This window comes from Acomys russatus, chromosome 17 (assembly GCF_903995435.1).
Source record: "Acomys russatus chromosome 17, mAcoRus1.1, whole genome shotgun sequence".
Lineage (NCBI taxonomy): Eukaryota > Metazoa > Chordata > Mammalia > Rodentia > Muridae > Acomys > Acomys russatus.
Window position 1 is genome coordinate 17,124,399 of NC_067153.1, and position 71,261 is coordinate 17,195,659.

Consider the following 71,261-nt stretch of genomic DNA (forward strand, 5'->3'; position numbering starts at 1 on the left):
TTCCCTGAAAGATGCCTAGTCCAAACTCAGGGGCCAGATCCGGCCCACTGCTCTCATTTCCCAACTCTGGGTGAATGCACACTTCTGATCTACTTAACTTAGCTGGGACTCATCGTATCTGATATTCTCACGAACAAATCTGGTACTTACCTGGGCTGGCCAGGGCACCCGAGACCTCGCCATGGTGTTTTGTATCCTCCATCGGGATGAGGATACTGTGCTAGCAGAGTGAGCCCCTGCAGTATGGAGGAAGACGGGTGGCATGAATACCGGTTTGGGTGTATGTAATCCTAGGGGTGGAACCTGGGGCCTCCTGGATACTAAACATGTGCCCTGCTGCTCAGCTACACCCCAGTCCCTGCCACAGTCTGTGTTTGAGCCTTTGTGCTCCGTCTGCTATTTCACTCTTGTAAATTCAATCTCAGGATCAAACGGTGGAGAAACGGCCTCCACTTGGTGAGGGAAGACGACGGCACTGCTTTGAATACAGATAGAATAGGAAAACTGGGACACTCTTTGCAACGATGGCCCTGGTGGGACAGTGTAATCTGTTTTCTGTTCTTTACTGCCCTCGTTGTGCTGCTAATTTACATGCTCTTCAGATCCATAATATGGGAATCTTAGGGACTATGACCTCAGTAACATCAGGAATGCGTTGCAGAGCTGGGAACCAGCAAAAGCCAGTGAGTTTCCACTGTTGCTCACGATCCAATAATCCTCTTAAATTCTCATGCTTGCATTGTTTTCCCTGGTCCTTGGGGACACTTCCCTCAAGGCTTTTGTTTTTTTTTTAACGTGGCATCTGATGTGTATTCGTGGTTAACATGTCACACTCCCTTTCCTATCACACCCTTCTTTCAGACCAACTTGCTCACTTCCTCTTCCATTCTCCCAAGTGTCCTTACATCCTGTGTTCCATTACCATGCATTTTCTGTGCAGTTGTCTGTCTCTCGCTCCTTGAAAGCAGGAAGTGTGGGTTGGTTGGTTGGTTGGTTGTCCCTACTCTGGTCATGGGACAATAGTGCTGTTGGAACCCCCTATGCAGTGTTGAGTGCTTGGGTGGATTCCTAGTCATTGTCTTGAGTTGTCTCAAAAAGGCCTGGGATGGCATTAACACCCAAACTAACTTGTGCTTTCTCTCTCTTTTCCATTTGCAGACTTGACTTCGCTGAACTAGAAATGCCATCGAGAAGCAACTGGCATCGGTTGGCGTTGTGCTGAGCAAGGCTCAGCGCTGTGGGGCCGGGCAGTTGTATCTGTGAGCCAGGATAGAGAGTGGCTCAGCTTCCTGAGGTGAGTGACTGATTTTGCCCCCATGTAGGAGATGTGCTGTCTTTTCCATGGGACTATGTTGTGGATTGCACTGGGGGATGAGAAAAGTCTTTTTCCACACTTGGAATTATGTTCAGGGATTGGACAGGGGGCGAGACGTGTGCTGTGTTTTCCAGACTCTTCTGTGGGTTATGTAGCAACGCAAGGGGTGTTGCCCTGTTTTCTTAGACTCTTTGTAGTATGGTCTGCTTGCCATGTGGAGCAGTGCCCACTGAGGAGACCTGCTTTCCCTGTTAAGTACAGAGGAGGCTTCTGATGGCGAGCTTTGCGGTTCTCATGAAAATCGAGAAGAGACACCTGAATTGTGACCATTCTTCCGTGACAAGTGGCTGCTGAAGTTACAAATAGAGCCGGACACTGCTGCATTCTAGGTCAAGTGCCACATGCTGGCTCTGAGGACAAAGCCTGAGGAACCTCACTTGCTTTGTGTCCTGTGCGTCTAGACCTGAAGATGAGCTAGTTGCCGTGTGGAGTCAGTGTTTTGTCAGTACCCGTATGTGTCTCAGAGGAGACGGGCGTGTCAGCCACAGTGAAGTGCCGTGTGTATGTATTGCTGTTCTACATTCTGAGCATAGTGCTGGGAAAGATGTGTGTGTCCATGTCAGATGAGCACATGCATTTATACACATATAAATACACATCTACATCATACGTGTCACCCACATTATTACGAAACAAACTGTAGTGGTTACTTTTCATGGACAGAAGCAACTTCAGGAAGGAAGAGTTAGCTGGGTGTGGTGGCGCACACCTTTAACCCCAGCACTCAGGGAGGCAGAGGCAGGCGGGTTGCTGTGAGTTCAAGGCAAGCCTGGTCTACAAAGTGAATCCAGGACAGCCAAGGCTACACAGAGAAACCCTGTCTAAAAAAATAAAGAAAGAAAGAAAAGAAAAAAAAAAAAAAAGGAAGAGTTTATTCTGGCTGACAGTTCACAGTATAGCCACTCGCTGTCACACAGAAGTTCTGGTATCAGGAGCATGAGGCAGCTGTGCCCACAGCTGTGCCCACAGCTGCACCCGCCCACAGTCAGGAAGCAGAAAGAGATGAGTGCTGGGACTCAGCTTGCTGTCTCCTTCTGCTTTAGTTCAGGGCCCCAGCCCATGCATGGGTTCCTCCACAATTAGGCTAGGCATCCCCACCTCAATTGAATCTACTTTAGAAACTGCCCCCAAAGGCGTGCCCAGAGGTTTGTGTCTCTGGCAGTTCTAAACTTCATTAAATTGACTGACTTACCTGCATAGTAACCACAGCATCCATTCCTGCTAAGAATGCTAGAACATCCCTGATATGCAGGTCTCTTTTGCTATTAAATTGCTCGAAACCATGCTAACTACCACATGTATTAGACTATCAGGGCCTGCTGTGGAAGGCAGCCACTCACAGGGAGCTCAGATTGAAAGGCTCAGTGGCACACCAGAAATAAGGAAGATATCCTGGAGCAGACGGTGGACGTCACAGATCCATCCCTGTGACCAAGTACCTCACCAAAGCTACCTAAAGGCAGAAGGATTTATTTTGGCTTCTGGTTTAAGGGAAGACTGCCCAGCATGGTGGTAAAGCCACAGTGGCAGGAATGGCTTCCACTACAGTAGCAGAAGCTTGCTCACATCTGGCCAGATAGACCTAGAGGCTGGAGAGACAGTTACAGACAGGTCCACAGGTACATCTTACAGGTTCCATAATTCCCCAAACAGGGCCAACAGCTGGAAATCCATCACTCAAACATGTAAGACTATAGTGGTCATTTCACCTCCAAACTTTAACAATGGACACCTGTTTGTTCCCGTGGCGACAGGCCTCTGGCACTGGCAACAGCCAGCTGGACCTTGCTCTTGGTCTCCTCTTCCTTGTTCCTCATGATCCACAGCACTCACATGATCATGCATATGATCCACAGGATTCACACATGGCCTTGCAAGGGAAAGTACACAGAAAACACCTAGCAATGTGTGAATGTCCATGCACGTGAGAGGGCAGCTCATGGCCTCTCGTCCTGAGCTCAGAGTGGGAGGAAGACTTGAGACCTTTCTCCTTTTGTCCTGGAGTGACCTAGCTGGGTCGCCTTAACTTAAACAGAGCTGTATTCCTAACATCACTCGACAAATATTAGCTTCCCTCGTGTGTCTACACGTGTTTCTGAATTCTTGGATGTGTCAAGTGCTGTTCTAGATGAAGACCCAGAGAGTTCTCATCCTATACTGGAGTGGCTAAGGGGAAGAAGGAAGTATGCATAGAAGTGACGAGATAGTGGCCAGGGGACCCATGGTATGGAGCATTGCAATTGTGTAGGCACCAGAGGTCTGTTCAGGTGTTTGTGGGGAGCCCAACTCTACTGGTAATGGGTGAAACAAAGTGGAGGGAAGACACAAGGACTCTTGGTCACAATTCATGACACACGTGGTTCCTCCTCCATCGGGGCTGTGGCCCTGTGTGGAGCCAAGCCTGTCCTGCCCCCGACATATTCAGACAGTCATGTGCATGGAAGCTTTCAGGGCCAAGCTATTTCCTCTAAAAATAAAATTAAATTAAAAAACAGGCTGTGTTATCAGGCAGACCAGAGACAGCCTGCAGGAGATAAGAGAGAATGTGGCGGTCCCCAAATTCTGACCTGGGTGGAGAGGAGCTTAGGGCAGTTTCCTTTGTTGTTAGCCTTTCAGAAGAGAGCAGCAGTGTCAAGAGCGCTGCCCCTTCCCTGGGAGAGGGGAGACACAATTGAGGGAGTATCTTTGCATGCCCGAAAGGCTGTCAGATGGTGAAGGATTAGCTTGTACAGTGGGTTTTATGAGTGAACCCAGTGGATGAATGAGTACAAAAAGAAGATAGCTTTTATTTCTGTCTATACCTCCCATCTGCAGTTTCTTGCCAGGCACTCATGGGGGCTGCCAGCCCTGGGGCATTGCTGGGCACTGAAGGTGAAAGAAGTCAGCAGGCACCATACGTCTGGGATGCTGATAGCCCAAGCAGGGAAAAATAGATAGATCCACCAGTCAGTGGCAGGCACAGGATGTGGTTCTGGCTTTGTGAAACCTGAGGCATATGCACTTTGAAGTTCTTTTGTAAAGAAATAATGTACTAAGTCGTAGATTTAAAATAAAAGATAAACCTTGATGAGTGGGGTGCTCGGGGGATGGGGTGTGGGCCAGTCTCTAATGGATTTGCAGCTGAGGGACAATCAGGCCTTCTTTCCTGGGTCTCTGGAATTTGCAGGTTGGGAACAGGTCACCTGTTAATGCCTGGACCCGTACTCAGAAGGAAGGCCATTGGGGAGGACAGGAACATCCACAGTAGTGTTTGGTAGCATGGGTGTTCTTGGGCTTGTTTTCCGGCTGATAAGATGAAGTCTTTTCTTCTCTTCGTGCTGCTAGGTGCTCAAAGACACAGTCTATACAATCTTTAGGCCAACTGTGGTGACTTGAGAATGACCTGGCCTTCGGAGGCTCCTATATTGGCAGGCTTGGTTACCAAGGAGTGGAACTGTTTGAGAAGGATTAGGAGGTGTGGCCTTGTTAGAGGAAATAAGTTGTTGGGGGTAGACTTCAAGATTTTAAAAGCCCAGTCTCTGTCTGTCTGTCTGTCTGTCTGTCTGTCTGTCTGTCTGTCTCTCTCTCTCTCTCTCTCTCTCTCTCTCTCTCTCTGTCACTCTGCCTGTTGCTTTCAGATCAGGATGTAAAGCTCTAGGGTACTGCCCCAGCACCATGCCTATCTGCTTCTTGCCATGATCTACCCCTTAAAATCTCTGATCAAGCCCCTAATTAGATGCTTTCTTTCATAGGGGTTGCCTTGATTGTCATGTTTGTTCATAGCAATAAAACAGTAACCAAGACACTGACCTAGTGATCCCACTGCCAGGCTGTATCCCAGGGACCAGCTGAACTGCAGAAGTGCTGAGCTGGGTGTGTGTAGAGCATGTGGGAGCACCTCCAAAGACTCAGCTAGAGCTCATTTCTGAGAGCTCGTGATCAGCCACTATGAGAACTAGCTACTAACAAGCCAGGCGCACCCCACTTATCAAGAGCTTGCATTATGTTTTAAACATGTGGCTTTGTATTGTGTTTCCTTAGAGACAACTCCAAACTGCACAATCCTTTTATGGAACAGAGAGGCGCAGGGTGGTTTAGTAATGGAGCCCTAAGCTCATGGCTCTGCACTGGGCTTTGTAGTTGAAGTGTATTTCCAGAGCCTTGCCCATCAGCTCTGTTGTCTCTGCAGGATCCTTGCTCCTAATTCTTTTGTAGATTCTAATATCTGGGAAAATAGCCCAAATGATCAAGTTCAGGATCAGGCATAGATAAAATACAGCTTAGAATGAAATCACGCATAAAGAGTCCATGTAGAGTTTTTCCTAGAACTCTGGAATGTTCCAGATGTTAGATGCTAAGGGGAAAGCCCCACTTGTGTACAGAATACAATGACTACTGGGGTCTGGTGATGTTGAGTTCTCTCTGCGGCTTGTACACCCTCAGTTGGCTGTGTTACAGCAGGCTCCCTTACCCACACATCCATGAGCACCTGTCCCGTTGTCCCAATCTTGAAGCTTTGAAAGGTCAGGAGGACCAGGCATGCTCCTGCACTTGTGGTTGTTCACTGTCCAGTTTGCTGTGGGCTTTCTGCTACCACGTGCTCCTTCCCTGTTGTGCCTGACACATATCACATCAGCCTTCCTTGGATCCAACACTTTCCTTCAGATATTTCCAGTCAGCCGCTGAGGCCAGGCCCAGGATCGCAGGGAGGGCGAGCCACCAGGGGCATGGAAACCTCACAAGTGCTTTTAGAAGCCAACCCCACACACTGAGTCCTTCATTCTTCCTGAATGAGCAGCTTTTGGTCTGGTCATGCCCAGCTGGTAGGTGGGCAGACATTTACGGATTCTGCAGATAATCTTAGTTCCAGACATGCCTCCATTTTGTTCGTCTTCCTTCTAATGCTCATGCCTGTAGTAGCCCTGGAGTAGAGTCCAAGTCATGTGGGATGAAGCATAAGACTCAAGCCACCTCAAAGTCCCCAGTGTCATCCTGGCCCTCCCAACTGCACCCTGCTGCTGTGCACAGAGCCCTCTACAGAGCAGTGATTGGTGTGGTCTATGTGCTAATCACACTCTTATTACTCACCGAGTCATCCTGACCTCAGTTTCCTTACCTGTGAAATGGACAAAAGAGTTCCTGATAGCCTGCATTAGTGAATTTACGGAAAGGTGCTCAGAGTCCTTCTAGATACAGCACACTCTGATGGCCAGTCTGAAACAGAAGAGTCGTCAGCAGGTATTGATGGAAACACAGCCCTTGCTCCAGAGGGAAGGAAAGTTTATTCTGAGCTAGATACAAGTGACCACGGATGAGGAACACAGACTCAGCTTGTTCCCCTGTTAACTGGTCACATGGCCTCCTCAGTCACAGAACAAAAGAAAGTTCATAAAGCAATGCATTTACCCAAGATTTCAGTGGGAACATCAGGGCAAAGAGCATGGGGTATCTCTGCTGTGGATTTCAGAGGCGATTGAATGGCGTGCTTGGCTTTTAAGTTGAAAGCTAGTGGTGTGCTACTACCTACTGAAGGTTTCCCCTGAAGTTAAAATAATGTTAGACGAGATACAGAGGTCATTGATAAGTGGATATTAAGAAGATTTAAAAATAACCCCATAATGTTTATGAGACAGGGTGTCATGTAGCCAAGCTGGCTTTGGACTTGCTATGTAGCTGAGGATGACCTTGAACTCCTGTTCTTCCTGCCTCTACTTCCCCAGGGCTGAGACTGCAGGTATGCAACACCATCTCCCGCTTCTGCGGTGCCAGAGATTGAACCCAGGATGTGCTGAGTAAGCACGCTACCAACTGAGTCTACACGCCCACCCCCACCCCATGGGCCCATGATAATTTTCTCTCTGGCTACAGCAGTTCAGCTACCCTCAGTTACTGAGCACTAATCAGTCTGCAAGATCTTCAACATAGGGGTGGCTTTTTTTTTTTCTGTGTGAAGTTGAGCCCACAGCAAAAGGGGTGGCTATGGATAGGGATATAGCTGTAACGTCATAAGCCTTATGACCACCCCGTAGGAAGGAAGCCTGCTGTGCCTCAGGATCTTCGTGCCTCTGTGGCTTGCATATGTTCTTCCTTTCTGGAGCACCTCTTTTCCTGCCTCTTAATGAGTCATTTGTCATTTGTCACAGCTCAGTGCATGCACATGTCCTGTCCTCTGGGAAATGTTTCCCTCCCATTTCCATTTTCACCCCGTCTTCAACCAGGCCTCCCCCTCTGGCCTCTCACATGCCCCCTGTGGCATCTCATTGTCAACCTGACCAGTTCTAAATAGCTGCTTGGAGTCCTGGAGGAAGCAGGGATGGTGTTTCCTCCTTCCTGGTGAACTCTTTCCTTTCTAGCACTGAGGAAGGCGATGGGCCCAGCGTGTCTAGGCGGGGTCCCATTGCACTAGAAACTGCAATCCAAAGCCAGGCTATTTCCCACCATTCTCAGCGCCACCAACTGGCCTTCCTTAGATCCATAAGCACTGTATTCAGTCAGAGTGCAGCACCTGAGTGGGTGGGGGCTATGCGGGACTCCTGGGGATCTGTCGGCCCTCTACAGCCGGCTCAGGCATGTGACACCACGTCAGTCCTAGTTTTCGGACAATGGAAACTGAAGATCATATATCTGTGGGTCTAGCATCTTTTGACTTTGGGAACCTTTGCTCCTTCTGGATACTGGCCCAAATAACTGCCACTTGCATGTCTGCATGTCTCCCACTTTATTAAGCAAACACACCCAAGTAGCCTTCAGCCCTTTCTGAAATCAACGGCTGGGCAAGGAGGAGGTGGAGGAAGGAGAAGGGAGGTGAACAGAGCCAGCCTCCCTGAGATCCATTTGGCGTGCCTTTGGGCTACAGCACGTCCAAGAAGTTCAGGGAAGACACGTCACCATGTTGCTCAATGTTTTTTTGTGTAAACACTTTTTCTAAGCACCCTGTGTGCTGAGAGTAATGGCTATCAGAAGAAAAGCAGGAAGGGACCCTTAAAGCTGGAGACACAGACTTGCTTTACTCTTTGTTAATTAGAATGGAATCGGCTCCCTACACTTAGCAGCCACTGCAGATGGGCAGTGTACTCAACAGGGGCCTCTAGGGGCCAGGGACAGACTCCCCCTGCCCCCCACTGAATCTGTGCTTGGGGCAAGAGTCACTCTGAGAGTGTTCCAGGAATCACCATGGGCAATCGTTTTGCAGTGCGTGGTGGTTGTGCAATACTCCAGAAAGCAGCAGTAGATTCTGGAAGTTTCCATCCCTCTATTGCTGCGTATTTATATGTCATGCACATCAATATATATTATCACTCCGGTTACTGTCACCAGCCCTGTGATGTTGTGAGCATTTCTCTTCATTTGAACTGTGTCCCCAGGATGATTTTCCAGGAGGGATCAGACACTGGAGCTGCTTTGAGAATTTCTGCCACCTGTTTGCAATTGTGACCTTGCTGGGGGAAGGAAGCCTGGAAGTTTGGGAACAGGAGCTGGAAGACGATCCCAAGAGGTTGGGAGAGGGACAGGGCAAAAACCAAGGAGATCTCAGAGCATGATGGGATCGTGTGACAGGCAAGTGGATCCTTTTTCTGTGGGGCTCAGTGCCCAGGTCAGGGAGAAGCAGGAGCAAGGAGAGGTCAAGCAAAGAAGAGGCAGGACACGGGGTCAAGGGAGCTGGTTTCTGATCTGAAAAGAACCCATTCTGTAATATTGTACTCTTTAGGGGCTAGCATGTGGACGAGGCAGGACGTTTGCCAGCAGTTAAGGAGATACACTGGACTGTGTACACTTCGGGTCAGCTTGGGCTGCAGGCCATTTGTACCTGGTGACAGTTCTTCAGGGTTCCATGACACTGAGAAGGCCTGTGGACCATGATGGGTGGAATGCCCACATTCCCTGGAAATTCAGGAGCTTCCAAGACTGCAGCATCCAATAGAATCCATATAGCCTTGGCTCTGATAAATGCCCTGAAGTCCAGAAAGACTTCATAGTGTAAGCCACACTTCATTGGCATGGATCTTTCACACACATCCAGTGAGGCCTGGAAACTCTCTCTTGTTCTAGCTGCAGGAAATGTCTTGTATTTTGTAGGCACACCATACTGCCACAGGAACAGGCTCACGTACTGGGAAAGGCAGCTTGGGACACTAGTCAAGAGATCCTCTTGAGAAATGGTATGTCTGGCGCGTGGTGTGGCTGCGCAAGGCGACTCTTCGCCTTGCTCATCATGGGATGCTCCTCCACACTGCATCTGGATTGTCCTAGCTAAGTCACTCACATAATTCAGATGTGTTAATATGCACTGTTCTGGGTGAAAATATTAAAGAATTCTTGAAATGTTTATCTCATTATCTGAAAATAGTAATAATTGGTTATAAGGTGACGCCTACAGCATTGCAATGAAAATACTTGGACAGAAATTAAGTTAGTGAGGAGAGTGGTGTTTCTGGGCAGATTTTGTCAATGTTTGGGTGACACCTGGAGTGTCAGTCTCTGCCTTTGTTTCAGTCTGTCATGAAATAAGATGTCATCTGCCCCTGAGGGTAGGAGTGAAAGCCAGGGAGGAGCCCGGTGTTAGTGTGGTACAGTTCTGACTAGAACTCCACAGAGGGGCCATGCTGGTCCTCAAAGAGCTCTCCATGGAACTTAATCTGAGCTTCCTCCCCTCACTGGCCTCCTCTCCATTGCAGTTCTGGGGATGGCTATAAGAACAGGTACGTGGGCTCTCTCTTCGGTTTGATGGCGAAGGGCCGTATTCCTCACGCAGCTGCAGCGTATCCAGGGACCACAGCCAGCTGTTGAAGTTTGCTGTGCTTCACTTCCTTTCTCTATAAACAGGGATAACACCTACTTAGAGGAATTATGAGAGTGAATAGTATAAAACTACAAGGGGCAAGTAGATCAGAAATGCTGCAGAACTTACACATGTGCCTGTATGTCTACACACTCATTCACATTGCATGCATATACTTACTGTATGCGTTTAGTGCATATATGTGCATATGCATAAACACTATATAGCATGCATTTCATTATTATTTTATGTAATATACACACATATATCCATATGCATTTATAAATATATAAAATTTACTGTGCATATACTGAAACAAATTTAAACAAACCTATGTCCCTCCAGAAAAGTCTTCCACTTGTCATTCCTGAGTTTTAGAATATTTAACAACCAGTTCATCCTGTCTCTGCACCCAGAATGGGAGACACAGAGGGGGACAGCTGTCAGTGTGTTTAGAGGTGCTGTACAGAATGTAGTTACAAAGGTCAGGTACAAATGAGTGACCAGCTGCTAAGAGCCACCTGCTCCCCTTTGCTTCCCTGGAGCTCCTCCTTAGGCTGATGACAGCGCCTGACTTTTTGTCTTCTGTTTTTTGCTGCTGTTTCTTTAACACCTAGACACAGTAGATATCAGCATAGGAAACCCTAGGGCCATCCAAGGACCACAGCTGAGAACACATTGCCCCAGGGCTCTCTTCCTAGATACGGTGTATAAAGGTGCATGTGCCTCTACCCGTGAGACTCTTTAGGACCAGTAGCAAGTCTGGCCTTCCTGTTCTGACTCAGTGGCACCTTGGGAGGAGGGAGGGAGGCCCCCAGAGGCTAAGGTCCTGAAGGGACACTTGCCTGAAGATATTCTATTAAGGCCTGCACTGGAGTGCCCGCCCCCTACTAAGTTTATTCATAAGTTCAGCTAAAAGTACTGTAGCCAGACTTTTGGCTGCTTTATTGAATTCTTTTACCTAACATCCTCCTCCACCCCAATCCCTTCCAACCCCCACCTCCACCCCCAGCACTAGGTAGGAGAGAAAGGAGGATAGAGGGGAAAGGGAGCATGGTGCTCTTTAGACTACTTCCTGCTGATTAGGGGCATTGAATTTCTTGGGGCAAGTCCAGTCTTCATGGTCAGGTTATCTCCAACCAACAACCAGCAATCCATCAAACAGCAAAAACAATCAACAACTAGAAAAGCAGTAATAGGAATCAGCAGCAGCAAGGGCAGCAGCAGTCACCACAGGCCCTCTCAGGGCTCTAGCATTTACACCCTCTCCAGAGTCCCCAGAATCCTAACTTAAACTATCTTCAGCTGGCAAAAATCATGCCCCTACCAGAACATGAGACACAGAGACACATTATAGTCAGTTCCTGTAGACAATCTGAAGTCGCCCCGTATCCCACACCTGGGATTCAAACAAAAACATATTCACATAATATAACTGGGTTTTTAAAGAGACCAAAATTCAGCCAGGTATGGTGACACACACCTTTAATCCCAGCACTTGGGAGGCAGAGGCAGGTGGATTGCTGTGAGTTCGAGCCAGCCTGGTCTACAAAGCGAGAGCCAGGACAGCCAAGGCTAACACAGAGAGACCGTATCTCAAAAAACCAAAAAAAGAAAAACAGAAACCAAAATTCTCACTACACAGTACCCGTTGGAGAGCCATGGGGGAAGGCAAGGCTCAGAGAACTGAGTTTCCTCACTAGGACAAACCAAATCCTTTGGGAAGCCCTGGTGCTCCTAGAGAAGAGTCCTGTGTTGACTACAATGGTTAAAGGTGTGGCCATCAAGGGAGCAGAGCTGTGTTGCAGAGGGGACCATTGTGAGCACTAGAGACCCAGGAAGGTGCCTAAAGACCAGTGGGGTAGATCTCAGGGAGCTGACAGAAAGACAAGAGCAGTAGGTGAGGCAGAGAACGTGAAGATAAATGGGTCAAAGAGGCCATGGTGGCCTTTGGTGGAAGCTTTCCCCTACACCTTCTCACTACACCTCACCGACCTGGGCCTATAGTGTCCTGTGTAGACCTTGAGCCTCAGATCTGGGCTCTTCTTCCCTGTCAGCCTGCTTCCCACAGTGTCCAGATCTTTCTGGGGGGGGGGGGATGGTAGATGGGTCGTGATTTGTATAAACTCCAGCCTCATTCAGGAGCAGCTCCCCACTCTCAGACCCTAGGGCCCTTCCCAAGTACAGTCCCCTCAAGGACTCCTGTTCCCTTATCCCCAGGTGCACCTTCATTTCTCTCCTTCATGAGAAACCATTATGTGCCAGCTACTATTCGCCGGTAAGATTCCCCCAGCAGCTGCTAGATTGCACAAATTCGGCCTCAAGAAATGCAGCTCCTACCCACTGCAGCAATAACCTCTGCCTTACTGTGGCCAGAGAGACATAGAAAGTCATTCCTACCTGACCTCTTTCTAGCACCTTCAGAGCCTATGAGGACAGGGGTTCAAGCCTTGCCTTCCATGAACCTAGCTTATGTTGGGTCTGCAGTACCACCATGGCTGAGCCTTGACCTTCCACACACATCACTTCCTCTCCTCATCCCCTCCTGTGTAGCTTCCTTTGCCCTCTGTGAACTACGGGGACCCTGCATTCCATGCTGAGCTGGTGAGCTCATGTGAGAACCACTGAGCTCTTACCCCTGTGAATTCCTAAGAAATTCAAGTGGGCTACTTTTGCCCAGAGTCCTGGCTGTGACCTCTTGCTCGCCTGTAACTGCAATTGCAAAGCCTTCATGATCATCTCTGCTGCCTGGAGCCCAGGATTCTTTCAGTTGTGCTCAGGCCCCTGGAGATGCTTTATAATGAGGCAGACGTCTGGGAAGAAAAGAAGCCATGGGCAGCTTGAAGCAAACCATGCAATCTGACAAACTGAATGTGGTGGCCTTCTGTGGGAGTTGAGTGGCTCCAGGCGGCTGGGGACACTTACCAGTCCTCATCAATTCTACCTTCCCACCTCTTACTCTCGAACAGCTTGTGTGCTCTGGGTGGTAATGAACAGTCACTGAGGGCGAGGATCATGGCTCTCTAGAGGATAGGGCTGGCCAGGTGTTTTGTGTTCGCGGATAGGAGTTGCAGAGAGATCCATGCCTGGGGCTGAGTCGTGCTTTCAGTTCAAAGCTTCTTTTCCATGGCCAGGCACACTGTGAGGACCTCAGACTGAATGGATAAGCTTTCTAGTCTATCATTCAAGGCTGTGTCAACTCCAAACACCTCTTTTCATCTTCCCTTCAAGTCCCCCAACCCTGGTGGACCCGCAGAACCCTCACTGCTGAGCTGGGCTCTTGCTGGGAGTCAGTTGCCTTAGGTTGTGTTCAAAACTCCACATATCAGATCCCCAGGAGGGAGAAGGAACCGGAGCCTCTCTGAGGCCCTGATAATCACCTGCTCTTAGCTGGTTTACGGTCACTCACATTAACCGTCTTTGCTTGCCCTTGCTATGACAAAGACCTAAGGGAGATGATTTTAAAGTAGGAAGGGTTTAATTGGGCTCATAGTCTTAGAGAATTCAGTCTATCATAGTGGAAAGAGTAACAGTGCAGAGCAGTTTCTAGGTGGCCCGGAAGTGGAGAGAAGGCTAACTCTCTCCAGTAGTATGAAGGAAACCTGTGCTCCCAAAGAGTAACTGCTGGGACTGTATACCCAGGTTTCAAGCACTCTCTTCCATCATTGTGTAAAGTACCATGAAAGTTGGGTGAGAAGATAGCCTGGAACATTCTGTGCTCTGCCCCACCCACACCTGTTGTGCTGCCCTGGGTGATAAGGTAGCTGCTTCCTCTGAGCCTGAGATTTTCAACTCTGACCTTCAGTCCCAGCACATCCATACAAGGACAGGTAGCGGGCCAGCAGACTGCGCCCTACCCAGTGACCCCGCTTTGCAGTAGAGAAGGGACCCCGCTGTCTCTGGTGGGGGTTTTGCTTGGAACAACAGTTGAGCTGGTCTCTGCCAATGCAGGGCAGCATCAGTGATTTTGATTTCTAAGTGTTGCTGGGGCAGCATTCTCACATGCCTGCCTTCAGCTCAACTTCCTGTGGCGTCCTGTTCTGTGCTTGACTGACTTCAAGTTGAGCCTAGGGAAATGGTTCCTCTGCTGCCTCTCCCGACACTCAGTTTCTGGAGGTCTCAGGTCAAGGTCCCGAGTGTGGAGACTCCCGCACCCTGACCCCACCCCTACAGTGCCCAGCACTGGGCACCACCAGTGTTCAGTGTTTTATATTAGACAGTTATAATTCCCAGTCAGAGAACTGGTCTGTGGTCAGTGAAGCAAATCTTGAGAAGCTGAGAAAGCCATGAAAGCTCTGAAAACAAAACAGTGGACACCCAGATTCCCATGGCTGCCCCTTGTAGTGTACTTACCTGTCCCCATGTTTCCTTCTGTTTTTCTCTCTGGAGTTCTGCTTCAGTGATGGTTTCTTTATGCTTTCTGACTGCACAGTACATTGGGTACTTCCAGTGCTGTTGGAAACTCCAGGTGTGTTATGAGGTGTGACGATACCGCATGCTGCCTAATCCATCTGATAACGTATTTGTACCCATGACTTACCTACCTGATGGTGTTTTCTTCTCTGTTTTGCTTTTGTTTGTGTGTTTGCTAAGAGACAGAGTCTTTCCTATCCCAGGCTGGCCTCAAATTCTCTATGTAGTTGAGGCTTGAACTCCTGATCTGCCTGCCTCTCCTTCCTGAGTGCTGGGATCGCAGCCTGCACCACACACCCCGTAGTGATGACTTCCTTGCAGCGGCATGTGTAGAAGCACTCTGACATGCATGGTGCTCGCTAAAATGACATCACCATAAGCATCTCTGCACACAAAGGTGATGGTACATTGAGATTTTTCCTGGAATAGACTCTTAGGAGATTTTAGGGATGGAAGCAGATAGCCATTTTCTAGGCTTTTCACGCCTAGGTGACTGTTCTTTTGTGCCAAGTGGAAGACTGTGGGAAAGCAGACCTAGTAAGGACCAGGCCTCCTGGCAGGGGCTTGTAGCTCTTTTGTGCTGAGCAGGGACCAAAGCCTAGGTGCTCCTGGCTCAGCAAAGGCAGAGATGGGCTCTGACTCAGCATCCCACACGGATGACTTGGCAGCTGTTTGAGTCCTCGTAATCAGATCAAGTTTGTCTTAGGACTGGGATGACTCAGAGCTTTTGGAAGGCTGACCTGGAGTGTCTGGACAAACAAACTTCCATGGCAAGAAAGGCGGCAACCTCCAGCAAGAAGAGTTCCCTGAAGAATAACCATGAAACAGTACCAGCACGCACCTACCCCCATGACTATTCTGCAGCCCTCTTCAAGTAACGGAGAGACATCCCACCAGATGTGCACTGTTGTCTTTATTTAATCTACCTCTCCTAGAATGTCAGTTTCTCCTTGTGGTCAGGTTTGTTTCTGCTTTGGCCCTCCTGCGCCTAGGTTATCACTTGACCCAAGGCAAGGGTTTAGTCATCGTGCATGGAAGGAATGCGGAATAAACAGGTGAAGTTGTGGACAGCTGTGTGAGGGTTAGCAGTAACAGACCTTAAGCTAGTTCAGTTTTTCAGTTCTTTAAGTGTGTCCTATGCCTTCTCAGCCATTATTACTGACAATGGATGGTGGCCATCTCCTTATTCCCTGGCTCCTGCTGCTTTGACACCGTAGAGGATGATGTCATAGCAATAAAGTCTCATGTTATTGTAACTGGTGTCTTAGCAATACAGTCCCATGCTATTGTAAATGATGTCATAGCAATATCGTCTATTGTAAACTCTTTACAGACCGCTGTTGTTGTTCTTTAAACTTGTATGACAACCTCCAGGAGACTGCTTGATAATTTGCGCAACTCTGGGGTTCTCCTAAGTGGAATTTATCACAAGCCTGTATGAAACATGTCTTAGCACTTCCAAAGGGTTCCTCAGCATGACTTATGTCCCCTCTGCCCCCCATTAGTAGGGATGACATCACAAGAACGCATCACAGCCTGCTCATGGCCAGTGTCTTCTCATTTCCACCAAGCTGATCGGTGTCACAGGATGTCACCTTCTGTCTTCATTTGCCTTTTTCCAATGGCTGAGGAGGGCTCTTTATCTCCTCCCCCTTCTGTCTGGCCTCTGTTCCCCTCCCACCTCACCCACTTCTTCTCACTCCCTCACAGGTCAGCTAGACAGACCAAATGCAACTGCTCTCCTAGCATAAGAGGCTGATGTGGAGCTTGCCAGCCTCCTCTGAAGTCTCCTCCCATTTCTGAGACGAAAGCCTGTTCCAGGAAACACAGTCTCAACTAGAGGCTTCCGCCTCTCTGAACTTCAAGTCTTTACCTGCAAACTGAGAGTTAAAGGCCCAGGGAGTTTTCTTGGGAACCAGGAGGCATACCTGACCCAAGATTCAGCTGAGCAGGGTAGAGTTCCTTTGCAGTCCTTGTTAGGCTTCCGGGCTCCTGTGCATCACAGCAAGGATACATCTATGGTCTCAGCTTCTGCCAGCAGACCTCCAAGGAGTCACCAGCCTTCCTGGAGGAAAATGTAGCCTGAAATGCTGGGTTAGGGTGGCTGTTTTTATCCAAGTCCCTTCCAACCCTAGAATTCTACAAGCAGGCAATTTCTAAGGAGGAGCTAGCTCCCCACAAGAGCTTCCCCAAGCTTCTCAGCTGGGCCTTGATTCCATGCAGAAGGTAGTTCTACGAGGCCTTGGTGGTGGCAGAGTTCTGGATGTGACCTGAGGTTCTGTGTTTTCACTGGCCAGGGTGTAGGTTCCAGGAGGAGGAGGGGGATCCCTCCATCGGGCAGTAGGAGGGCTAGCCTCCAGCTGAGCAATCTGTCTGACCTGCAGAGGACAGAGGGGTTAGGAAAGGCTGTCCAGAATTTCGGGGGCCAAATTGGCAGTGCAGGTGTCATGTGTCTAGGCAAAACAAGAGGAGGATCCCGCCTTCCCTCCGTGGAAGTCACCAGGCTCACCATCACCTTCATCCATGGATGTACTGCTGGGAGACAGACTGTTGCTGGGAGACACAACATACATACCAACTTGGTGTGCCAGTGAGTTTTATTAGAGTGACTGCAGGAATCTGGGTGAAGGGTTACTTACAGGAACAGAAATGTCTCAATGACATCTGCATCACCAAAGCAGATTAGATGGTAGCCATACAGGCTGGGAACCTGAGGCACACAGAGGAGCCCGCAGGCAGCTCAAGAAGTTGCAGAGTGTCCTTTCCTGGTAGCTCAGTTGGTCTGAGCCTCCTTCCAGGCAGTTCTGCTGGACTTCCTGTGGGATGAACTTATCTGAGAGTGACCCAATTTGCCTTTGCAGAGGCTTCTCTGTGTGGTTGTTTCTTTGGCTCTGCCATGCTTGGGGACCTGGTGACAAACCAGAGAAGCAGGCTTAGGAGCTGAGTGGAACATGCATGGGCCCCATCTTGGGGGTATCCCTGCCTCTTTCCTGGCCTCCATGATCTCCTGTTACAATGAAGGGGACTGTCGGTGGCACCAAAGGTCTGAGTCAAATGTGGTCTCTTGGAGAGAGAGGGGCCTAGGGACTTCTCCCCTCTAACCTAGCTCCTGAGATATTCCTGCAGCCAGGGCTGATTCACCAATTTTCTTTGTCAACTAGAAATCCCAATTTGACTTTGCAGAGTCTTTTCTGGGTGGCTGTTTTCCCACTGGGTTTGCCATGCTTGGTTACATGGCAACATACTGCAGAACCAGGCTTGAAGAGCTGAGTGGAGCCTGCCTGGTCTCCATCTGGGGAGCCCTGTCTCCTTTTTCCGGTCTTTAGGACCTCTTGTTACAATGGAGGGGACTGTCAGTGGCATAAAAAGTCCGAATCAGAGATGAAGTGAGGCAGCATAGGGTCATATGTGTCTGTAGGCATCAGCTCTAGAGTTGGGAGTCCTGAGTTCAGGAACCGGCACTGCCCTCTCAGAGCTGTGTGACCCAAGGCAAGGAGCTGCATCTCTGTGCTTGTCTGTGTGCACCTAAGAGGTTAGCATTTGCTAGCATAGAAAGTACCAGGCATACATCAGGGTGACCGTTAGCTTATAAGCACCCATCTGCAGGTAAGGGAACCAGAAAAGTCCCACTCTACTCTTGATTGCTGTTTTTGCAACAATTTAAGATACCAAACACTCCCCAAGCCTCATTCAGCTGAGCCCAGAGTGTCCCCAGCCTTGCTTTTCTGTCCTAGCAAATGTTTGTTGGCTTGACAAAAAAAAATTTCAAAAAATGTGGTTTTGGATCTTTTCAAGTTCTTGAGATGAGTGCACACTGCCAAGACATCCAGGTTTAATCCAGGAGCTCGAGAGAAAGCTGGCGATTAAACAATGCTGGCGATTAAAGAAGGAAATGGAAAGGCTTACACTTCCTCACCCTTTCTCTCCTATGGTGATGGGCATTTATGTTTATCCCTTCAAATCCCAGTTTGGATGCACACTGCCAGAACATAGAGATAAAGACCTGGGAGAGGACCACTCTGCTCTCTTTCCACGTTCGGGTCCCTGCCCTTTTACTATTTCAGCTTGTGAAGCCTACCTGATGCCCACATACACATTCAGCATGTCTGTGCCCAGCATGAGATGTTATCTGTGTCGCTGAAAACCTAGGCAGATTGGCAGGTCACCATTACTGCAATTTTATGACAGCTTCTTTCTTCATTGCAAAGAGCAACTGCAGTCTGAGGCCCAAAGCACCGTCCCCAGCAGCTACATCAGTCTCTACTCAGCGCCATCCCAACACACCTATGGAGGAGGCGAGAAAGGTTGCAAAGCAGAGAGATTTCACCAGTGCGTCTTGGAAGAGAAAAACATAGAGGGGTCCAGAGACTCCCAAATAGGCTTTCTTCAGGGGTTCTAGTGTGAGTGTCACTCCTGCTTAAGTTATAATCCCACTCATCACCATCTCCCCTTCAGTCATGCAAGGTGATCGATGAGCTATTAATTTCTGTCTTCACTGCCTTCACCATCCTTGCCCAAGGGGACAAATCTATTTTTTTTTCCAGATGAGCTGCTTCTAGGTGCAGCCTCTCCTTTACAGATAATTGTTCTCATTCTTGAGGGTGGGCTGTCTGCCCACAGGCCTTCCTATTCCTGGAACTCAAGGTGACTGCAGGTTTAGGGCCATGACTTATCTTTTTGCCTCCATTTGTTTTGTTTTTCTTTCCGTTGAGAATAAATCTCAGTTATCCCAGACTGTCACTGAACTTGGCTTTGCAGCCTAGGGTGACCCTGAACTTCTGATGATCCTAGCTCCACATATGCAGAGGTTACAAGTGTGGACCACCATGCTCTGTTGGGGATGATGAAGAGTAAACCCAAGGCTTCAAGAATGTTAGATAAGCACTCTACCAACTGAGTTACAGTCCTATCTTAGTTAGGGTTCTATTGCTGGGAAGGGACACCATGACCACAGCAACTCTTATAAAGGAAAACATTTAATTGGGGCTGGCTTATAGTTCACAGGTTTTGTCCATTATCACCATGGCAGGAAGCATGGCAGCATGCTGGCAGGCCTAGTGCTGGAGAGGTAGTCTAGAGTTGATCTGCAGGCAGCAAGAAGAGACCCTAAGACAGTGGCCTGGCTTGAGCATCTGCGACCTCAAAACCAGCTCCCAATAACATGACACACTTCCTTTCAACAAAGCCACATCTACTCCAAGAAGGCCAACACCTCCTAATAGTGCCACTCCCTGTGAGCCTCTTTGGACCACAGTCATTCAGAAGTTGTGACCCAAGTACCTATGGCCTCAAAAGGGAATGAGATAGAGGTTAGAAGTCACTGTCTCATGCAGGTTTAATTACTGCTGCTCTATAGTACAGCTTGAGATCGGGTAAGAAGATTCGTCCAGAGGATCTTTTATTGTATAGGATTGTTTTAGCTATTCTGGGTTTTTTTTTCCCCCCATATGAAGTTGAGAATTGATCGTTCAATGTCTTTAAAACATTGTGAGGCATTTTGATAGGGATGGCATTGAATCTGTAAATTGCTTTTGGTAAGATGGCCATTTTTACTGTGTTACTTCTCCAGATCCACGAACAAGGGAGATCCTTCCATCTTCTGATGTCATCATCAATCTCTTTCTTCAAAGATTTGAAGTTTTTTTTCAAACAAGTCCTTCGTTTGCTTGGTTAGAATTACTTCTAGATATTTTATATTGCTTGTGGCTATCGTGAAAAGTATAGTTTCCCTAATTTCTTCCACCTCCCTAATCCTGTGACCTTTTAATTCAGCTCCACATATTGTCATGGACCCCACCCATAAAACTATTTTGTTTACTACTTCACTTGGCCCCCAAGAGGGTTACAAGCCACAAGTTGAGAACTGCTGCCTTAGAGAGTGGAGCTGGTCTCCAAGAGGTTCCCCCCCAATAGTTTCCTCCTGGGCCTTATTCTCTTTTGGCATAGCAACAGCTAGCCTAAAAGAAGGGCTTGGCCTGGGGACTCCAGGGTGCACAGGTTTCCAAGGACAGAGGGAATCAGAGAAAGGACGTGAAAGTGGATGCATGAAGAGACTTTGTCCTTGAGAAGTTGATGGGCAAATGTCCCTGGTCCTACAGAGATGTACCGTTCCTTCTGTTCAGCTGGCTGCCACTCCCAGCATGTACTGCAGGTCCCTTTCACCTGGAGGCTCTCTGCCCCTGTCTCTCTTCCTGGTCCCTGCTCCCTGTGTTTCCAATGTCTCTGGAGCTCAGCATCATGTTCTTCTGGGAATCCTGCCCAATTGTCTCCCCTCAGATCATGGCACTGACTCAAGGTCTTTAGCAGAGTTCAAGGTGTCAGTCCTGTACAGTTCTTGACAGTGAAGAAACAACTCACAGAGAGTTGGCCATCTACAAAAGGCCAGACAGCCAGGGAGCTTTAGGACAGGGATTTTTACCCAAGGCATTCACCCTGAACTCTACTAGGATCTCCCAGGTCTGCACTTTCTACTGGAGCCTGTGACAGTGAGTCGATATACAGCAAGCAGCTCAGGCTGGGGCAGTAGTCACCAGCCACCAGGCTAATAAGCCTCCGAAATTTGCTGCCACCGAGGGACTCACTTTATATTTAATTTTGATCAAATTACTTTATTGAATTAGTAGTGCTAATTTGTTCATTGATTAGTGCAACCAAGGAGCTGCGTTTTAATTCTAAGGTTAAATTTTAATTAGAATTAGCTGCGTGAAGCCAGCAGCGTTGATGCTCTGGAAGAACCTGTCATGCCAGCTAACAGAACAGTCTGCTGGCAGATGCTGCAAAGACCCTAGCATCTGGACCAGAGACAAGAGTTTCCTGCCATGCATCACAGCACAGGGGCTGGGCTTCCCAATCCTATCCTTCTACTTGCCTCAGAGACTCTAGGCTTTTCTACAAACCTGCTCCTTGTTTACCGGTTTTTACGATTAGACTCAACAAGCCTCCAGGAAAGAAGAGGCTTCATTTTGTTCACAGTGCCATTGCCAGGATCAGGGGTGAGGCCTGCCATGTACTGGAGACTGGGTAATTCTTTGCCAAGTGACCACTGGTTTCTGGCACATGACGTGAGGCCAGAGGGCTGGACCAGGTCTGCAGTGAGGATCTTGCTCTTCACAAATCTCTCTGCACTTGGAAGGGCACCACTTCGGAAGTTTTCTTTTTCCTGATGCTCATTGCTCAGACCAGCCTCACACCACGTCTTTCTCAGTTCCCTCCCAACAGAGCCTGAGGCAGGGCTTCAGAGCATGTGGACTGCCTAGGAAGTGTTTCCAGAGGGGTCTGGGAGCAGAACCAGGTGGAAGCAGCTGCAGAGCATGGCGTGTTCCCAGCTAGGGCTAGCCTTCACTTTGATTGGCAGTACAAGGATGGCCCATGTTAGGGTGAGGGGCCAGCTTCCTGGGGTGGTGGGTTGGAAAGAAAAGGGGGTTTCTCAGGTTGAAGCAACTACTATATGACAGGAAATTTGAGCAGCAGCAAGTAGGAGTGGGCGGGGCTTTCCTCAGGTTGCAAATGAATCCAGTGACCCTTAGGGTCACTTCACTGGGCAGGTAGGTTTCAGGTGTTCGTTTCTTTGGCTGGGATCCAGATACCCAAGGTCTCTTGGGTCCTGTGGGTTGTTTCAGAGATGCCAAGTGTGACCACTTTTTTCCCCCAGGCAAAGGAGGAGTTTGGAAATGACTCAGACCTTGGTGTGCTGTGTAAAGTTCCGGCAGCCCACTCTTGAGGGTGGAGACACTTGACATTGGTCTGAAGGCAGCATGGGGGTGTGAGCAGAAGGCAGCAGGGTGGTGCCTGACAGATCCCAGGAAACCACCAGTCCAATCCAAATTCCTAGGCTAGCCCAAGAAAGTCTTGCTGTGGCGAGTAGGGTGGGGAACGTGTGCCCCACGTGTGCCTTCCCACCCTACTTTCCCTTCTGTGCCTCTGTGTGCCTAAAGAAATCAACCTCCGCTCCCAGGCAGCTCTCACCCCATCCAAGTATAATGTGAACTTCCTACCCTGTGGGCCCTGGAGTAGCTCTTTTAAGCAAGTGTGAGAGCAACATCAAGATCCAGGCCCCTGGGCTTGCCTTCAACCCCCATATATCAAGCAGTATTCCCCAGATCCCCTTTGTCAGGCACAGTGCTGGAAACTCCTCATCTCTCCTCTAAGTCTACTAACAGCCTTAGAACACTGGTATACCTCCCATTGGGACACAGGCGCCCCATTACCTCTCTCCCTCTCCTAAATTCTGGCCACACCCTGCTGTAGCTCTCTTAATTAACAATATGAACCCTGTGGTGGGAGAGTGGTTAGCACCAGGTGTATAAAGTGAAAGTTTCCACACTGTCAGGCCTCAAAGAAACCCAGGACACTTGGCTAACTGAGGTGCCTATTAACATATCAAAGCAGATTCTAGCCACCAGCCTCAGCCTCAGAAGTACCTGTTACAGAATCCTGGCCCCTCTTCACACTTCTCACTCCCACCTCCCACCCTAACCCTCTCCAGCCTCTGAGCTTTGCCTCCCTTCACTAATGTCTGTTTCCTATATAACTCAGCCATTTTGGCTATGCACTGTTTTGGTTCTCTTTGCCTTCTCTGCTTTCATCTTCCTCTTTTTTTTTTTTTTTTTTTTCTCCCTCTCTCCTTTCATGCGTCAGTCTATTCTGCTGACCACACCCAATCTGGACTCTTCCAGATGTCTCTGGCTAGTCCCAGCACCCCCCTCCCTCCACCAGATGCATAGAGTAAGGGCATGGTTTCCTAGCTACCTGTTTCCTGGCCCTAAAAGAATGGTCCGGAGTCAAAACTTCTTTCTGCCTCCTGTTAAGTTTGGGCTATGACTGTTAAGTTTGGGCCAGGACCTTTTGAGCCATGTTCACCAGCAGCGCTCCCTCATGACGGACACACATTAACTCAAGGGCAGAACTTCTGCCTTCCTGTTCCCTGGGAATCAGAGACAACCTGAATGCAGGCGTGTCCTTTGGGCTACTCATCAACCACATGGCTGGGGAGCCCCTCCCCCATCTCTGAAACCTGTAAGAGCCCCCTCCCAACTCCTGTGCTGCTTTTCTATAATGTTCAGAACCCACCTAATAAATCTCTTACCCAAAAGGACCCCCAATTCTGAGACCCTTGCGGTGACTTTGCAACAGGGGCCTGAGTCAGAGGTCATGGCCTTTGACCTGAGACCTGAGCTCCAGCCCAGGCTCTGACCTCACATTCTTCCTGCTGCCCCCTCCCTGTAAGGCAGCTACTGCCCTGAGGTTGGGATGAAGGCAGAGCTCAGCCTGTATTTGTGGGCCACCAGGAAAGTGCTACTGCCTGCTCCCACATCCGCTTCTAAGAATATGCTTCCCATATTCGCCCCTTCCGCCCCCCCCCCCCCCGCCAACACCTCCTCCCAGGAGTATGAGCAGCTGGACCTACCAGCACCCCAGGTAGTTCAGACTTTGTGGCAGATGTTCCCCAGTTAACAATTTGGAACTGAAAATTATCTTAGAGGCCTGGTCTCCAGACCAGCTTTGCTGTTTCCGTTTTCTTGGACAGGAAGTCCAGAAGTGTTGTTTTCAGTACTTGTGTGTTCTTCCCTCGCACTGAACCGCTAAAGGGGCTGTCACTCACTTTGCAAATGTTTCCTGTGGAAGGCTGAGCTGGGCAAACTGCAGGAACTCTGTCCTTAGTCCTACAGGCACCTACCCTCCTGCTGCTGCTGAAGCCAAGCCATTGTTTCTGTTTTTCAGATAAAGAAACTAAGACTGAGAGAGGTTAAGGAACTCCACTGATGCCTCACAGCAGGTAAGCTCTCAGGTCCCCTTTAGAGACTGTGCTCTGAGTTGTCTGGGATGGTGCTGGACTGATTGTCTCTTGCACCAAAGGCTGGGCTGTGGCTCTTGTGATGTGGTGACCTCATGCAGAACTGTGGGCTTATGGCCAAGGTGGGGGTGGTAGGTGGTATGTCATTAGGGCACTCCGGAGCATAACGCTAGTGTCCTGGGTTGAGGAATTAGCCCTGGGTGACTGTCAGGAGTGTATCCACCTCTCTCAAAAAAAGCCCTCTGAGGACCCAGCCCTCTAGGAAACAGAACACTGAGCCCACAGAGGGGCCAGGTGCCTCCTCATGACTGCGTCACATCCTGCCTCAACCACAGAGGCATCTCACCCTCAGTAACAGTCTTCGGTGGTTGGACAGTCACACCGTGTGGTTGGTTTTGGTTGTTTGGTTTCTGCAAAGCCAGAGGAAGTCCCTCCCGGGAACCTATAATTTGCTCAGCCAGAAAAGGCCAGCTCCAGACTTAAGGTCTCAAGGTCAGAAGCTGCTTCTCCAGGTGGACACTGCGGTCTAACCAGCTCCTCTTCCCAATGAGGTCTCAGCACCTCAGATGACTGAGCACTCCCTCCTAGCCCTTGTGAGGCCCAGGCAGGAAGAACCTGGTTCCCACCTTAGTTTGCTCTCCTGTGTCACTGGGGACAAGACAGCCTGGTGAGCTCCAATCCCACAGATCAGCAGGAGACAGGTCAGCAAGGGACACAGAGGAAAACAAGTAACTTGATCCTGCAGTGCAGTGTTATCTCATGGTTCAGGCAGGAGAGGAAAAATGCTACAGAGCCAGGGAGCTACAGCCAAGTGGCTTTAGGGTGTCCAGGAGAGAGCAAAGTCACAAGTGCAGTGAGGGACGATGGTGGGTGGCTCAGTCAGTAAAATCCTGCCTCGCAGGTATGGAAACCTGAAATTTTCAAATGCTAGATATAGTGATCCATGCCTGCTACCTCAGCAGCAGGGACACTAAGCTTGGCAAATCCCCAGGGGTTTGCTGGCCAGCCAGCATAGCCTAATGGGTGAGCCCAGGACCCTGTCTCAAAACACAAGGTGGATGGCTCCTGACCAAAAAATGACATCTGTCATCGACCTCCGGCCTCCACATGGATTTATTTACCTGTGCACGCTCAAGCATCTGCACACACATGTGTACCTACACAGACACAAAATAACAGAATAAAGGCAGTGAAGAACAAGACTGCTGTGAAAACAACAGCGTGTGCCTCAGGGAAGGAGGTACATTCCCTGCCTCAAGGAATGTATTTGGTGCCCCCTTGCAGTCTTCCACCTTGGTCCTCTGTGTGTTCAGTCTCCCCCGTCCCCACCAACACAGCCACTGCTTCTCTCTATTTCTCTCTATCTGTCATTCCCAAGTGCCTATAGGATTGGGAGGGAACAAGAAAAATCAGACAGCTGACTGGGAGCAGAACAGAAGTCTCTGACAGGAAGCTGTTCGTGCGTCCTTAGTCCACTGCACTCAAGGCAGTTTGAAGTTGCTTCGTTTTGTTGCTTTGCATTTAGTCTCCAAACGCATTTGGGAGCTAGGACTGTGAGCCCTCTACACATCACCATACCAGGCCCATAACTCCAGATGGAGCAGAAGAAGGTTCCATTCAGAAAGCAAGGCTTGGGCCTCTGTGTGGTGCTGGCCTCAGGGAGAGATACCCAAGCAGGCAGAGGCTGGAGCTGGAGAGGCGCAGAAGCAGCTGGCAGGTCTGGCTTCTGTCCAGGTCTACTTCTCCATGGGGTGGCATTGTCACCTGCCAGGCACCCACTGCCCAGTTCCTACAGCTCGTCATACAACAGGGGAAGTGCTCAGACGGTCAAGGATCCCAACTCTTAGCCTCAGTGTCAGATACAGGCTGGGATCACCTATACATATCTCATAAGGAACAGGCCAGAACTCCAGCCTGGTGGGAAGCAACCCAGACCTGCGGCTGCACCCTCCTCCCCCAGGGGCAGGCTGTGGCTCTGCTAGCGAGCCTGCTTCACTGAGCATCATCCGATTATCCTGATCCCATATGCCTGATATGAAACGGAGCCTCAGAAAAGTCAAGGACTTGGACTCCAGCACAGACTCAGACATTGTGCGCGCCCTCCTTACAGACCCTGGGGTAAGAAGACTGCTGTGCAGCCAACAGTAGGTGCAAAGACCCTGAGTCAGCCATTGTACTTGATACCCGTTTGCTCTCTTCTAACCTGTCTGCCTGGGTGTTCACTTCTGCCTCTCCTACCATCTCAGCCACCACTCCTCTCTGTTTTCCTCTGTCTGTCATCTCCGAGTAGCTCTTTTATTGGACTGTGGCAGGGAACAAGAAGCATATGTCAGTTGAATGGGGGCAGGACACAGGTGTCTCTAACAGGAAGTTCTTTGTGGGGACCCTTCATCCTAACTGCCCTTCTCCATCGGCCAAACTGCAGAGAGTGCTTGGCTAAGTCATCCTTACAGTCTCCACAATGTCAGTGTTTAGACATTTTCCACTCACTGTTTTGTGTGTTTCCTTCCCCAGTATCTTCCCAGATTTTGTCAGCTTTACGTGGTCCTGTTGATACTGCTAATTTTGGCTTTTTCAGGCAGGTCGCTTTTGCTTCTGTTGCCTTCTGTCCAATACCCCAAAGACCCTGAGCAGGGGTGCTCTGTCAGGGAAGGGCTATGGACAGAGATCTGCTCTGTCACCGAGGTGTACCTGGAGGAATTTGATGAATAAAAATATTTGGACACGAGGCTAGAACAGTGGTGGTGCGTCATCTAGGTCTGGATTTTGTCTCATTTGGCAGTGAATGTGCTGCCTGCTGCCTGCTTCCTAGAGGAGTCAGAGACCATGAGGCTCTGGTCTTTTCTCCCTAAGTTCTGAGAGACAAATAAAGGCCTGAACCAAGGCCTGCACATGCAGTCAGTGGCTTGCAGTTTGAGGCAGGAACATCAAGTGTAGGGTGCTACCATTTTGTAACAGAGAGCTGCAGAGGCCTCTAATCCAGCCTTGTAGAAGTGTCAGCATGACGCCTGAGAACACAAAAGATAGGAAGGAAGTCTTCCAACCATGTCAGCATTGGAAAAAAAGAGTTACTAGGTGGAGACTGAGTAATTTTAAATCCCTAGATGTATTATTAGCTGAGTGATAATATTAAAAACCACTAGGCACCCTCATTTGTAAAATGCAGATGGTCCCCCACTGTCCAAGTGATTGCTAAAGGTATTCCAAGTCTCTCTCCTAGGAGCGCAGTGGGAACGATGAATGGCAGGGCTGGGGGAGGGGCGGAGATGAGGAAGTGGAGGCAGCTTAACTTCAGGCCCACCCTTTCAGCTTTTCACAGGGCCGTTCACTAATCATTGTGTGGTCTAGAACACCTGGATGCAGAAGTGATAGGGACACTTTGCAGTTTGTCCAAGGGAGCTGTCACTTGCCCCACCCACCATTCTGATTTGAATGGAGGAGCAACTGTCAGGGAAAGGCCCCTGGGCAGGTCAGACAGCTTGTGCAAGTCGCTGGGCCTGTCTGTGGGGTCTGCTGTAGAGCCATACAGGAAGACAGCCAGCTTGGGTGGGTTTGCCTTTTGTATTTAATGTTTCTTAGTCCCTTCTTGTCTCCCTGATGACAAAAAAAAAAAAAAAAAGCATTTTCCCAGTGCAAGGCCTTCTCTTCATGCGCCAGTAATCCCAACACATATCACAGCAGAAACAAGGTAGAGGAGGTACAGCAAATACTTTAGTAACGGTGGAACTAATGCCTTCATGGGAAGTCAAGGTGTGTTAATGTATCCTTTAAATGTTTAAATATATTTTATTTGTTCTCCGAGAATTTAACGTACGCGTATAATATATTTTGGTCATATCTGTCCCACTCCCCTTTAACTCTTCCCAGACCTCCCCACCATGTCCCACTTTCAACTTCATGTCCTCCTTTTATGTTTTCTTAATTTGTAACTATTTATGTTAAATTAGTTTTGCCCTTATATGGAAGGGTGTAAGGCTGTCCACTGATATATGGTCCACCTACCAGGAGTCGCAGCCCTGAAGAAAATTGACTCTTCCTCTCCTAACAGTTATCAAGTGCCAATAGCTTCTCCATTAGAGGTGGGGGCCTTATGAGCTCACACCCTCCCCCACACACTACAATGTTGACTGGCTTTGATTTTGTGCAGGCAACCTCGGCTGCTATGAGTTCAGTCCTGTCAATGTCATGTCCAGAAAACACTGTTTTTCCCCTGGCCTTCATGAACTCTATCTCTTTACAGTTTTTTTTTTTTTTCCCCATTACCTCTTTTGCAACATTCCTCAACCTTTGATATAGGTCTGTCTTACCTATCACTCTGTATTAAGCATCATGCAGTGCAAAAAGAAGCTTCTCTGATGAAGGCTGAGTGATGTACTAATCTATGAATACAAAATAATTATTTAAAAAGGAGCTTGGTACTATGTTTACATAGTAAACTAATAGAAATAACTTCTCCCTTAGGGTCCATGGCCTCCCCAGGTACGGATTTTTGGCCAGATATGAGTTCTTATTTCTGAGTGGTCCTGAAATCCAATCAGAGAATGATTGGTAACCCATTAGCAGTGATACTACTATTGCACTGTCTTAGCAGGGTAGTCATTATTGTAACTCAGGTAGGAGCTTGTAGAAGTGATGTGGGCTGGGATTGTATTCCAGGTCTGCAGAGGCCACGGAGCTTTTGGGGCAAAGAACAGCACAGGAAGTAAAGACAGCCTGAGCCTGGGGCTGGCTTCTGTTTTATGTTTGCGAACAAACCGTTCAGACTATAGGGGATGCTAGACCCTGGCAGAGGACATGAAAATCCTGCATAGTGGGAGAGCTATGCAGAGACATACCATAGTCCTATAAATGGTCACTGTCTGCACTCACAGAGAAAGCCAGTTCACCTCCATAAGTCACCCTTTCAGGGTTAGATTGCCCTTTTCTTTACTGAGAATGATAATTTTTGATCTGAACTCCAATGTACATGCACACACACACACACACACACATTCATATTCTCTGTCTCTTTCTCTCTCTCTCCCCCACCCCCCACCCCCCTCCCCCTGACAAGGGGAAGGATGGATCACTAGAGGGAAGGTGACAAGATATAAAAAAAAAGAAGAAGAAGAAAGAAGAAGAAGGGGAAAAAAAGGAACTATTAAGGGCTGCCCCTATTTAGATCTGTGCCTCATTTTACACAACCATACAGTGCCCCTCCCTCACGTGGCTGTGCCTTTTGCCTGTGTTAGTGTTCTTGGGACATATTTGTATCTCCAATTGTCTGGATGAGTCACTGTGTGGAAGAGGCCTTGCACTGACTGGATAAGTCTGAGAGCCAGGTTCAGGCAGATGTTTCTGGCCCCACACCTGGAACATCTGTGCCCTCCTACCTTTCTAGCCCTGGCATCTCGCCAAGAGCCAACGGGGGAGCAGCCAAACTTCCCCAGATCTGCCTCTCACTACTGGTGCTCAGAGGAGATGCAAATGGACCAGAAGGTGCTCTGTGCTCCCTACTCAGATGTCCTTTGATAGGCAGTAAGAGATGTGCAATCCCGTCCTTTCATCCCTCCCTTGTACTCAGAACGAGCTGCAGGGTGGAATGAGTGGAACTGTCTATTTTAAATACCTACTTGGCAGCCGGCTGGGCCGCTCCCACTCTACCTCCAGCCATAACTGGTACTGGCTCAGGTGGCTCAGGACACCTCTCTCCATGCATGCTTCCTCAATGAGATGGAGGGTATAGCATCTGTGGTCACTTTGTGAGGTGCAAGACCGGGTGGAATGACCCTCCCCTTTCCATGTGGAGTCCCTGAGGCAGAAGACTTCTGTGACCCAAGAAGAGACCTGGCACAAGGCCAGATCTGAGAGGCAAAACCCAGCAAAAAGAGCTTGGGCTATGCAGCCCCACTGCTAAGCTGGCCTCTTAGCTCCCCACACTGCCAAGCCTGCCTCTTAGCGTAACTCTTACAAAATGTTCCATACTGGAGCCAGTGACTTCCCCTTTCTGGACTTCATTTTCCTAATGTGTAAAGTTGACATGTTGACAGGTTGATTGGATGAAGCAGAATACAGCTCCTGGAGCTCTGCTTGGGGCCAGCACACGGGGGTTGGACAAGGCACCTGCATTTTCTCACTCTGTTCCACTAGATTGTAGAGGTGTGGTTACGTTGTCTCCTGCCCAGAGAAGGCTGTCAGGCTGTGGCCCTGCAGCTGACCCCAGACCTAGGAGCTGTTTTCTTAGTGGCTTTTTCCATGAAGCCTGAAGCCCCAGTGATCATATAATGATTGATGAGGAAGTGCCTCTGTGACCGCGCCCTGCACCAGGAATCCATCGGGTAGCATGGTGCTATCAGAGCTGTCTCTGGCCCCCAGCATATGGTATCCATCACAGGCATTGGCAGCATGACCCAGGTGCCATGTCTGGCTCTGACTGGGGGCTTGTCACTCACAATGCAGCAGTGAGCTACGCCTTCCTATCTCCATGTTCCCAGTATACAAAGAAAAAGTTAGCTCTGAGCTGCAAGGCTGAAATTCCCAGAGCCGGTCAACAGAGCAGGCTGCATACTAAAGCCAGGTCCCTGGGCTGTCCTCCCCAGCATGGGGCTGCCTGGCTGTGGTCAGGCTTCTCCATCAAGGAGATCCATGGGGAGACATTAACGGTAGCATCTTTCTTGTGGCTGTTGTGTTCTTGTCTGCAGGCCTACCCTAGGCCCTCAAAGCATATCACATGGCCCACTAATCTTCACTGTTTCCTGTTTGTTAGGCAGGCCTGCCCACACTGCCGGGCACACCACCCTCTGTTTCCTGTCTTCATCCTAGGCCTCCCCAGGGCTATCTGGCCTCTGCTGCTTTGTTGAGTCCCCCACACTTCTACTCCAGCCCTGTACCCCAGTCCTCCAAGAGGATTTCCCTTGACTAGGACAATGTCCCTCATTTCCCGAGTTTGGAAGGGGTGTCAACAGGCAACTTAGGTGCCGTGAACTGTCAAGTGGAAGGGTGGCTTTTGTTCACCTCAGGGGCTAGGCAGCTTCACCTAAGAGCCCACTGCACACAGGGACGTGCCCGAAACCCTCCATATCAAACATAACCTGCTGGGGAGTGTTGGGCTCTGTACCACAGTCTGCGTGCCCTTCCGTGACACGCTAGAGGTAGTCCCAGCCTCTTCCAGAACCTTCTAATGCCCTTGTAATCAGAATTAAAGTATTCCTGTGACACTGAAGGGACTGTGCAGAAAGGTCCCTCTTGGAGCCACATGTCAGCTTTCTGAGCTTAGCTCCAAGCAGCCTGGCTGCCATCCTTCACTCATATGAGCTTCTTAGAAGCAACTGACAGTTCTAGGGGACACTGGGAGGAGTGGAGGGGGACGTCCTAAGGAGCCTTTCCTGTGCCATTCTTGCCATACCATCCATATCAGAGATGCCCTTTCCTTTGAGGACCGGTGTGCCTGGGTACCCAGACAGCAGGATCCCTCAGAGTCTCACTCCTGTTCTTCACTTCTCATGCTGTTTGCACATCGTCAGACGCCAAGTTGAGTGCCCCTCCATCCACGTAAAAAGATTTGTGGACTTAAATGCCTTTTGTGCTGCTGAGAATATGAAAACATGACCTGACCGCTGCCATGTGACTCTCTGTAATCCTGCTTAATCAGGCTTCTCACGGGGAGTCTACAGACTGTGCCCTGAATCGCTACCCGTGTTTCAAGGCAGTCTTTGCTCCCCATCCTTCCAGCTAGAAAACCAGCAAGAGCGGCAAGGAGGAGAGTGAGGAGAGAGACTTAGATGTGGAGCCGAGGCTCCTCCCATCTGCTAGCACCTCTAGCTAGCAAAAGGAGAGATGGATAAGAGAGTGTGCGGGAAGGATCAGGGAACCAGATTGCCCCCCCCCAAAAAAAAACAACAGGCTTCCTCAGTCTCTGATATGAGATAAGACTGCTCTTCAGCCGTCTTTGGAGTGTCCCAAGACACCTCTACACTCCAGCCTTCTATGTCATTGTAGCCCTGGTGATTCTCACACACTGGCTTTTTTGCCTTATTCTTGAGTCCATATTTCCAAATACTCAATGACCAAGCAGTGTCCACTGGCTCAGGCATTCTAAAGGACACCCTGTTCTCCATAACCCTGACTAATATTCCATCACCACAGCCATATGCTGAGATGAACCTCAATTGGACCCCTCATCCCCCACCCATACCAAACCTCAGCTGTCCGCAGAGCTACTTATTCAAAAGGGGCCTTTTAATGCTGTCCCTGGTCAGCCATTTCAGAGTCACTTTACTCTTTGGTGAAGCCTCCTGGGAGGCACTGGCTCCTCTGAGCAGATTTAGCACAGGCACTGTCGTGATGCTTCCTGGCTATAGTCCATTCTTGGCTTCATTATCTAGTGGTGAGGATGACAAACACACAGATGTATTAGTTACTTTTCTATTGCTGAGATAAAACTTTGTGACCAAGGCAATTTATAGAAGAAGTGGTTATTTGGGGCTAAGATTCTAGACAGTTAAAGTCCATGGTGGTGGCGCAGGGACATTGGGTGGCAGGCATGGTGGCTGGAGCAGATACTGAGGGCTTATAACTTGAACCACAAGCACAAAGCACAGAGACAGTGAACTAGGATTAGGGTGAAGGGTTAAGCTCTCAAAGCCTACCTCCAGTGACATACTTCCTCCAGCAAGGTGGTGTCTCCTAAGCCCCGCCCACCCCCCCCCCCCCCCCCCCCCCCCGCCAAGGAGTGCTGCCAATTGGGGACCAAATGTTCAAATATCAGAGCCTTTGGAGGGCATTCCCATTCAAACCACCACGACAACGATGTTCAGAAGAGCATTGCAGGTTTCCAGGTATCCTCAGATGCTCAGGGCACAGGTAAGAAAAACAGTGTGACACTGAAGGTCTGACTTAGGAGCCAACTCAGTCCTTACTAGCCTTGACCCAGAGCAAACTCCTTGATTCAAGGGCTCGACCTTGTACTCTGTGTAAATGCAGCTGTTGTTTCTACAGTTCCTTGTGACTTGGGAAGGTCAGCCTCTTAGAGCCCAGTGTGCTCCTCTACAATGGAGAGTTCCAGGAGGCTGCTAGGAGACTCTCTGGCTGCTTGAATTTCACATATTAGTTACTTTCCCCCATGGACACATAAAATGCCTGACAAAAGTGACTTAAGGAAGGAAGGCAGGTGTATTGGTTACTTTTTGTTGTTATCATAAAGTACCATGACCAAAAGCAACTTATCAACGAATTTATTTGGGCCTGCTATCCTAAAAAGAAAGCCCCTGATGGCCAGGGAGAGATGGAACAGGAAGTTGAGAAATCACATCTTTATCCAATGCAAGAAGTAGAGACAGAACTAGAAGTGGAGAGAGACTGTAATCTCTTTAAGCCCACCCTCAGTGATGTACTTCCTCCAACTAGTCTCCACCTTCTAAAGTTTCCATAGTCTTCCCAAACAATGCTACCAACCAGGAACCAAGTGTTAAAATATGTAAGCCTATGAGAGATGTTTCTTATTCAACCCACCACATTTCTACTTCCTTTCATGGGCTCATGGCCATATCCTAATGCAAAATGCGTTTAGTCTAACTTCAGAAGTCCCCATAGTCATTAGCAGTTTGAACACTGTTACTTCTGAAACGGAAGGCAATCTCTTGACTGTAACTCCCTGTAAGTGAAAAGGCAAATTATATACTTCCAAGATATAATTGCTCAGGATACACATAATATTTCTTGGGTGGGGGTGAGTGGCTAGAGGCTCATAGAGGAAATACTGGACTCAAACAAGATCCATGAGGGAAAACACCAGACCCTGTAGCTTAATGCCTAGTATCTGAGGATTTAGAAAGCCCAGCCTGATGCCCAAGCTTTGCTGTCTGCCACCTGCATCTCACTCTGACTGGTCCCATTCTCTGTATGCAACACTTCCTTGACAGATGTTTTACAGCGCATACATTTCTAACACCTGGAGGTCTCCACAGCAACTCAGGCTTCGTGTCTATAGTGTCGTACAATGGCCTTCCTTACCTCTTGGGGCTGTGTTCTGATTGTAGAGCACCCCCCCACACACACAGTCCTGTTACCAATTTCTTTATGAGTTTTCTTTTTTTGCTGACATGATAAAACATCTCAATCAAAACTGAATTTCAGAAGAGTTTATTTGGTTTGTGGTTCTGAGCTGGGGAAGGGGGAGTCCATTATGCTAGGGGAGGCATGGAAGCAGGTGGCTAGATCAAAAAGCTAAGAGGTCACATCTTTATCCGTATGCAGGAAGCAGAGAGAAAACTGGAAGTGGAGCAAGGCTTTAAACTCAAAGCCTATCCGCTAACATACTTTCTCAACCTCCAAAAGGTTCCATAACTTCTCCAAACAGTGTCGCCAACTGGGAACCAAGTATTCAAATACATGATCCGTTTTTCTTTTTCTTTTTTTTTAAGATTTATATTTATTATTATTATGTATACAGTACTCTGCCTGCACATACACCTGCAGGCCAGAAGAGACCATCAGGTCACATTATAGATGGTTGTGAGCCACCATGTGGTTGCTGGGAATTGAACTCAGGACCTTTGGAGCAGTAGTCAGTGCCCTTAATCTCTGAGCCATCTCTCCAGCCCACATGATCGATTTTTCATCCCAGCCATCATTAAAGGGGTGATTTTAGCTCACCAAGGGTGTAGTTCACCTTGGCAGAGATGGTACAGTGGGAGGATAGTGGAGTGTTTGAGCACAATTGCTTCCACATCACAGAGAGTGATGAATGCTAGTGCTCACCTGACATTCTCCTCCTGATTCATCTATATTCAGGACAGGTTGTTCCAGCTCAATTAAGACTTTATAAAGAGCCTCTTTAGTAGAAATCCATGAAGTTATTTATTTATTTATTTATTTATTTTTACTTATCTATTTATTTGCTTTTAAACCTATTTTATTTGGGGTATTGAAGCCTCTACCTCCCTTCCTCCAACCCCTTAACCCTGGGTATGAGAAAGAAGGTTGGTGGAGAGAAAGGGCACAGACCCCTTTACTTCTCTTGGCGGTTTAGGCTTAATGGGTTCATTGGGAGCAGTACCAATCTCCGTCAACAGAAAATACACCAAGCAGTCTCCTCTGAGTTGCTGCCACACTGAAACATTTCTCTCCATCTATCTCCAAGCTGCCACACTATTCGTCTCTACTCTCTCCAAAGTGCTACACACCAACGCTACCATTGCATGCCACCCCCTCTCTCTCCAAGCTCTCCTATTTGTCTTCCTCTGAGTCCTAGACCACACCCCTCTCTGTGCTGCATGAGACAGGCTATTACCAACTGACAAAGACCTTGCCCCACAGGAAGCCATTATCATCAGCAAACATACTCAAGTCCAACCTAAGATTCCACACTTGAGATTAAAACAAAAACATATTTACATAACATAATTGAGTTTACAAAGAAACTCACTCAAATGTGTGCAGGTGCCTGTAGCGGTCAGAAGAGGGCAAAGGTCCCTCAGAACTGGGGTTACATACAGGCAGATGTGTGCTGTACGATATGAGTTCTAGGATCCAAACCGTGACCCTCTGCAAGAGTAGGAAGTGCTCTTAACCTCTGAGCCATCTCTCCAACCACCTTTTTCCACCTTCATAAGATTTATGTTATTTCCAGAGTAATTCTAAATCTAGTCAACTTGACAATGAAAATTATCCATTACACCCGGGTATAATATGCACAAAGGTTGTTAGGGGGTGGTTATGTCTGGGATGGGCAGGCCAAGTAGAGGTAAACTGGGGAGTCATTTGGGCTGCCAGGTTTGGTTGGAGACATCCTAGGGATCTTCAAGGCAAGCACTGAGGATCCTATCTGAGAATATGGGAGGAAAATGCATGCTCTTCACAGACCCGTCATTTGTAAAGTTGAGGGAAGGGAAGAGATGTGGGACCTCAAGGCCTTTCGGGCACCCATTCTGGATGGCACCCTGAGACCAGGAAGCTTCAGAAAGTCAGCACAGAACACAAATCTTACTAACTTCAGCCTTTAGGTAGGGAAGACAGGTCCTGCAGTTCTGTGTGAAGCCACTTTCAGGCACCACCACTAAGGTAGGGCAGAAGGAAGGAAGGCCTCATCTCTCTTCTGTCAACCCAGACATTATTGATTAACTGCCTTTTGAACTATTTGGGCAAGGAAAGTTCTAAAATGAGATTTTTGAGGTGCAGGCCCTATATCACTCGAGGGGCAGGGGATATGGAGGAGTAGATCTCCCCCCACTGTGGTAGACAGCGACCCAAACTAGGGTCCAGGTCAACAAGAAACAGGACTCCCTAAAAGTCCTTGGTTGGAATGCAGCAATGACACCACTTTGGAGTGAGAATCAGCCATTTGAAAGCAGATACCTCCCTGGTGTCTGGTCGCCCCTCATGCTTTGACTTTAACTACAAGATTCTAGAATTCGCCTGGAAGATTTGAACATCTCCAGGCCCCCAGGTTCCCCAGAGAGGTGTAGCTGGGGGACCTCATCAGGACGAAAGCAAGTCACTTAACATCAGCAGCAAGAAGCCCTGAGTGGTCCTCAGCTGCAGGTTATGGGTGGTAAAGGAGCTGGGGCCAGCTGTATTTCCCTCCACAGCTGAGCCCTGGGCAGGAGCTCACTGTGACTCACTGGACCTTGGGTTTTCCAAATGACGGAGTAAAGCAGAAGTGGGACACACCCAGTGTGAGAACACAGAAACTCCAGATCCTGCTCAGAGGACACCATTTTCAGGGCCAACATCTTCCTCCTGGAAATGCCTTACTTAGCACCAAGTAGATGTGCCAGAAACAAAAAAGGCAGGGAGTTGGGAGTATCTAGACTTTTCATTCCCAAGTCTGAGAAAGCACCCTATTTGATAAGGAGGACCCAGGTTCAAATTCGTGGTTGGTTTCCTGGGTGTGTGAACTCGGTCTGAGGCTTCCCCAGTGAGTCTGAGTCACATCATCTGGGCATCGGTGGTGAGGGTAACTCCTTTCAGTGCACGTTCCCTGCTAGGAAGCTCTTACTCCCTATAGGCCCATAAAGAAGTGTGATGGCTCTGCCTTAAGGAGCAGACCTGGACCTACAGAGACAGACTGACTTACACAGGGTGTCTCAGCTAGGAAAGATGGGCTCAACGTTCACACCGAGGCATAGCTGAGTGCAAAGGCTATATGCTCTAGTTATAGGCCAGTGCAGAGGGCTGCTCGGAGCTTAACAGGTGGCAGCTGGGACCCTGAGTTGCAAAATACAAAGAACAGGTTGACCCCATCCAATACTGGGGCACAAATCTATGAGGATGTCAGGCTCTCCTAGTGGCTGTTAATTTCACAAGCTCCAAAGGGCAGTGCATCTGTACTCCTAAGTGTGGGGGAGGGGAATATGAGGGACAGGCAAGTAGACAGTATGAGTAGAGCCATTGTGGAAGAACCCTCGGGAGTCAAGAGTAGCTTGCACACACGCTTGCACGCACGCACCATGAGTTAGTTAGGATCCCTTTCCCCCAGGTCCTCAGAAAGCACTGAAGGCTCAGTTGCCACCACCTGGAGGAACTCAGGCAGGGTGTCGCTGCCTTGTATTCTTTGATGCCTGGTGTCATTTGGTCCTTTAAATAACCTTGTCCTTGAGACAGCCCCGCCATCTTATTGGGGTACATTTTACACAGGAAGCATCTGGGATTTGAGGAAGAGAAACAGCTATGACTCATGTAGTACATACACTCGCTGCTCTGAGCTGGTCACCTCGATGTCAGTCAGTCTGTCCACACAGACCTGGAGGACCACTCTTCTATTCTCTGGATTCAGGAAGTAAGGATCAGAGAGATGAAGGGACTGACCCACAACGCACGGCAACTATATGGTGCGCTGTCTGTGACTGTTTGTAGTCTGGTGCTCTTGGCCAGGCTCCACTGAAAACCTTCTGTAGTAAGGATAGGTGGCGCCAAGTATCCCCTGGCCAGGACAGGGCTTGACAGCGCTTTGCAGAAGGCTTTCTCTTGTGTTGAAGGCATTCCACTGGCCTGGGTCTCACTCTCTGGTTTCTGATTCTGCCATGTGAAGCCAGCGAGCCAGACCCCAGGGGCCTGGAGAGGATCTGCTTTTCAGTGATGAAGAGGACAAGATTAGTCCAGAAGTCACTGGGCCATGATTCAGGTGTGTTGTAGAAAACATGTCTATCACAGAGATAAAAGAGCTGCTTCTGGGCAGGGCAGGGGCTGTGGAGGTCCCACTCGTTGCTTTGCCCCTTCCTGCCCAACCACCTGCCCAAGTTTATAGAGAGGGAAGATATTCTGTTGCTCATGGGAGCCTTGCTGTCTGCACAGAGAGGGTCGAACACAGGTAGAACCCTTCCCCCTAACCTAGAATGGCTGCAGAGAACTCCAGGTAGGCATAGCCAAGGCCTGAAGGGTGGGGATCCCTGAGGTGAAAACGAGTGCAATGAAGTAGGGTGAAAACGAGAGATAAAGTAGAGTTGAAGCAGCCAACCTCCTGCACAAGGTGGGTGCTGCCTCCTAGGAGGTAGAGTTGAGAACAGCAAGGAGCCAAACGGAGACATGATCGAAAGTATAGAGAGAGATGGCTTATTCATCAGACACTAAGTCCAACACTGCGAGGCTATACCCATAGCAAAGGAAACCACGGGGGAAGGGATGTACGTTCCGAACCATTTTCCCTCATTGGAAGCATCTGGTCATGTGTAAGGTGCACAGGTTCATGGTTGAAGAAGCAGGAAATAGCAAATGAGAAACTAAAAAGCTGAGCTTCATGCTCCAGCCATTGTATTAGTCTTTGTTTGTTTGTTTGTCTTTGTTCTTGTCCTTTGCTTCGACTGTGACAGCATACCAGCCGGGAACAACCCGAGGGACATCGAATCTACTATGATTCATAACTTCAGGGTCTATCAGTTCACCGTAGAGGGCAAAGCATGGCAGCCAGAGCACCTGTGTCCATAAGGGGGTGGGGAGTGATCGCATGGCAGTGACATACTCTGCTGGATGTGGGGGCAAAGTTCAAGCTAGAAGCAAGAAAATACAGACAAATGGTATCAAAACCCCTGTAGCCTATAGGGAGCCCCAGAGGCTCATGGCAGATGTGTGGAGAGAGAAATGGTTTCCATAACAAGGTTGCCAAGTTTCATCTTTCTTTCTCTTTCCTTTCTATACAGATGTTCGGCAACCCCTGTGCCTTCCAGATGTTCTTTAAGCCCCCATTGCTGGTGACAGCCGGCTCTAATTAAGGATTCTCCTGAGCCACACTTTCTGAAGGAGGGAGGCCAAGCAGCCTCACATCCTACACCTGGACCCTTTTTCAGGTCGTCCAGGGGTTCACGCAGGCTGAGGACTAACTAAATAACCCTGATCTCTCTTGAGTGATCTTCTGGGTTGTCACCAAGGTCTCGTCAAGCCACATTCTTGACTTTGCTTGGGGTTGCAGAAGAAGTAGAGCACCACGCTGTTTACCAAAAGGAAGACAATACAGCCAAGACTGCATCACACAGTCAGCCCTCATGTGCCACACAAGAATGCCCAGAGCACAGACCTGGGTGTGCCTCCCACAGGCTGGAGTGTGCCCTCACTGCCTCTGAAGCCTCTCTGCAGATCTCCTTTCCTGCCGCCTGCTCCCTGTATCTCTGCTCAGCTCTAGGCAGGGTCTCCTCTCTTCCACCCTCCCATCAACAGAGAAGTCCCAGCAGAGGGTGGAAATGGTGAACATGAGGAAAAGGACCCTCAAGTGGCTCACCTTCTTTCTGCTCTTCATCTTCCTCACTTCCTTTGTCCTGAACTACTCAAACACGGGAGTGCCCACTGCCTGGTTCTCCAAGCGGATGGTGCTGGAACTCCGCAAGTTCATCAAGTCACAGCCGTGCACCTGCACACACTGCATCAGCCAGAGCAAGGTCTCATACTGGTTTGACCAGCGCTTCAACAAGACCATGCAGCCGCTGCTGACAGCCCACAATGCTCTGATGGAGGAAGACACATACCATTGGTGGCTGGTGAGCAGAATAGGGTCTGGGGGCAAGGTTGGGGGAGACCTGGGAACTCTCCAAGCATCCTTCAGCGTTCAGAGTATATGTATGTGTGTGTGTGTGTGTGTGTGTGTATATATATATATATATATATATATATATATAGAGAGAGAGAGAGAGAGAGAGAGAGAGAGAGAGAGAGTCATCCCTTCACTCAGCAAGTATTTATTGAGCATCTATTATGTATATGTCAGAGAAAACCCTTACTGCTTTTCCCTCCTGTGGCTCCCATAACAAATCACCATGGAGCTGGTAGCCTAAGACATTAGAAGTGATCACAAGTCCCAGTCCCAGAGGCCAAGAGTCTTTGCCCTCCCACCCACCCCCCAATGCCTCTCTCTCCTGATACCACTGCTGCTGCCCATTAGTGACATCCCTTGCCCCACATCTGTAGCACCCAGTCTCTGTCCCCACATCCCAAGCTTTCCCTGTGTCTCTGGTGTCCTCCCCTGGGAAGGGTGTGTGGCCTTGGCTCTAGGGTGTACCCTGAATCCAGGCTGGTCTTAACGGCCAGCAGTAGCAAAACTAGATCTTAGGAGGTGATGCGAATGAGGAATGCAGTAAACACAGTGGTCCTCGGTGTCTGGGGATTGGCCTTGGCCCATTCCTACATCCCCAAAGGTCAGATAAAGTCCTGGTCTCACACACGGTAGGTGCCCAGAGAGTACATTAGAGTGGATAAATGGGCTTTCTTCCTATCTCTTGTCTTGGGATGGGGGTGTCTGTCACTAGCCACCTGTGCCTTCACACTTAGCTGGGTTTGATGGCCAGGAAGGCAGCCCGCCCTGCCTGAGGCAGGGGAGCCAGGGTGGTCATTCCCCTCTGTTCCCCCAGAGGCTCCAGCGGGAGAGGAAACCCAACAACCTGAGTGACACTGTCAAGGAACTGTTCCGCTTGGTGCCTGGGAATGTGGACCCCATGCTGAACAAGAGGCTGGTGGGTTGTCGACGCTGTGCAGTGGTGGGCAACTCCGGGAACCTGAGGGACTCCTCATATGGGCCTGAGATTGACAGCCATGACTTTGTGCTAAGGTAAGCACTAGGCTCTCATCCCAAGTCCAGGGATTCCCCAGAGGTGTATGAAATACCTTGGCTCATCTCTGAGGGCCAAGGTTCAAGGGCTGAGGCCCTACTACGGACTGGGGTCTTAGTCTCTTCAGCTTTCTCTAGCAAGGTGGCATGCAATAAGGAAGATTTTGCTAGATATTTCCAATGGGCTGGGAACTTAGTACCTAAGGCTTATTGAGTGAGTAAAACTGATTTGAAGCCTCTCTTTCCTTGCCTCCAATATACCCCCAACTCTCCATCTAGACGGCAATCCAGAAGCTTTTAATGTCATCTTTGCTTCCTCTGTCCTCAAGTGAAATTGGCATCTCAGGAAAAAGGGACAGTGCCTCTCTTGAATTTTTCATAATCCCTACTCAGAAGTCTCCGGAGACAGGGGCCATAATTAGAGATGGGACTCAGAGTCCCCAGATACATTCTGGGTTCTAGGGAGTTCAAGAATCTAGAATAACCTTATTTCTGGGTCTCTGGCTTCATGTTCATAGGCCCCTTTCCATGCTTTCAGTGTACCTGGTATCCTGTGGGAACGGCCATGAAGAGAGGCAGAGTCAGGTTCAGGGTCGGACAGACAGGAGTTTAAAGCTGTGCGGCTTGGTAGAACACTTGCCTGAGCTCTGGATAATAGGAAAAGGTGCACCTATTAGGCCTGGGCGTGTCTGGCCTGTGTCTCCAGTGTTCTCATTGTACACATGGAGAACCTGAAGCCTAGGGCACAAAGGAGTTCGCCTGTGGTTACCACACGGGTGCCTCCAACACCAGCATCCTTACCATGTGCCCTCCTTCTCTCCCGTCTAAGGATGAACAGGGCACCCACCATGGGCTTTGAGGCAGATGTCGGGAGCAGGACCACCCACCATCTTGTGTATCCTGAGAGTTTCCGGGAGCTGGGAGAGAATGTCAGCATGGTCCTTGTCCCCTTCAAGACCACTGACTTACAGTGGGTCATCAGTGCCACCACCACAGGCACCATCACGCAGTGAGTTTCTCTAGTGGCTGTCTGTCTCCTACCGTGGCTCCCTCCTGCTGGGCTGTCCCTTAGGATTCCTCTTTCCCACACCTCCTGGGACACAGGTGACAGCTCCTGCCCTCTCCCTGGTTGCTCCTATCTGACTGGTCCCCTCACTTCCTAGCACTGATTCTCCAAACTCGTGTTACTTACATTTAGGATTCCATGGTTTGCTCCCCCCGAAACTCTGGAATCTCTTAGATAAACCCCAGGAGAGGACTCAGCATGTGGTAGCTCTGTGCTAATCCTCAGGGCTGGAGTACCGTCTTGTGGTAGGTCCGCGTCCCTCCTTAGTGCTGAGAACCCTAAGACTGTAGGACCGACCAGGCAGGGCTGCTGAGCACACACATCATGGATACGTCAACACTGGCTCTCTGAGAGTAAGTGCTGCCGTCAGCTCCCCAGGCATGGCATCTATCAACAGACACTTGGCATCTCATTTAGTCCTCACAGCAGGGCTTCTCAGTAGATCTGGCCTCCAGGGAGCAACCATGGCCAGGCCAAACCACTTGCCCAACACTGAACTTGACCAAGAGCCCAGGCAATCATCTGGGTCTAATTCCTCAGTCCCTGACTTTTCTCAAAGGGGAGTGGCTTCCATTTCCAGATGTCAGCATAACTCCTAGTCCTAGTCCAGATCTCCCAGGATCAGAGCTAGAGCCACGAACTGTGGATTCCAGGAACCCCAAGCCTCCAGAGGACAGAGTGTGAAAGAAAGGCTTGGCAAGAGATTGGGCCAGGTGGCTGACTTAAGGTGTTTCCTGTTACCCAGCCACACGGAAAGCCCAGTGCACCATTATGTTCCATTTGATAGAGAATTTTACACCTTGTTGCTGCAACCCATGTCTGCTTGCATGAGCTGGAGACAGCCACAGGTCACTCCATCAGCTCTGCAACATCAGCCTGAGCCCCGCTAATGGGCACGTGGAGACAAATATCACTAGGCCCCTAAAAGGCTGTGCAAGTCCCTATTCTAGCCCATCTAACCAAAGAACATTCTCAAATCAGCCAGAGCACCCCTGGTGGCATTCTGGAGCTGCTGCAGAAGGAGCTATGTTGAGCCAGGAAGGTGGCTTCTGAGAGCCTAAGCCTCCTTATCTTCTTCTTCCTGGCTGTGTCACTTCTGGTCCCTTCCCAATGTTAAGATCCTCCTCTCTCCCAACTACAGCACCTACGTCCCCGTGCCTCCGAAGATCAAAGTGAAACAAGAGAAGGTAAGAGGCAGCTTGGGACCTTCTGGTTTTGCTCTGATTTCATTTTCAAGATTTGGTGCTGTGATGGGTCACTGGGCTACACAAACTGCCTAGGGGCCCTGTCCCGGTGCAGTTGCTGGCACTTGTGGAGCTTCGCCGCTAAGGACAGGTCTTCACAGTGGGTCTCCAGAGCAGCAGTACCATCTGGGAACTTGCCACAGACATGACTCAGGATTACCCAAACCTACCTCAGCCAAGTCAGGGTAGCACCCAGTCATCCAGCTGTCACAAGCCCCTGGAGGGTGGGGACAATGTGGGCAGTGGCTTTTTAATGGTTCCTAGGAGCTCCTCAGAGCCAGACTCACCTCTTTCCTTCCCATTCTTCCTAGCAAACCCTTGTACTGCGCTGACCCAGACATGGGTCCCGAAAGCAGGAACATGTGTGAAAGAGCCACCATAGTGGGTATTTGCATACACTGTCATACTTCAAGACGCTCAGAGAGGCCAGGGACTTGCCCAAGGACATAGCCTAGATCATGTTAGGGCTAGATGAAGTCCTCCTGTTCCTGCAACATGCTCTCCTTGGCTGTGAGCACCAAAAGCCCAGAAAGAAGCCCCATGATTTTTATAGGGTGAGTCTCTCTGCTAAGACCCAAATCAATGGCCTGAAGCAAGGCTGAGAGGCAAAGAGCCCTCCAGAGACTCGTACGCCCATCATTTCAACCCTGCCCTAAAGAACAGCATAAGGCTGCCTAACCCTTTGCTGGTTCTAAAGTCTCTTTCACTGTCCCCAAGACAAGCATGGAGGATGAGGCCATGCCTGGCACAGGCTGACCTTCCTGGCTGTGCAACGCTGAAGATGTTGCTTAGCCTCTCTGGGCCTTGGGGTCTTCATAACGGGAAAGGAAAGGCATACATTTAGTTTGCCTTAGGTCAGAGATTCCAGCCAAAGCCAGCCAGAGCAGGTGGCCCATGGGTGTGTTTATAATGCAGTGACACAGTCATGATCCCTCCTCACACTGCTCCCTGGAACACTTCTGGAGCCTTGGGTCACACCCCGTTGCCCCCATAGGATTTTTATTTCAACACCCCTGTCTTCTTCCAGGCTTTCTTCAGGGCTATGAAGCTGTTCTGCTCTGATTCTTGCCTGTGGTTCCCGTCACTCTTCAGCGCTACCTCTCAACGATGCAGGATATCTAGATTGTCCCCAGCACTAAGTCCATAAGTGCAAGGGTGTTTATCAGAGCACTTCGTGTGTCTTGTCCTGGCTGTACTCACCAAGCCCATTCTCCCTGCAGATCCTGATCTACCACCCAGCCTTCATCAAGTATGTCTTTGACAACTGGCTTGAGGGCCACGGGCGGTACCCATCGACTGGCATCCTCTCGGTCATCTTCTCCATTCATCTCTGTGATGAGGTATGCCATCCTGCCTTCCTGCAGGTTACTGCCACAAGGATGTGATCACTCCACCTTTCCAGGGGAGTCCAGGGTAGGGGAGAGGACAGAAGACAGTTCCCGTGGGTCTCTGAGACACCTGTCTCACCAGGCAGGTGTCAGAGTGGCAACCGTGTGCTACCATTCTCAAGGGCAGGATTTCTGAAACATTCTAGTGAAAGTGGCTCTGATTCAGTTCAACATGAAGAAGCAGGTTCTAAGCGGTTTAGACAAAGAGGGCTACAAAGGCCACAGCTACCACCCCCAGGTTGCTTGTTAGAGCCACCTGGGGAACCACACCCTGACCCACTTCTCCAGAATTTCCAGGAAGCCAACCACATACACAGGGCTTCCACCACCCACCAACCGTGAGATCCACAGGAGGACCTCAGAGGCCCTGCTTCCTGTCTTTTATCCCCAATCCCACCCAAAGATCCCAGCTCCAAGGGAGGTCTGTGCTGAATAAGTGAATGCCACTGAACTGCTGAGCTGTCCCTGCTCTGTTGGGCACACCCATCTCTAGCTCTGGTCTATCCTCCATCCCACAACTAGATGGTATGTCAGTGTCCCTTATTTAAGGCTCATCTGAGTGACTCTTTACTGACCATCATCTACTCATTAGCTAAGACCCAACTGGGATGTCCTGTCCTGGAAAGACACGTTGGATCTGTGGCTGCTCTTCAGCGCCCTGAGAGCCCAGAATTTAACCCTTGTCTCTTTAAGCGACATTCTGTCCATGAATGCCATACGTTGTAAGGGTTGAAGCTTCATGAGTATGTCCCTAATGTCCCCAGTACCACCTGCCAGTAGCAACTGAGGAAAGTAGGTCTTGTCGGCACAGTGGTCGGTCCACAATAAGTAGCCACTGGTGTTTGCCAGGTGTGTATGGGCCCCAGTCTCAGATGCTGGCCTCAGAAGGAAGGGTTCAGAGCCTGTCACCTACCTTCTGCCATCACACCTCTTGGCCTCCGTGCCACGTGAGGCATTGAGGTTCTGAGATGATCCGGTATGTCAAGAGTCAGTTTGGATGAGGGATGGTTTGTCTGCCTTTCAAGCCCCCTTTCCACACCTTCCCTCCAGGACTCCTTGGGGCTTCCAGTGAGGCCCTGCCCCTCTCAGTGCCACCCACCTGAGGCCATCCCAAGGTGACTTTGGGCTGGAGTTGAACTTGAGCCTGACTTGGCTTGCTTTGCCTTTCTGAAGAAAGTTCCTCTGAATCATGAATGTTTACCATAAAATTTCAAGGACAACCACAGGCTGCCTTTCCAGCTCCCCACCACCACAACCACCACCACCACCACCACCATGGTCATGCTATCTGGGTCTCACCTTGGCTTTGCCCTACAGGTGGACTTGTATGGCTTTGGAGCAGACAGCAAAGGGAACTGGCACCATTACTGGGAAAACAACCCGTCAGCGGGTGCATTCCGAAAGACGGGGGTTCATGACGGTGACTTCGAGCACAATGTCACGGCTACCCTGGCAGCCATCAAGAAAATCCGCATCTTCAAGGGGAGATGATGCCGTGATCTGTTAAGGATGGACACACCACCTCAGACCTCTCAACTTGCAGCCCCAGCATCTCCACTGGAGCAATCCGTTCCAGAAACTTCCAGGGCTGAACTCAGGGTGGTCCCAGGCTTTCAGGCAGCCTCTTGCACCCTCATTTTGGTAGCATCTATTTAGCCAAGTTGTCCAGTTCTCCCAGGGCACAGAGAAAGTCTCAAGCCCTTCTAAGATGGGAGCATTTCCCCCACAGCAGTCCCCCAGAAAGTAAACGCATCCTGGGGAAGATCTACCCTCCAAGCAATGACAGTTACTTTGGCTGGTGGGTTGGAGGGTGAGGATGGGGAAAATAAATCCTGAAGATTCCTGTGATCAAAAGGTAGACATTTCCAGGAAGGCATTTAGAGGCTTCCACTGAACCATGGGCCTCATGCTCAACCCAGACTCTGGCTGGAATGTTTTGGACAGCCATTTCCAGAGCAGAGCTACACTGGGCTACACCAGCACTGAGGCAAGATGCTGTACTCCCTTGCATGAAGCCTGGCCTGTCACTTGATATGACATCCCCATTGTCCCTTTCTTCAAAAAGCTCACCGATGATGGCTGGGTAAAGCTTCTGACTCCAGAGGTCTTCCATAGGAACCCGGCCATGTGTTGCTGACAGGAGCGAAGCCCTCGTCACCATTTTGTGTGATTTCCCCCCCCCCCCTATAGTGATACTGATGGCCAGAATAGGTCTGACTACTTCCACGTGCCTTTGAACTTGAGAAAGAAATGCATGCATTGGCTGACATGAAAAAAACTCCCCAACTGGAGAAAGGGGACCTCCACCAGCACCCCATTTTACTGCAAAGCTCAGAATCTCTTTTCAGATACTACTCCACACCACCCACAGTATGCCAGGCATGGGATGGATGCTCATTTCTATATCCTCTGACTGTTGGGTTTAGGACCACTCACAACCAGCATACTCCCCTGGGTCTTGAACACTGAGCCAAGTCCCTAGCAGCCACCTTCCTGGAGTTCTTTAGTGTCACACTGAGGACATTCTAGGACTACAACTGAAATGCATGTACCTCCTCTCCTCAGTCCTGTCTGCTCTCCCCTCCCCCCTCTACGGAAATCCTGATTATTTATTGCTTTGTTAATTCAGCCAACCCTATGCATGCCCTTCCCCATTGCTGCTCCTGGTGGTTTTTGTTGCCTTGCCTGCCTTGTGGGAGCAAGCGCAGAAGGGGAAGCTCCTGCACGTCCTGGGTGTGTGCTGTCCTGGGTGGGCAGATCCTATGGCGCTGACAATCCTCTGTCAGGATTTTCTCCCTTTCTAGTACAACTGACTTGCCTTCCTTCCTCATTGCAGAAGGGACTCCCTCAGGCTGGGACCTCCCACCTCACTGGTAACTCCTTGGTGAGGGGATGAAAACAAGGGAGAGCAGGCACTGGGCGGTAAAGAAGTATTGAACATCCTTACCGATGTTCACTAGGAGAAACTTCTGTTTCTGTTGAAAAAGTTCCCTAAAGGCCACTGCACCTTCACCAAGGTGGAGCACGAGAGGTGCATCTTGAGGGTTGGGCGATCTCCCCATGCTCGAGTTCCACTCTGCATGTGAGAGCTCAGGGGCCTCACTCAGCTTTGGGCCATTCACAGGCATCACCAAAGAGCATACACCACAATTGTCATTTTCCAGGAGTCTGTCCCGTGGGTGGCTTTGGTGTAGCTTTCCTCCAATTCTGAAAGACTCAGAATTCGGGCTTTTGATGAGGGGAAAGAACATGGTTCACTTTTAAAATCCTTCTGACATAAGATCCTTGGCTGAAAAGGCCGGACTCCTGTGAGGTCCTTGCTGTGGAGAGGCATCCTAAAAGATCCAAGTGTGAGGAAGGAACTCGGCAGATGTTTGTGAGCCAGCGGGTCGAGCCCTGGGACAAGTCAAAATCGGTGGGCATTGGCATAGGGTTGGCAGTTCGGGGGGTAGCTGGGTTCGACTGCATGAGAGCAAGTGCCTGCCTGCCCCAAGAGTGTAGCCATTTCTAGCTGAATGCTCAGGAAGCTCTTGTGGTCTTCACAGCTCACTCCCATTGTCCTTCCTGGCCTCCCCATCTTCCATTTTCCCACCCTCTGTCCCTCCTCCAGCCAGCCAGCCAGCGTTCATTTCTCTCTCCATAATCCTCCTCCCTCTCCTGTGTTTCACTGCCTTAGCAGTGGGCTCTTAACCGAATAAAACACAGTCCATTGTGGCCAGAATTAAGTGCGCCAATTAGTTTAAGGTAATTGGAGCTTTTCTTGGGTGTGGGTGGCTGAGAGGAAGAAAGGCCTTTCCCAAGGAGACTAGTCTGACTGCTGACAGAAGAGCTGGTCCTGGGCTTCAGGCAGAGAGCAATGGGTTGGCTTCCAGTGCACGGGAAGCTGCTAAGTCCAAGGCAATTGAGGATGTCTGAGCAGAACCCCAGACTACTAAACTGCAGTGAACCAGGAGGCTGGCATTTCTTGCACTGGCAGCAGGCTTTCCCTGCCCGCAGCCTCTTTTAGTTCCTGTAGCTGTTAGTTCCTGGAAGAGACAAGCCAGAGGAAAAATCTTTATGCAAATGCCTTTAGGCTAGCTTTTAAAGATTGCTTTAGGGAAAAGATCATAGAAAGGTACAGATGGTACTGCAGTCTCCACCATAGCCACATGGGGCCGCTAGAGGCCCATCGCACCTCCTGGGAATGTGGCCTCCCTCTCCAAGGTGGAAAGGACCACAGTGGATCTTGGGAACCCAGAGGTTGGCTTTGCCTGTGTCCTTCAAAGTAGCTCCCAACTTGCAGAGTGGGGGAGGCCCTGTGTGCCCACCGGAGGAGAGGGGCACAGCTGTATGCCCTCAGGAGTTGGCAGCTAGAGCCACTGGTTCCATCATAGCCAGGTGGCCCTGAGGTGAGAAAGATTGGCCCTGGCTTACTTAGCCACTGTGGCCTGTCTAGCCAACCTTGAGACAGCAAAAGCTCTCCTCTTGTCTGTCACCCTCTCCTGTGCCCCAGCTGCTACCTAATACCGGTAAGAAACACGGAGGGCGAAGAGAGAAAGCAGAGGCCAGCAGAACCATGTCCCATGCCTTCAGCCTCAGAATGTAGTAACTGTGTCATTACCCCAAACAGTATGTAACCTCAGGCAGGCCCAGCCTGGAGCTCGCTTCCACTTGCTGATTTCCTTCCATTTAGGGAAGGACCCCATCTTAAAGTCCCCAAGCTCTCTGCACAGTAAGCTTTCACCTTGGCTCCCCCTGCCCAGGGTCTGCCCCATGGCACCAGCTTTAACCCTTTCTCCAGAGCCTACTATGGATCTTGCTCACCCATGGGTGAACATAGGTAGACATGGGTCACTCCTGCACCCCCAGACCCCTGCACAGTCACTTAACCGTTTTCACAGAGCCTGATTACGGGTCCCCCCTGCACCCCCAGACCCCTGCACAATCACTTTAGCCCCTTCCCAAGTCCCCTTCAGAGCCAAAGTTCTCCAAGCACTTTCCCCCCAAAATCTTTTCCTTCCTTGCCTCCTGTGGCCCAGTATTGCCCATTTAAACGTTGCTTTCGCCTGCCCACATCCCATAATCCTCCCAATTGGTCTGAATGCATTTCTGATGACGTTAGCGAGTCTGCCCTCCTCAGCCCCTGTCTCTTTTATTTATTGTTGAAATATTGCCAATGATCCGAATCAAAGTGAATAAAGAGAGCTATTTTGTTGTTTGGGTGTGTTCAGAGTTCTGCTTTGGTGCAGCTTCTATTTGAGGGGTCTGTTCAATCCTGAAATGGATGGCTGGATGCGTCATCTCTGAGGGTCCCCTGAGATGTTGCCCTCCCCATTGAAGGAGGCACAGGAGACAGAGTGGAGCCTTTCCCTGCTGTGTAGCTGTGGTGCGTTGCCTGACCTCCCCTGAATCCCCGTCCATCAGATGGACTTCACCTTGCCAATTTTCAGAGGAGGAACTGAGATCAGAAACAAAACATCCCAAGAGGCCCAAGTGGACACAGAGCCAAAGCCTCTGATGTTTGCTTGGCTGGCACCCAGTGTACACAGTGGCCTGGGCAGAGCACAGGCCAGGTCTGAATGGTGCAACCAGTCTTACCTGGATTTTCTGTTTTTGTTTGTTTTGTTTTTCAAGACAGGGTTTTTCTGTGTAGCCTTGGCTGTCCTGGATTCGCTTTGTAAGACCAGGTTGGCCTCGGACCTGGAAGGGATCCGCCTGCCTCTGCCTCCCAATTGCTGGGCTTAAAGGCATGCACCACCACACCTGGCTCCGCTTACTTGGATTTTTAAAGAAATATCTCCAGAAGCCTTGAGTTGGAACGTTGCCATGTGAGATTGGTGTGTACCTGTGATCCCTCTCTCCTGATTGGTACATCACTTTACAGTTTATATGCCACCTTGCTTGCCCAGGCTGGTCTTCCAACACAGTTCACCACAGGAGAAGGCAGAGGCGGATCTAGCTTCCTGATCCATCCTGCTGCCCGACCCTTGAATTCACTGGACACACTCTGAAGCCAGACCAAGACAGCATGTACAGGTGTACATGTATGTACTAGTGTCTGTACATACAGATGTGGCCCTAGAGCCAGGCAGTCTGGGGGCTACCACCTGGCTATGTAAGGCTGAGCAGGTTTCTGAGGCTCCAAGTGCCTCATCCCCATGGTAACGCTGAGATAGTGACACACCTGGGTATATACATGCACTGAACAATGAGTTGGCACAGGTAATGGACTTAGCACTGAACAGAGGCCCTTGAGCAGCACCAGGAAGGGTGGCCAGGCTCCATCCCTGGCTGCCTTTAGCCTTGTTCCCTGTGTATCTATTCCTGCCTCCTGCCTTCGGTGCCAGGCTCCACCATGCATCTTCTCCATGTGGCTTCTTCCTCTCTTGGATTTTTTCTTCTATCATGTCTGTTTCTTCACAAGTGGCTATGCTCGTTCATGATTAAAACACACTACAAACTATACACAGACACACATAGCATACATGAATACACACAACAGAGAGACAGCACACACAACACACTGCACATACACAGTGCACACAGGCACAACTCATACCACAGCGCATCACACGTATACATGTATGTTCAATCAACATACACCTCAAACACAAAATACATAAACACACATCATAGCAACACACACTGCACATACGTAGTACACACAACTCACCATGGCCAACACACACCATAATATGTAACACATACACACCACACACATGTATGTATGTATTATGACACTACCCCACAGTAGCACTCACACACACACCACATACATACCACATACGTGCATCATACCATATGAAAAACACCACATACTCACATTCCATCAGAGAATGGTTTTCAGTTACACAATGGACGAGCAGCCACAGGGTGGCAGCATGCTGTAGTTGGTCCCTGAGGTACCATGCCTGGTTTCCTTCCTTTGTCCCCTGTACATCACCCAGTGCCAGGTCTCAGGCCTGAGTTACTGAAATGTACATTAGAAAAAAAAAAAAAAACAAAACAACAAAAAAAAAAAACCACCAAGGGTCTAAGGACATTTCTTCAGGACCTTCCTGGCATACCTCCTGCATACAGTGGCCTTAGAGAGCACCCAGCCCTCTGGCCATCCCATCTGAGAGAACCCTGAGAACCTTCCAGTGTGCTCCTCTGCTTAATACAAGGTGCTTCAGCACCACTGGATGTTGAAATCATCAAAGTGCTAGAGCAAGTCCACTGCTGATACACATGGATAACTGTGTCCTCAGAGGCCTGTCCCTTACCAAGTGGGAGTGGACTTTAGAGGCCCAACACACCTGCTGGAGGAGCTAATCAGGAGTTGCTGAGGAAGGCTCGGCCTCTGCTTCAGCCTGCTTTACTCGCCACCATAGGTACTTCAGAGGACCAGGCTCATTTCCCTACCCCTCAGTTCCCGCACAGGGAATGCCCAAGCCTGAACCACAGAGGAAGGTGAACCCTTTTCCATGTGTCAGGCTAAAATCTGGCCTCCTAGTTCTCGTTCATCCTGCAGGGGCTGCCTGTTACTGGTTCTCACATCTGGTATTTGGCAAATTTTCAACTCCAATACTGCAGACACACACACACACACACACACACACACACACACACACACACACACACACACACACACACACGGCCTTTGGGAGGCTATTCAAGCAAGCAGGGGGCTGGGGACAGATCTGATGGGGTTGTGTTCTTTTTTTTTTTTTTTTTAAGATTTATTTATTATTATGTATACAGTGTTTCACCTGTATGTCAGAAGAGCGCATCAGATCTCATTACAGATGGTTGTGAGCCACCATGTGGTTGCTGGGAATTGAACTCAGGACCTCTGGAAGAGCAGGCAGTGCTCTTAACCACTGTGCCATCTCTCCAGCCCGGGGTTGTGTTCTTACAACCATAAACAAAGAGACACTGAGTATCAGTGTTCACCCTCCTTTTTCCCTTCTCCTCTGCATCTCTGTCACCATCTCTCTCTCTCTCTCTCTCTCTCTCTCTCTCTCTCTCTCTCTCTCTCTCTCTCTCTCTCTCTCATTCTCCCTTTCTCTCTGTCTCCATCATGTAAAGACACAGCCACTTACAGACCAAGACAGCCCTCACCAGAACCCACCCTGACCTTGGATTTCTAGCCTCCAGAACCCAAATGATTACATTTCTGCTGTTGAGGCATGAGGTAGGTGGGACTGGACCTGTGGTCCCAATGTTCTCAAGGAAGCCACACCCTATGCAGCAGTTCTCCAAGACAGAGCATCCTGTTCTTCCCACCTCGTGCTGGCGGCTTTCCAGCTGACCTGGCCACTGTGGGCAAGGTACTGCCATGGAGCCAGATGAACACATCAGGTGGTCAAGATGAAGCAGAGGCCCTTCCTCAGCTCCTTGCAGTGCCAAGCCTTATGCTGTGGCCTGCAGAAGAAGAGAGTGTAGCCTCCGCTGCTTCCTGATTTGGCTTCTCCATCACTTCAACTGTGGCCCTGAAGCAAAGTGGAGGATTTGAGTCCCAATTCCTGATCACAGGAGAGGGGCCTGGTGAGGCTGCAGGCCACGAACACCTGAGTCTGTATCATGGCTGCCTCCAGGTAAGAGGGTGATTTGAGGAGGGGTAACTGTACAAGAAATAGAAAAATCTAGAGACGCCACCAGTCCCCGGGATGTGCGTGATTGTAGTGGGACATGACAGACAACAACATAAAGGCTCAATCGAAGTCAAACCACACTGACCCATCCGCAGTTTGCAAGAGACTTGGACACAGGCAGCCAGGTGGTAGGGTCAAGCTGCTGAGGCAAAACGGCTGGGATGCAATACAACACGGAGAAAGAGGCAAAAGCTCTCATTCGGGAACGTGGTGGCGGAGTCCTTTTCTGGGTGGTGTCGTTGGTTGATTAAAAGGATGGGAAAGTGCCAAAGGACAGAGCCAGGGATTCCCCCAGACACTGCAGGTGTGTCAAGGAGTCAAGCTGTTTTCCTCTCAGGTCCTCATCAGCTCAGCGCAGGTGTACTCCTGGCCCATGGCAGACCTAAGAGAAAAGATCTTGGTGTCTGCTTTGAGCTCAAGGATCAGGGTTCCCTGAGTACTGTTGAAACAGAAAGTTCCATGGGCTGAGAGATTTTTGGCCTCAGGCTCCTAGGCCCGGCCTCTTCTGGTGGCCTCCCTGGTGGCCTCCTCTGGTGGCCTCCCTGGTGGCCTCCCTGGCTTCCCCAAGACAATCCGCCCTCCATACTTTCCAACACTTAGACTAGCTCAGTGGAACCATTGTCCCAAAAGAGGAGCTCAAGTTGGTCTGGGTCTACCCACGGATGGAGGGTATCTTCCCTCAAGAGGAGCCGTAGTTGGACCAAGGGTACCCATGGGTCTCAGGAGCCAAAGGCCTGTATCTAGAGCTGAGACTGCTATAGAGTAAGAAGGATGCCACAGTTTGTGGCCATGAGCAAATGCAGGCTTGGGAGTTGCTGCTTCTAACACAAGAGCAGCAAGGGCAATGGGCATTGGAGATGGCTGTGAGAAGACAAAGACTCTCTGCAGGACAAGGCTGGAAGTCATGTGACAAGAAGATAACCAGACAGCAGCCACGCCTATAAAAACAAGAAAGTGTCATTGTTTATGGCCTCTTTGTAGGCATCAGTTTGATGAGGCATAGCACATCATGGAAGAGAAAAAGGTTCAGGAAGACGTGAAGTTGAGTCAGAGGGTGGAGGCAGCAAGCACATCAAAAGCTAGGGTTGAGATACTGTGCCCTGAACACTGAATATGACATTTGGGACATGGACAAAGACCGTAGGTGGTGTTCCTAATGGAAGAACTCTAGAGATGAGCCCTACACATTGGTTTTAGGCAGGAAAGTAGGCCCACCCCAAGGCTGCCCAGGTCCTTCTGATCTTGGCTTAGAGCACCACCCAGTGTGCTCAGTGATGGTAGCCACCAGAGGGCGCAACAGAGCCACCTTCGTCAGGATCGCATCCAGCTGAGTTTAGCTGATGAGCAGCCTTGGAAAGCCACAGGAGAAAAGGCACACACCTGTGAACAAAGTCAGACCTTCAAAGGACTTTGCCTTAGACTTCAGCAAGCCCAACACATTTCAGATAAGATCACTATCTCTGTCATTCGACTAGTGAAAAAAACAGGCCTGGGCCAAGTAGGAGAAAAGCCAAAGTCCCAAGCCAGTGTGTGTCGGGTCCTATCCCGCGGGAAAAATCGAATCAGGCTTCACCTGAAAGAGGGAGTAGGGACTGAAAGTAGGATACAGAGATGTGAGAAATAATGAATCAAGTCAGGACATTTCTGATCAAGATTCACTTTATTGTCAACTCGCAGGAACATATATAGGGCAAGGCCAATAGGATCTATTCTCATCTCACTCACTCTAGCCCCCAGGCAAGAATACAATAGCCTAAATCGCTTCCTATAGAACTTCCTAGTTCTCTGAGTAGTTCCTTGTAAGAACTTCCTAAATCCTCTGAGTGGGTCCAAGTTGAGACTTCTCTACCTCTTTCAAAGGTAAATAGTCCAAGGATAGCCTAGAACACAAGACCTCGTGGTGAGGTAAAGGTCAGCAACTCGAAGGTCACAACATACAGCCTAAGCACAGGATTTCTGACATGGCAGAATTTGGCACAGGTTCCAACAAGTGTGGACAAGATAGTAAGTGCTCTGTCTATGGTATCGTTTGTTCTTGGCTCTCCATTATTTCTGAACTGTGTGCCCATGAGAGAGCCTGACCTCTCTGAGCCTTGGTTCACTAATCTATAAAAGGTATTAAATGGCAAGGTAGGCATGAGGCTCTGTGCCAGCCAGTTTCCGACATTTTCTATGTGCCTAACACTTAACATGGTTCTCCCCGAATTCTCCCAAGAGACTGAGATGACAATGGTGTCCTCATAGAGTACCCAAGACGGCAATGCCATTTGCCTGTGGTCACACTGTTCCTATCTACTCAGCCAGGAATAAAGACCAGAGCTGACTGTGTATCCGTCCAGCTGTGACAGGCTAATGCTGCAAAGACAAATATGCTCCACGTCCCACTAACTTGGGACTACCACAAGACTAGTTTCTTCTTAGGACACTTGTAGGGCTTTTGTGCTTTCCCCCATGTGGTGACCCAACCTGCCCTGTATATTTTATCTGATGAAAGACATTACCAACTTCACCTTCAGCACAAAGAGCTTAAGGTCACTGCACAAGGAGCTGGTAACGAATGGCTCATAAGCGCTCAAATGTCTCCTGTTATATCTGATACCCAATCACTTCCATGCTAGGTCCATTGACCAGCATGGTCAGTGCCCAGACAAAGCCATAAAGGGAAAATGGATGGTGGAGTAGAACTTCCAGACTCCTTGAGGGCAACTGGCCACCTCTGCCAAAAGCTTTTCTTGATGTCAGAGATCCTGCCCTACACTTAGAGCCACTCAGCGACAAGTCAGCAGATCTGCTCTGGTCAACCATGGGTTAAAGCTGATCAGAAGGCTTAGATGATGCAGGCAGCAGGGCAGGCCCTCAGGAGCATCCCAAGGGACAGGAGGCCCAGCATCAGAGAACAGAGATGGGGGCTGCTCACCCCACCTGCAAGCTCAGGTAGAGAGCACCTAGTGGAGATGAATGGTACCTTGAGCAACAGTGGAAAGACAGTGAGTTGCGCAAGAATCCAAGCTGTTCCTGTTCTCAGGGACTTCAGGGTAGCAGCTTCCATGTGCTGACTTCAGTGCTCTAGCACCCAATGTACTCACTGGAAGGCTTGAGCAAGACCTTTGTATCTCAAGGTTCTAACCATCCTGACATTCCACTCCCAGAGGTCCTCGAAAGGCAGAGACAATAGAAGTGATTTTCCTTCTGAATGGCCAGCATCTAGCAAAGTATCAGGTAGGCAGGTGAATTAGAATCCTGTTGATTGCTACATAATACTCGGTTTCTATTGGATGAACACTAGCCAGTTAAGAGCTGAAACATTCCAGCCGAATCTCAGGCTGCCCCGCACTTGCTTCTCACATGACCCAGGGAAGGCGGCCTCACTGACATATACATTATACAGAAGTCTAGCCTTCCAAGAGGTGAGCCACTCAGTAGTGAGGGACCTCACTGAGAACCAGGCTCTCAGGCTCAGAAGCCAGTCACCTGAAACTGCTTATGTAGGCAAAGTCAACAGCAAACTCCCAGGGAGAAGCTGGGCTGAGTGTGGTGTGAGATCATGCAAACCGGTGAAGACTGCTCTGCCCCTCAAGGCCAGGGGAACCGATCTCTAAGCCTTGCCCCACACAGAGTCACCTTGCGGGACAGCCACTGGACTGGTACATCAACAGAGAGCCAGCCAGGCAGGGACCACTGAGGTCTCCAGGAGGTTCATTTTGCAGAAACAGAGTTGGGGGGGGGGATGCAGAAGCAGTTATGCGGCCCATGGGAGGGCAGGTACACCAAGCAGGATGCTGAGGGCAGCGTCAGACTTCACCAGAGGGTAGAAATGTGGGAAAGGGCCTTCTCCACTGAAAGGCCAGAGGCCATCTCCTACTTCCCATGGCTTGCCTTCATCCTTGTTTGCACCCTTCTAGGACACTTTGCAGCTCCCACATCTCCCAACACCACATCATGTTCCTGGACCGCCCGAGATTTCCCCATTTGTTCTACTTCCCACAAACGAGCAACACTCCTCTTGACCTCTCAAGACAAACTATCCTCACTTAAGGCTCCATATTCTTCTGCCTTCTGAGATGTCTCCCGGCATGTTTAATGTCCCTTCAACTCCACAGGCCCTACCCACACATTTTGTCCTCCCTTTTCTGTGCCCCTGCTCTTCTGTGCTTCTCCGTTACAGGACAGGTGTGCCCAAATCTCCATGTGGAGACCTGAGAAGCCTCACCATCCTCTCTATGCCTATCCAACATCAGCCCGGCCCTTCTGCTTCGAAAAGAGACATAGTGGCTCATAGCCACACTTTCCACAGCCCTATCTATGCCCTCAGCGTGGACACAGGATATTTTTTTTTACCCTCTAGCCAGATAACATCAGCATGAGCATCCTTCTGCTGATGCGGGTCTCGTCACTGACACATCCATTCTGTACCTTCTATACAGACAGTTCTGCCTAAAACCCAAGGCAGCGTCCATCAGTCATCTGTGGCCACAGCTACGCTGCACAGTCATCTGCCTCTTGACCAGACGTCATCTCCCCCGCACTTGGCTTTTGTCTACATGCGATCCAGCACCTCCCTACTTTCTCTCATAGTTCTCGGCCAGACACACATTATGTGGGCAGCAGGGGTACTACAGAGAAAGATTTACTCCCACCTCAGTGCACTTTTTTGTTGTTGTTGTTTGGTTTTTTGTTTTGTTTTGTTTCGAGACAGGGTCTCTCTGTGTTAGCCTTGGCTGTCCTGGACTTGCTTTGTAGACCAAGCTGGCCTTGAACTCACAGCAATCTGCCTGACCTGCCTCCTGAGTGCTGGGATTAAAGGCGTGTGCCACCACGCCTGGCCCCAGTGCACATTTAAGATCGGTTCCTATCATATCCTCTCTCATTTGGTGAAGAAAAAAATCCTATTTCAGATTCTTTTATAGTCCCCCTATTAAGTTGCCCCTTACCACGAAGCAGGGCAATCTGGGTGACTCCTCCTGCCTTTACAAAATGGCAGAAATCGTTGTGCTATTTAAATCAGCCCAGCAAACGGTGGAGGCTTCGAGTTCTTGGTGCCATAACTTGCAGACACACCTCACCAAAGGAAGCACCAGATCCTGCAGAGACTGTAGCCTGAACAGGAACCCTGGGTAAAAAACATAACTCACACCCACATGAACAGTGTTGGGAGGGTATTCTGTACCCCCAGAGAGCTGCTCTGGTTTCTTTCAGGTGAAGCAGGGAAGAACCCACACACACCCAGACCTGCCTCAAGTATAGGCTTGTGAGCTGGGGAAGTGAGAATTGCTGCTTTGCACCCTGTGTTTTGGGGCAATCTTCTACATAGCAGTGTGTAGCCAAAAGAGATGGCTGAGCTCAAAGTTGAGTGTGAGAAAGGACCCTCCTTTGACCATAGCAGGGTACACAGGAACTGGAGCCCTGTCACAGGTCCCTCAGTGCATCACAGTGAGCATTCTAGCCCCATGCTTACACCTTTGCTGCTTTTCACAGCAAGGCAAGGACAAGCCACAGCAAGTGCACTGCTGGTGAGAACGTGAATCAGTAAGTACAGTTACTGTGGAAAACAACGTGCCGATTCCTCAAAACAACTAAAAATAGAGCTTCTGTGTGAGCCAGCCAGTAAGGAAAAGGGATATCACTACCTCTGCGCCCTGTGTTCACCGCAATACTGCTCACAGTAGTGACCCTCCCCATATATGCGTGGGTGAGGAAGCAGGAACCCAGGGCACAAGAATTCTTCCATCATCCTCAAAAAAAAAGAAAAAAAAAAAAAGAAGGAAATCCTGGCACGCTGGACCTAAAGTAGACCATATACAATGAAATGAGTCAGGAGGACAGATGACGCGTAACCTCACCAAGGTATGGAATCTGAGGAAGTCAGAACAGAAGCAGAGGACAGGGTGGTGGTTATTAGGAATTGGGGAGGCACTGGGCAGCTGCTGGTCAAAACATATAAGGTTTTATTTGAGTGGTAGTTAGAAATCCAAGAGGCCTGGTTTGTCACCTATTATAACCACCATGTAAAATAGCCTCAAAAATTGCCAGATTGGCTTTAAGTAGGTCAGAGAAAAGTATCCAAGTAGCCAGAAAACCCACATGCAATGGCTCCCTGACACTCTGTTTCTGCCTCTTTGAGGGAAGAATGGTCAAATCTCCAGAATAAATAGAAAACTGTGTGTAAAGTTCTTCAGATATCTGCTAGCGTATGTCAAGTGTCCTACATAAGACAGATAAGGTGGCAGGAGCTGCAAACACTTCTCTTCATCTCTTCTGAGTAATTTCTTACTAGCATTAAGAATAAATTGTGTGCGTGAATATGTGTGTGTGTGTGTGTGTGCATATGTGTTATGCATGCACTCACACACTAATGCACATTTCCACAAGGCGGGGGGGCTGGGGGGACAGAGAATACGCAAGTGCCCCTGCTCACATGTGGAGGCCAAGGGATGACTCTGAGGATCGAGTTCTCTCCTTCCACCATGAGATACATTGATTTAGCTCAGGTCAACGGGCTTGTGTCAAACCATTGAGCCATTCTGCCAGTCCCTAAACTAATTCCTTTAAAAGATCTACAGGATGGGAGAAGATAATATCTCCCTCTACAGGTCCAGTCCCCAGAATACATAAAGAGCCCTTAAACTGTAACAACAACAGTCAAGCAATCCAATTTCACAGTAGAGAAGGTAAGCTGGGGAGACGGCTCAGTGGGTAAACTGCTCTCTGTACAAGGAAGTCCTGAGCTCAGATTCACAGAACACATCCAGTGGAGTAGTCTGTGCCTTAGAGGTCCTGGTCCCTTACAGTGGAGTAGGTGAGAGAGATAGGGGAATCCTGAGAAGTTTGCACACCAGCCTGGCATACATGGTGTGGGGGTGGTGGTAAACAGCAGGACGCCTTGACTCAAACAAGATGGAAGGTGAGAACCAATGCTGGGGGTTTTCCTCTGACATGCCACATCCACTGTGAAACAGATGCAACACACACACACACACACACACACACACACACACACACACACACACATGCACACACATGCACACGCACACACTCACACATACACATTCATAAACAAAATACCTAAATGAAAAATGAAGGACTTATTTGAGTGGCTGGTTCTCCAAAGGAGACGAACAAATGAGCAATAAATACAGGAAAGATCCTCATGAAAATTCTCTACAAAGAAAGCATTTAATGCACAATGACCTGAGGAGATACTCCACACTCATCAGCCACCATGGCTGGAGTCAGCACACTCAGTGGAAAATAACCAGCGGTGATGAAGAGGGGGGTAAACCAGCACACCTGGGCTTTGCTGCCCAGATGAAAATGGCACTGCTGCTGCAGAAAAATAGTTTGGCAGATCCTCAGAAAGTTAAGCCAAGTTAGTGCGTGACGCAGCAATTCTGTGCCTAGATATGCATTGCCAATAGATGCAAGCAGGTTCACAAATACGCACACCCACAGCTGCAATTAGGGTGAAACGTGGGAAGAACCCCCAAATCCCTCAGCAGGAGGTTGGGGGGGGAGGGACGGCGGCTCCCTCCACACAGTGTCATGTGACCCCTCAGTCTCAAGCATCAGTGTGGACAACGACCAAAAGTGTGGTGCTGCGGGCCAGAAGCCAGATCCAGCGGCATGCTCTAGGACTCCTTAGTGTCCATAATCTGTAAATTCATACAAACCAAAAGCAGAACAAGGGTTGTGGATATAGTTCAAATAGTAGAGTGCTTGCCCAGCGGACATTAAGCTGCAGGTTGGCTCTCCAGCACACATTAAGCTGCAGGTTGGCTCTCCAGCACACTATACTCCAGGCATGGTGAAACCCATCTGTAACCAGGAGCCTGAGAGATGGAGGCAGGAGAATCAAGGTCATTCTCTCTATAAAGCAAATTCGAGGCTAGCCTGGACTACATGAGACCCTGTCTCCCAAAATAAAAATGCAGAACAGTGGTTTCCAGAGGCTGAAGGTAAGGAGGAGATAGAAGATTGTGGGGTATGGCAAAGAGCTGCTTAATGAGTACAGGGTTTCATTTTGAGTGGATGATGACTTTGCATGTGTGTGTGTGTGTGTGTGTGTGTGTGTGTGTGTGTGTGTGTGTGTGTTTTACACTAGGTAGAAGTGGCAATGGCACATTATGAGTGTACTAGTGCTGGTCAGGATTAGATTCCTAAGTGGCTGGTTGTTTGCTATGGGAATTTCAGCAAGATTTTCAAAGCAATAACATAACAAATGACATTTCAAAGTTTCCTTCTCCTTTGACAAGACACTGTCCTTCACAGGCAATATTCTGGTCTTTGTATAAGAGTGTGGAAACCAAGGAAGGTCCTGGGAGGCTAACAAGTTTGTTGATTCTCACAGAGTCTCTGCAGGGATTAGGCTCCAGTTCCCCAGCTTCCCCTTTCTAGGGGAGAACCTGAGGCTAGCCATCAACATTTCTTGGCCCATGGAGGGAGGACAGTGGGTACCTGAATCTTAAGTCAATGCCAGTGCTCTGTGACTTGGGGTCCTTCTAAGCCCCAGCTGTGGAGTTCAGGCTATGCATGAGGGCAGCAGGCCTTAGGGATGAAAGAGGAGCAAAAGTCAGATCCAGGAACTCTGCGAGGAGGAGAAGCTGTGCCCTCCCACTGCCTGTTGGCCTGCAGAGGCTTTGTGTGAGCTTCTCAGGAACTCAGAGTCCGTAGATGTCTTCCAAAACTAGGGCTGAGATTGCATGGCACATCCTGGAAATGGACTTCCTGGTACATAAGCCAGCCTCCCTTTGTCAGCAGAACTCACTGAATAAAGGTGGAAAATATGGCCTATGAAGCTACTTGGAGCCACTGTGGTGTGGACAGCAGACACCTGGACACCCTAATGCACATAGGGATAGCTGATGACCGATGTCCTGGAAAGCTAGCACTGAGCAAAATTCTCCTCTTTCTGCCCACCTGCCCAAAATTAAGCACAAGCTCTGGTGGAAAAAGCCACCCATCCTGGGGCACCTGTCCCTCAGCCCAGCAGGACTGTGCTGCTGTATCTCCTGAGGACACAAATGTCCTTATAGGTCTCTGGAATACCATTCTGTCCTCTCCATCCTCATCAGGAGGATCAGTCACCCTGTCTCATCCCTTCTGGGTTTCCCAAGCCCTAGTATGGTTACTAGCCTTAAGAAAAGTAGCCCTTTCCCGAAGCTCTCATAGTCATATTTCTATTCTTTGCCTGTTCTAGGAGCCCTCTGCATAGCGTCAGGGCCTAGTATAGTTCTTGTCATCTGGGAGGTGTTCAACAACAGCTGGTAAGTGGAGAAAGGCATACATTTTTAGAACTCACACACACACACACACACACACACACACACACACACACACACACAGGTGAGAGAAAGTATTGGCCCCAAAGAAAAAGATAAATCGTGCCATGCCCAACTTACCTAGAAAGCTGTCAGACCATTCCAGGATCTCATCTGCAGCTTACAGGGAATATCAGTCTGCTTTATGCTGTTGTTACAAACTGTCTGTGATGAACAATTTTAATAAGGGGAGAAAGGTTTATTTTGGCTTACAGTTTTTTAGAGGTTTCAATTTATTGCCTTGGGACTGTGGCAAGACAGAATGTTGTATTGGGGGGGGGGGTGAAACCATTTACCTTATGTTGCCTGGAACAAAGTAAGACAGGAGAGAGGGAGAAATGGGGTGGGTTCACAGCATCTGCTTCAATAGCATGTCTCCAATGACTCAACTACCATATGCTAAGCTCCTCCTTTAAAAATGTATTATTATTTTATTTTATTAAGAGTGTTTTGTCTACATACATATCTGTGCATCACATATGTGCAGTGTGCCTGTAGAGGCCAGAAAGGAGCATCAGATACCCTGGCACTGGAATTACAAATGGTTGTGAGCTGCCATGTGGGTTCTGGGAACTGAACCTGGGTCTGTAGAAAGCTGTTAGGGATCTTAACTGCTGAGCCCTCTCCCCAGTCCTATGCCCCCTCTTAAAGTTTCCACAATGCCCAATAAAACTGCAAGCTGTTGGACCTGTGATTGCATGGCTGTGGGCATGCCTGGTTCTAACACACAGTGGGGGTTCTAGAGGTCTTTTCCTCTCTGATTCTAGCATTCTTGTAGCCTATGCCTTAAGTGGAATGGAGGGGAAAGGCCATAGGCAGAGGCTCAGGACAGAGGGGACTTTGAGACAGCGACCTCCTCCTACAGAAAGTCCCCTTGATGTTGTTGCCTAGAACAAAAGTGTCCTTTGTGCTAGGCCACAGTGTGCTCAGGAATTTTGTAAAGTATTCCAAGTTCTGACTTTTCCTGTGTACTTCAGTGTCCATAATCCAAGTTATTTCCTACAACCCTGCTGAGAGCCAAGGAGGAGAGGCCACAAGTTCCTCACTGGGAAGGTGTAGACAGTGACTGTAGCCAAGGGCTCCCAGCAAAATGAACCCTGATAGCCTTTGTGAGGCCATGAAGGACTCTGTTCAATGCAAAACAGACCTAGAAAGAATTTGGCAAGCTGGGATGCCAGAGACTTCTGTGTGGACTGCCTAGCTAACCACAGGGCAGATCAGGGTGGGTCTTAAGAGTGGGAAACAGAGGTCAGATTTATTTTGAAGAAGGTAGTTGGGGCTGGGAACTCTGGAATGCAGCATCTTAAAAGATTGGATGGTGCAAGACTGGGGGCATTGGGTCAGAGGAACAGCAAAGTGCAGGCTGAGGAGGGGCTGCAATAGAGTAGGGAGTGGATGGAGCCTGGTACCCAAGGGTAGAAAGGAGTCTTTCTTTCTAGCTTGTTCATTCCTGTTCTCCCAGCCACCCAATTGAAAGTCAGCTCTAAGCAAAGCAGCCTCTGCTACTGAAGTTAAGCCATCATTCCTAGTAGGCTCATAGCAAATGCCTCTCTGGTGTCTGTGTTTCGTGCTAGCTACTCCAGTGTCCTACCTTGCTTGCACTGCACCCCACAGCTCAGTACTCCCACCACTGTATGCCTGCTCTCTGCCCAGTCCTTGACCTCTCTGCTCTCTGTTTCCAATGCTGTTCCCATATCTTCTACAGGACTGCCTCCTCCACGGTCAGATGGGAATGCCCATCCCCTGCCAGTAAGAACTGCTCCCTTCTGTCCTCTGTCTGCCCAGAGGCTCATGATGGTAGCTGAATATACATTCAATACAACACGCTTTCCTCATGACGTGGCATGGGACCTTCAGCCTTGTGTCCTGGAGAACCAATGCATAGCCCTGTATCTAGATGGTTCTACAATGTATATAATAGGGATCAATACTTTAAGGGTACAGACTGTGTCCCTGGCATTAGCACCATCCCTGGATTCCTGTGGCTGGGTCTATCAACCCTTCATATCAGCAAGTAAAGGAATTTTAGACAGTGACCTTTGTCTAAAACTGCCACCCTATCACACAGACAGCACTGAACCTTGTGTAAAAGAACGTATGGCTGCATTTGGTGGGCCCACCTGGAACATGGACACCATCATCACCATGAGAGGGATTCTTGTAATGCCAACTCCATTGTGTCATGAGGAACTGGGGACACAGACCATCTCTGAAGCTCATCCCGTGTCCAGAGCTAGTCATTGACAACCAGGATTCAAACTGGACATCAAACTCCAGTTCTACCTTTTCTGGAGTCCCTGATATTTCTTAAAACACACATAGCTGCCACTGGTACAGTCTATTGAGAATCATGGAAGAACTCATGAGTTTGGTGCTTTTATGAAGAGTAGGAATGAAAGGCCATTTCTGATCCACTACTAGATAAAATATGCAGTCCAGGATTGTGATAGCACCTTGGGTAGACCTTCCTTGTATGGGGAATGGTGTTGCCAGTGGGTCCCTGTCTTTTATTCTTCCTTCTCCCTGTGGCCATGATGCTGGTGCAAGAAGGACTGGTCCTAACCCTATTTCTGTGCACACTTCATGGCAATATTTTGAATCTTGCTGAGCCTCAGAGTCCTTATGAAGAGGTTGTGAGGAATGCGTTGAAAGAATGCATTTAAGATTGCTTAATACAGTGCTGCAAATACCATGATGATTGAAGAAGAGACTAACATCTAATATAATAGTTTTTATTAATACAATAAAGTTTAGAGTGTAGAGATTAGTGCCTTTGTTGTGTTCTGCTGGCCCCACGGGAGTCACTTCTACAAATTACATTCCCAAGGATTCCTTGCCAGAGGCTCCTGCTGGGTTCAGCCACGAGGGAGCAGGAAGAAGGGTAAGAAGCTGGAATGGGTTCTGAGTTATGCTCCAGTTGCTAGCGCAAGCAACTCCTCTATAGTAGAGACTGATGAAGCTTCCCTTCCTTCTCCCTAGGTTTTGCCAGGCAGTTGGCATGCCTGGGTCACCCTTCAGGACAGCTGTGGCCCCTGAACTCAGGCACCACCCATCCTGCAACCCAGGGAAGGAAGCCCCCTGCTGCTCTGACCTCTGGCTTCCCAGTTGGTCCCCAGGGTAGCGTTACCAAAATTAGCAAGTGGAAAGACAGGAAGCCCTGTTGTAGTGCATTTGCATTGAGAGAAATAGCAAATCCCAAATCATTTTAGTAAAAATTAATCTCAAATTTGCATGAGACATAACGTCTCTGGGGTGGAGAGGATCTTTGCTAGCTTAACTAGCTGCCTGGTATTATCCTGCACCCTGCACCCTGCACCTAAGGCTCCTTAGAGCCCTCCAGGGCATTATACCTGCTCTTTCGTGTTCCATTTCCTACTAAACTGCCTGGTGGAAGGTCTTAGTCTATCTCTGAATCATGCCAGACAGACTAGTGGTCCAATGTGAGCCAGTGGTGTATTTCTGCAGTCCCAGCATTGGTCCTGCCCTCACCCTGCTTTCTCCCACTCTTCTGCTCCTGGGCTTCAAAGAAAAGCAGGAATTAAAAACCCGACAGTAATTGAGTGTCCCTGTGTCTGTGCCAAAGATTCAAAACCTTGGCAAAGGAAAAAAAAAAAAAAGTCTTTGCTATTTTAATTGCTGGCATCAAAGGAACCCCTGGGAGGATTTTGTTTAGGAAAACATCTTGATAAGTCACCATGGGGCAGTATGTGAGACTGGTGGGCAAGGCCCAGAGAACAATAGAAGTGACCACACAGCTCTGCTTAAGAAAAGTAATGGTCATTCCGCCTGTAGAGAATAGGGAAGGGACCTCTTGGGTTCTGTTTTACTGTAAAGCAAATGTTCCAAAGAGCTAGTGACGTCAAAGGACAATTTCATTATGCTCACAAATTCTGTGGGTCAGGAAGTAGGACAGGGCCCGGCAGGGATGCCCCCATGATGTCTGGGGCCTCAGCTTGTTGCAGGAGCCAAATCATTCATCACACTGTGTCTTCTCTCACCCTTTTCATAGATAGAACGTTAGTGGGGACTTGTGACCAGAACATCTATCAGGGAGCAGCTTGTGGCCAGAACTTCCACTCACTATCACAGCCAGAGCTGGGCTCAGGTTTCCAAAACAAAATGCTCTGGTCTGCTTTATGTCACCATAACAGAACACCTGAGACTAGAGCATTTATTAAAAACAGATTCGAGCCGGCAAGATGGCTCAGCAAGTTAAAGGCTCTTACTGCCAAGCCTGAGTTCAATTCCCAGAACCCACATGATGGAAAGACAAGGGGAGAATTGACTTCTGCAAACTCTTTCTATGTCTCTGTCTCTGTCTCTGTCTCTCTTGTGTGTCTCTGTGTCTCTTTCTCTATCTTTCTCTGTGTCTCTGTATGTGTCTGTCTTTCTCTGTCTCTGTCTGTCTCTGTCTCTCTCTCTCTCTCACACACACACACACATTCACTCACACACACACACACTAAAATAAATAAAAAGATGGATAGATAGATAGATAGATAGATAGAGATAAAATAATAAATTAGAGATTTGTCTCTTACCATCCTGGAAAGAAACTAGGAATCCAGAAGTTAAGAACTCAAATCTAGTTAGATATGGTGAGACTCTTCCTCATATTTTATCCCATGGCCAAAGGCAGATGAATAAGAGAACAAGAAAGAGAAAGAGGAGAGGCAAAGTAGAGGACTATGGGAGGACTGAGAAGGTGGTGGAGGAGGGAAAGGAAAGAACCAAATTGATCCTTGTATCAGGATCACCCTTTCAGTGACAGCAGAAGTCACTGACAAGGGCAGCCCTGTCCTTTCTGTACTGTCACACTACAGTCTAAGTTTCCAACACATCTTGAAGGACACACTGAAGCCGCAGCAGTAACATCTCAGTAGCCAAGGGAGAACCTACCATGACCTAGAGGCCATTCATAGTCTCTTCATCCTTTAGGCTGTCTATGTGGAACAGGCACAGGCTTGGTTAGAGTTATGAAAATGAGACAAAGAAGACGGTGTCAGGACCATGCTATAGAAGATCATGCAAAATGGGAGACAGGGCTCCATTCATCTTGAAAAAAATCTATAGTTGGTATCAAGGGGATGAAACGGAGGCCAAAGAGGAAAAGGAAGAACAGAAAAGTAGCCTGCAGGAAGAACAATACTGGAAGGAAATAGCAGTTAAAAAATACCTAGGTTAGTGAGGGAGCAGAGTGGAACAGCCCTGGGAGCTGAAAACTGTTGATTTCATTTGGCAGCATTAGGCATTGCTATGGGGTAAACACCCTTTCCTAAACTTGAATTGAATATCCTGTACAGAAAGGACTCAGGAAGGTGTGTGTGTGTGTGTGTGTGTGTGTGTGTGTGTGTGTGTGTTGTGATACAGTATGTGTGTGACAGAAAAGGGTAAAGATACATCTGTGGCTTATTGTAATGTGAATATGGAATGAAAGCCCTTGAAATTTCAACAGGAAAGAAATGAGAATGGTAGATCTCTGAGCCTTTCGCCCCCAATACATGGTAATTTGTAGAGATGGGAGTCTGGTAGAGGGGGGGAGGGGAGGGCAGTGCTGGACATCCACAGAGCTTGGAGAAGGAAGCTGGGCCATTAGACTTGCTTGTTGACTCAGCAAGCTTTGGATATGCACCATGCTTGGTGCCAACTAATAAGACCATGGTAGACAAGCTCTCTCCTCCTTAATTTGTATTGTATTTTAGTGGAAAAGACAGGCAATGAATAAGCCAAGGAGAGTACAAACACCAAATAACCAACAGCTGCATGTTTGGGTCATAGGCAATCTGATAGCAGTGCTTATCAGAGGCCTTGCATTGGTTTGAAGGTCCAGGCCGTACCATCTTATGACTTCTCCTTTGATAGGAAGTACATAGTCTTCCCTGATGCTTGGCACCTTGTTTGACTAGTATGAGCTGAAAGATCGCAGTCATGGAGTAGGACTAAAGACAGGCTACATCATACACCAAGGACCAAAGAAATCCCATGTCACAGCCCACTGAACACATATCTTGGATATGGAGCCAGTCAGAGTCAGGAAAAGAAGGGACATAACAAGTACAGGGAAGAAATTGAGAAGGAATGGAAACATTCCTACTAAGACCAAGGAGGAGGAGAGGAGCTTGGGTGAAGAGGTGAAGGATGATTAGGAGCCACCTGGTTCAGTGGCTTGGATAGAGAGCTCTGGGCTGGGTAGAAAGAAAATACATATTCTAGAAAGGGGAATCACATTTATATGTTCCACAGAAACTAGGCAAGTGTAGCTGCTGCCTCCCAAGCAAGAAGAATGTGCTAGGATGAGATTAGAGAGGGCCTGGTATCACACAGCACACGTTCCGCCTGGAGAGACTCTGCCCTTGTAAGGAGATGTGTTCCTGGAACCTGCTGAAAGGCCTACTGTGAGTGAGTGAATGAGGATCAGAATCTGAGCTGTTTCCAAACTTCTGCTTGGTTCCAAGAGAGCAAGATCATTCTTGGTGTTTATGTTACCCAACCAACATTTCAGGCGTTTCTCATAATAGTCATAGAGATGGGCCAGGCATGGTGGCACACGTCTTTAATCCCAGCACTAGGGAGGCAGAGGCAGGTGGATCACCCTGAGTTCAAGGCCAGCCTGGTCTACAAAGTGAGTCCAGGACAGCCAAGGCTAACACAGAGAAACCCTGTCTCAAAACAAAAAACAAAAACAAAATAACAAAACACATCAAAACAAAAACAAAGTCATAGAGATGGGATGGCATTGGGCCCTTTTGTGTCCATGAAAAAACAGAGTACAAAGGTGGCAGCAGTTCGGCTAAAGTCTCTCATGGCCTTGTTTTAGTCAAGTCTGGTTTCAAACTCAAACCAAAAGAGGAGCCTAGGATTGCCAGAATCTTAATGTGGTAGGTAGCCACAGTGTTCTATCAAGGAGCCACAAAGCCTTATAGCATAAGGTCCTTCTACCTTGTCAACCTAAGAGTTCCAGGACCTGCTCTGCCAGTCCTAGAGAGAGACTTAAGGAAAAGTCGGGAACATTGTGTCTTGGGGCTAATGGAAAACTAGTAAATCATTAGAACAGAGGATCTGCCCGTTGACTATTGCAGGAAGAGCTTAGCTCCAAAGATGACCATCTCCTCATCCCCAGAATCAAGGAGGACTTCACCTGGCATAGCCAAAAGGACTTGGCCTACATGACCGAATTGACGATCTTGAGAAGGGGAGGTTATTCTAGGCTTTTGAGATAGGCCTAGTGTCTACCAACTGACATGGAAAAAGCTCTTCATGTCCTGGAATATCAAGAGCCTTGGCTCTTCATGTCCTGGAATACCAAGACCTACCTTCCAGAGGCCTATATCCACCAGCCAGGCTCTATATTGGAAAGGTTTGGCGTTCTCCCATAAAAATGTCACCAGCTAGGAACCAAGTGTTCAGAGAAAGAAATTTCACATTTAAACGACAACTATGTCCAAGCGTCAACCAAGACAGTGTCTCTGGAATTTGAGTCCCTAGTGATTCATGTCCCTTAGAGGTCATCTTTCTTCCTCTTTTTCTGCTTCTGGTGCAAAGATTGTTCTTGAACACTTTGTCCAAAGAAGATTTTTTTTTTTTAGGTCTGTCCTAAGGGTACTCAAGAATGTTTAACTTTGATTCAGCTTCAGGGGCAGAACAGAGTTCAGGGTGAAGCCCTAGGCCCAGTGAAAGGGGAGATGACAAAGCTCCCATATGTCTTCAGAAAGACATATCTGTGTCTCCACAATGAGCTTCATGGAGTCCAGGAAGATGGGGATCAAGGGACAGCTCCTCTCGGCCTTTTAAGAATTGACAAAATCCAAGGGCAATGTCAAGTTTCCTGATGATCAGGAGCCATAGAATCAGGGCAGCCTCTTACCTTTGACTGCCTTGGCAAAGCATGGGCCTCCTTGACGCTGCTAGGCAGCTGGCAGTTTGATGCAAGGCTGGTTAATCAGTAAGGCTCTCGTTTGTCTGGTTTGGCCTTTGAGTGACTCACCACTCTTAGCCTATTTATGAGGATTCGAGATATCAGCATTTCATAAAGTGTAATGAATAACTAGGGTTCCAAGGCTCCCAACTGCCTTTTATAAACATAGCTTATGGGCCCCAACTCCCTGGGAACTTTGGTTTGAGGGTATATCTAACCTGCCTGAGAACATATGGTCTCCTCTGGACAAAGAAGCCCGAGTCCCAAGCTACCTGGCCATGGGCCCAAGCTCCATTCTCCTTACTAGCTTTGAGGCCACCATCAAATGGTCTCTAAGAATCCTAGAATTCATCTAGAGGGATATACTCATGT

General features: G+C 49.1%; 1 protein-coding gene and 1 long non-coding RNA gene across 2 annotated transcripts; both read left to right on the top strand.

Moving 5' to 3' along the window:
• Positions 1-1,249: 1,249 nt before the first annotated feature.
• Positions 1,250-39,857, top strand: LOC127201187 (uncharacterized). Its single transcript, XR_007832167.1, has 3 exons — positions 1,250-1,294; positions 24,267-24,321; positions 39,453-39,857. It is a non-coding gene; the product is annotated as an uncharacterized LOC127201187 (long non-coding RNA).
• Positions 39,858-39,890: 33 nt separating this feature from the next.
• On the top strand, positions 39,891-47,473 carry St3gal1 (ST3 beta-galactoside alpha-2,3-sialyltransferase 1). The gene is made up of 6 exons (XM_051159574.1): positions 39,891-40,283; positions 41,151-41,347; positions 42,177-42,356; positions 43,555-43,600; positions 44,878-44,997; positions 46,363-47,473. Exons 1-6 carry the CDS (start codon positions 39,990-39,992, stop codon positions 46,534-46,536), a joined length of 1,011 nt encoding a protein of 336 aa, XP_051015531.1. The 5' UTR covers positions 39,891-39,989; the 3' UTR covers positions 46,537-47,473.
• The last annotated feature ends 23,788 nt before the right edge of the window (positions 47,474-71,261 follow it).

Coding starts and splice junctions, on each gene's coding strand:
- St3gal1 (XM_051159574.1), top strand. CDS start 39,990: ATGGTGAACATGAGGAAAAGGACCCTCAAGTGGCTCACCTTCTTTCTG. Junction 40,284..41,150: donor ACACATACCATTGGTGGCTG/GTGAGCAGAATA, acceptor CTGTTCCCCCAG/AGGCTCCAGCGGGAGAGGAA. Junction 44,998..46,362: donor CCATTCATCTCTGTGATGAG/GTATGCCATCCT, acceptor TTTGCCCTACAG/GTGGACTTGTATGGCTTTGG.